Source organism: Ziziphus jujuba, chromosome 1 (assembly GCF_031755915.1).
Source record: "Ziziphus jujuba cultivar Dongzao chromosome 1, ASM3175591v1".
NCBI classification, from domain to species: Eukaryota; Viridiplantae; Streptophyta; class Magnoliopsida; order Rosales; family Rhamnaceae; genus Ziziphus; species Ziziphus jujuba.
This window is the reverse complement of record NC_083379.1, coordinates 37,471,812-37,531,364: the sequence shown is the minus strand read 5'-3', so window position 1 is coordinate 37,531,364 and position 59,553 is coordinate 37,471,812. Positions and strand designations below refer to the sequence as shown.

General features: G+C 32.5%; 1 pseudogene; it reads left to right on the top strand.

Annotated features, from left to right (window-relative positions):
- Positions 1 to 41,632: 41,632 nt before the first annotated feature.
- Positions 41,633 to 51,110, top strand: LOC125421369 ((-)-germacrene D synthase-like; annotated as a pseudogene).
- Positions 51,111 to 59,553: the final 8,443 nt, after the last annotated feature.

Here is a 59,553-nt window from a genome sequence, read left to right as displayed (position 1 = left end):
TATTCATATTATTTTACGACAATCTTAAGACAATTTTCTGCATGAATATATGTTTATATATGTGGATTGTTCATTCTTGTTGTTGTTTAATGACTTTCGAGCGTAAAGTTTTTGTTTAAAAAAGAAAAAAGGCTTCAAACCCGAGTGGGTTATGTGATTGATATGTGGTATTTTTTGTTTTTACTTATTCAAATGTTTATAAATATTTTTGTAAAATATACATGTCCATGATTTGATCTATTTGTTGTGTTGGGTTTGTGAGAAAGTTGTTTCTTATGGGTTTGAAAATTCTTGGGCAATTCCTTATCATTGTTTAAAATTAAAATTTTTTTTTCCCAAAATTGAATTACCCATGAATTTTAAGATTTTTGATGATTTTTGGACCTTTTTTGGTGCTGGATTAGTGAAAAAGAGGTGAAAAAATATGAACCGGGCCAAAAAACCCGTTTACCAGTAAAATGGGCCGAATTTGACCCGGTTGGAGGTTGAAGAAGGGTTAAAAATGGGTAAACGGATCGGATTTTAGGTTAATGGGTCTGACATTGGGTACTGTTGGATCTGGCCCAGTTCAAAGGCCCAACCCAGGTTAGAATAGGCTACTGTTCAAACCAAGGCCCAAGCCCAGATAAGATCCAGCCCACATGAACAGTGGCCCAATTGGTATGGGCACGTGTCGCCATGAGAGAGCCACATGGCAGATGAACAGTGACACTGTGCAAGGGTACGTGGCGAACCGTCGAGATACCATGTGTCGTACAGTAGCAAGGCCACGTGTCGACTTGTCACAGATGACACGTGTCATCCTCTTATCAGCCACGTGTTGGATCATGAAGTTGACACGTTGCGAGCTATTACAGGTGCCACGTGTTGATCTCTCGTGGTGCCACATGTCAGCATATAACAGCGCCACATGTCGTAACCTTAAGTATGCCATGTGTCACATTGTGAATGAGCCACGTGTTTGCCTCTGAAGACGCCACGTGTCGGTTTATGGGTACGCCATGTGTCGACCTCTGGTGACGCCACATGCCGGCCTGCGGGTGAGCCACGTGCCAGTGAACAGTGCACATGAACAGTAAATTTTGTGGGTGTATACAAAAACCCTAGAAAATCATATGGTTTGTGTTTTCCTATTGGAAATTGGTTGGAATTAGTTTGTTAAGATAGAATAACAACTAATTGATTTCTGGTTTTTGTGATTTCACAGAAATGGCGAGTGGAGATGTGCCCGTTGCATAAGTGGCAAAATAGACTCCTGTGGTTCAAGCTCCTCCTACTGCAAGTCATGCAGAAAGACCTGAGAAGTTCGATGGAGCGAATTTCAAAAGGTGGCAACAGAAGACGTTGTTTTACCTAACTACATTGGGCCTTGCAAGGTTTCTAACTGAAGACGCACCACCGAGTAGTGAAGAGAATGACAAAGAAACTCTGATGGCGGTGGATGTGTGGAAGAATTTCGATTATTTATGTCAGAATTATATCCTTAATGGCCTATCTGATTCCCTATACGGAGTGTACTGTAGCACGAAGTCAGCGAAAGAGCTGTGGGAAACTTTGGACCGGAAGTACAAGACCGAGAATGCTGGATCCGGAAAGTTTGTGGTAGGCAGATTTTTGAACTATATGATGGTGGATACCAAGCCACTAATGAGTCAGGTACATGAGTTGCAAGTGCTCATCCAAAAACTTCTTGCTGAAGGGATGATCATTAATGAAGCCTTTCAAGTGGCTTGTATGATTGAGAAATTACCTTCAAGCTGGAGTGAATTCAGGAATTATCTGAAGCACAAAAGAAAGGAGATGGATATGGAGGCTCTTGTTAGCAAGCTTCGCATATAAAATGATAATAGGAGATCTGACAGGAGATCCATGAAGGCCGCTATGAAGGCCAATGTTGTGGAGCATAGGAGTAGCTCCAAGAGTCAAAAGAAGAAACTTGGAATGAGTTCCAAGTTGGGGCCTAAAGGAGGCATCTCCAAAAAGGCCAAGTTCCAAGGAAAATGCTTCAATTGTGACAAGATGGGTCACAGAGCAGCAGATTGTAGATTGCCGAAAAGAAAAAGGAATAAGGAGGCACAGATGATGGAGCACATCACAAGAGAGGTTGATGATATTGACCTAAGCGCTGTTGTCTCTGAGGTGAACTTAGTGGGTTTTAACCCAAGAAAGTGGTGGATAGATACAGGTGCAACCCGCCACGTGTGTGCAGATAGGAGCATGTTCACCTCCTTTGAACCAAAGGCAAATGGGGAGAAGTTCATGGATAACTCTGCCACATCGAAAATCCAAGGGGAGGGCAAGATTGTCCTGAAGATGACCTCTGGGAAGGATCTGACTCTAAATAGTGTATTGTATGTAACAGACATTCGAAAGAATTTGGTGTCTGGATCGCTGCTAATCAAACATGGTTTTAGATTAGTGTTTGAGTCAGACAAGGTTATCTTGTCCAAGTATGGGATGTTTGTGGGAAAGGGCTATGAAGTTAATGGTATGTTCAAATTGAATGTAATGACTGTAAAGCCAAAGTTTATAAATAATAAAGCTAGTACTTTTTCCTTTTACTTGCTTGAGTCTTCCATTTTGTGGCATGGTAGACTAGGTCATGTTAATTTTAATTCTCTGCGGAGGTTAATTAACTTGAATCATATTCCCACGTTTGATATTGATACCAAACATAAGTGTGAAACTTGTGTAGAAGCGAAATTATCGAGGTTATCATATCAAACAATTGAAAGAAATAATGAACCTCTAGATTTAATACATAGTGATGTATGTGATTTAAAGTTTGCACCGACTAGAGGTGGTAATAAATATTTTATCACCTTTATTGATGATAGCATGAAATATTGCTATGTGTACTTGCTTAAGAGCAAGGATGAGGCTATAGAGAAATTTATTCTCTATAAAACGAAAATTGAGAATCAACTCACCCGTAAAATTAAAGTGATCAGAAGTGATCGTGGTGGAGAGTATGTAACTCTATTTGGAGAGTATTGTGCTCAACATGGCATAATACATGAAGTTACTCCACCATATTCGCCGCAATCGAATGGTGTGGCTGAATGGAAAAATAGAAATTTGAAAGAAATGATGAATGCAATGCTGTTAAGTTCTGGAGTACCTCAGAACTTGTAGGGGGAAGCCGTTTTGTCGGCAAACGACCTTTTAAATAAGGTGTTCCGTAAAGATCAAGTGAAAACACCGTATGAACTTTGGAAAGGAAGACAACCTACCTATAAATATTTACGAGTGTGGGGGTGTCTTGCTAAAGTTGTGGTACCTACTCCTAAAAAGGTAAAGATAGGTCCCAAGACAGTAGATTGCATCTTCATAGGATATGCATAAAATAGCAGTGCATATCGGTTTCTCGTGTATAAGTCAGAGATTCCTGATATACACAAGAATACAATAATGGAATCGAGAAATGCATCATTTTTCGAACATATTTTTCCGTATAAAATTGAAGCAGGACCGAGTACGTCTAAACGAACTTATGATGCTATCAGTAATGATGATCATGATAGTGATCAAGATCAAGAGACCGAAGTTGAGACTGAGGTTAAATTAAGACGAAGCAAAAGAGTAAGAACGGAAAAATCCTACGGTCCGAATTTTCTTACTTATATGCTAGAAAGTGAATCTCAAAGCTTTCAAGAAGCTGTTAGTTCTCCTGAAGGAAATTTATGGAAAGAAGCCATAAAAAGTGAGATTGATTCCATCTTGCAAAATCATACCTGGGAACTAGTAGATCTTCCTCCAGGTTGTAAACCGTTAGGTTACAAATGGATATTTAAAAGGAAGATGAAAGCAGATGGAACAATAGATAAATACAAGGCAAAGCTTGTAATTAAAGGATACAAGCAACAATGGCCTTGACTATTTTGATACTTATTCTCCGGTGACGAGAATAAATTCCATAAGGATGGTACTGGCGATTACTACATTGCGGAATCTTGAAGTACATCAAATGGATGTGAAAATAGCCTTTCTTAATGGAGATCTCGATGAAGAGATCTACATGGAGTAACCTGAGGGTTTCTCCTTACTAGGACAAGAAACGAAAGTCTGTAGATTGGTAAAGTCCTTGTATGGACTTAAACAAGCCCTAAAGCAGTGGCATCAAAAATTTGATAGTGCCATGCTTAGTGATGGATTTAAGATAAATGAGTGTGATAAGTGCATCTATGTAAAAGATACAGATAATGGATATGTCATTCTTTGTTTGTATGTAGATGATATACTCATAATAAGTAGTGATGACAATATGGTCCAAACTACAAAAGCGATGTTGAAATCCAAATTTGATATGAAAGATATAGGGCTTATAAATGTGATTTTAAGGATGAAAATCACGAGGACTTTGAATGGTATCATTCTTAGTCAAACGCATTATGTAGATAAAATACTGGCTAATTTTAGTAAAGATGACATTAATATAGCTAGAACACCCATTAATGTGAGTTTACACTTATCTAAGAATAAAGGAGAGAGTGTATCTCAAGTGGAATATGCAAGGGTGATTGGAAGTCTGATGTACTTAATGAATTGTACAAGATCAGACTTAGCCTATGCTATAAGTAGACTAAGTAGATACACGAGTAATCCAAATGATGAACATTGGAAAGGAATCGTTAGAGTATTAAGATACTTACGTTATACTCGTGAATACGGACTGCACTATACGAGATATCCTGCTGTATTAGAAGGATACAGTGATGCTAATTGGAGATCAGATATAAAGGATTCAAAATCCACTAGTGGCTATGTATTTATATTAGCGGATGCAGTTGTAATGTGGAAGTCCTCAAAACAAACAGTGATAGCTCGATCCATGATGGAATCAGAGTTCATCGCATTAGATAAATGTGGAGAAGAGGCAGAATGGCTACACCAATTCTTAGAGGACATTCCAAGGTGCCTTAAACCTATGCCAGCTATAAGTATACATTGTGATAGTCAATCTGCGATTGGCAGGGCACAAAATATTTTGTATAATGGAAAGTCTAGACATATTCATCGTAGACATAATTTTATTAGACAGTTAATCTCAACTGGAGTTATCTCGATAGACTATGTAAAGTCAAAGGATAACATTGCGGATCCGCTAACCAAAGGGTTAAATAGAGAACTAGTTGAGAAGTCATCGAGAGGAATGGGATTGAAGCCCGTGAGTAAAGTTGATACGATGGAAACCTAACCTAGTTGACTAGTGATCACAAGATCTAGGTTCAATGGGACAACACAATTGTAAAGACTGGTATGAATCACTGTGGGGGTTAATCCTTTGTCCATTCCTATGATGAAACAGTGATAGATAGAGGTTCAGCATGAAGTATGCTTTTAATGATTCCTAAAAGTGTGTGTTTAGTAATCTATGCATAGTTATGCTGATTGTATTGGAAATAGGAATCACCTATGTGAGAAAGAAGAGTGGCCGCTTCAAAGGAGAATTGTTAAGGGCGCAATTCTTTAGAAACTCTCACAGAACCAGGCAGATGTTCAAGGCCAAAATGAACACAACAGTGAGAACTGAAGTGTACCAGGAAGGAATCTGTGTGAACTATGTTGTCATTTACACAAAAGACGAAATGGTTCAAAGATATTGCATCTACTATTAGTCAGTAAAGAAGATATAGTTTCACAAGAGAAGGTTCAAAGAGTAACATCTACCTATCCTATGCAGGTTCCAAGTGCAGAGCTTTACCACCAGAGTCTTCATAGTCCTTAGAAGTCAAATCATTCATGTGGGGGATTGTAACATTTTAATTAATTTTTTTTAATAATTAAATATTAATGTGAATGATTTGATAGGGCCATTAATGGGCTTGTCATAATTGGTTTTTCAGTTTTGGAATAAGAAAACCATTGTTGGAATAAGAAAAGAAAAGGAGAAGAAAATAAAAAGATTTAGGAGGATTTTATGAAAAAGGATCTTTTTCCTATGTGAGTTTTGAAAATAGAAAAAAAAAAAATCAATTGTCTTTTTTAGAAATTTTTTGAGAGACAGAGGAGTGTAGTAAAGCAAAGGTATACCGAAAGTTCGAAGGGAAGCTTTGGAGGTGCTACATCCAAAAGCTTAGACTCCGTTGTATCCTGGAAAACAACTGTCGGGAAACACCTGCACCGGTGGGACGGAAATGGTCTTAAAGGAAACTGTGGTATCACACAGGCCTCGGACAAATTCATCAAAAGCACATCGAATACTAAGGCTCACAGGTTTCAAATCTAATCTTTGATTTATTTATTTTCCTTGTATTTTGTTTACATCTATAGATCCACATGTATATACATATATTCATATTATATTCATATTATTTTGTGACAAAATGTATATAATTCTTTTAGAACTGTTAAATTATATTACTTGTTATTTTTTGTAATATAAGTTGAGGTGGTCCGTTTAAAAAAAAAAAATACAGTAGAATCAGTCAACTCCGTTCAAAAAAAAAATATACAGTAGAATCAGTCAACTTTTTTCTTTTTCCTATTTCTTTCCAGGGAAATAAACACCTGACTTGTCTATTACTATCATTTTCAAATACTCTAGGAAGGCAAAAAACATAAAAAAAATTAAAATTCCATTGGTTTGATGACGGCCATATGTAAATCTATGGTCCACTAATTTTTTTTTTTTCCCCTTTTCCTCAAGAGAACATTATGAACCTCCATAAATACCTGAGCAGATAAAATAGATTTACCAATTCCCTAAGTTTTAAAAGTTGTAGAGAAAAAAAATAAAAAAGAAGTTAAAGTTAATTTCCCATAAATTGTTTTTGGATGAATGAAATTGTAATTTGATATTAAAATTATAGATATGAGAGATTTTGGGTTTAAAATTTAATAATTTTATTTAAAAAATTAAACTCAACAATTTCACATAAAAAAATATAACTCGACGTCCAAAAAAGAAGCAGAGAAAAAGGATTAAAAAAATTTGAAAGTAGCAAATGGAATAGATTTACCAACCCATTAAGGGTATGCTTGATTTATAGAATAAACATAAAAATAAAATTTCTATTCTGTAGTGTTTTTCATTTATTTTATTTTTTATTTTTTATGTTTGATAAGTTTTTAAATTTGACAATAGTTATTTCATAGAAATAGATATGTCTCTATTTGAAGGAATGTCAATTCTTTTTTAAAACCTCATAATTCTGATTCTTATATTTTAATCTGAAAAACTTTAAAGCATCTTTATCATATTAAATTTAAATTGATTATTATATATTAAAAATAAATAAATAAATATAAAAATTAATTTTTACTAAATTTGAACACTTTTGAAAAAACAAAATATTTATAAAAATTAAACCTTTATTTTAAATCAATATTTTTACTAAACATATAAATAGAAATTATCAATTATTATTATTTTTTTATTCCTATGAATAGTTATTCATAGTTTTAAAGGAATAGTTATTCTGTATATCAAATGCAACCTAAGTGTTAAAAGCTGTTAAAGAAAAAGTTATAAAAAAGAAATTTAAGTTAATCTGCCATCAACTTTTTGGAATAAATGATAATAAAATTTGATATTAGTGTTAGAGATCCAAAATATTATAGATTCAAAATTGTCAAAATTAAAATAATAATTATTATTGAATATGCTCTAAAGCTAACAAATAAATAAAATTTGTATTTATATGTTTGATAACAATAAAAAATTAATTTTAAAGTTAAGTTTTTATAAACCACAAATTGGAAAAAAATTATTAAAAAATTAATTTTTATATTTATTTATATACTTTTAATATGTGATAGATCATCTAAATTTAAATTTGTTAAAATTATAAATATGATATATTTAAAGCTTATTTAAATTAAAGTATAAAAATAATAATTCTAAAATTTTAAAAAAATAGGTATGCCTCCTATAGAAAGGATTATTTCCTTTAAAATAGTTATTTTTTAATTTGAAATATATTAAATGTATTAAAAAAAAAAAAACTAATATGTATTCTGCATTCACTTCACATGCAAAATATGTCGGCTTTTGTCAAATTCGCAGTAATTCTAATTTGTCATGGCTTCGACATGTCACATGGTATACAATTGACAAAAGCACAAGTGGAAACGATGAGCCATCACCAGCCGCGTCAATCAAATAAAAGACAAATGGTTTTAAAGCATCTTTTATTTCCTTAAAAAAAAAAAGGAAAAAAAAAAAAGAAACTTGTTTTTACGTTATTTTAAATGATATGGTATGATCAGTCATAATAATGGTTTATTTTATTCTTTTGAAATGTTCTCGTTTAGATGAAATTGTTGAAATCTGATGATCTTGCCATAATGTACAAGATAATTTGGTTACATTTGTATTTTTTATTTTGCAACATTAAAGATCAAATATTATTTATGTTTATGCATTTTTATTTTATCTTGTAATATTTAAAAACAATATCCTTTTTTGTAATACCCTAAGCTCATTAATAATGGTTTAATTTATTCTTTTAAACTGTTCTCATTTAGATGATATGAGCTTGTATGGAAAGCTTAAATTAGCATTTAATGAATCAAACGATTAATTACTTTTTAAAAATTATTTTTATATTATTAAAAATAAGAATAATATCATCTCATCTCCTCTCCTTAATTTTATTTTAATTTTAAATTATATCCAAAAGTTTAAAATAATTAAAACATATTCTTTATTGTGAAAAAGTCTCGGTTAGATTTAATAAATATAGGTAAAATAGTAATAGAAAATCTTCAAAATATGAAAAAGCCTGAATTTTGATATATTTGCATTGAAAAATAGATAAAATTAATATACAACAATAAAATATAAAAATAAAAATAAAAATTGTAGTGGGCGGGCTATGAAGAGCGAGCATGCGCTTAATTTTGTACAACAACAAAATATAAAAATAAAAATTAAGATTGGAGTGGGCGGGCTATGAAGAGCGAGCGAGCATGGGTGTCAATGCTAAACAGCCCAAAGAGTTACACGTCAGTCAAAATTTTTTTTTTTGTTTTTTTAACGTGGTATAGCTGATAAAAATATAATTTTAATCTGTAGAATTTTTTATAAATTTTTTTAAAAATAAAATTTTATTAAAAAATTAATATTTATTTAGTTGTAAATAAAAATATATATTAAATATTTAATAAACTGTATTAAATATTTATTAAAATTTCTATATAAAGTAAAAAAAAAAATTTAGAAAAGCTTAATATTTGAATTTTTCTAAAATAATTTAAAAATATTTATTTTTTAATCAATAAATATTTATTAATTTTTGTTAAATATATTTATTTTTTAATAAAACCTTGCCAAACAGAATCTTAGTATATCTGCCCCTGCACACCTTTTTTTTTTTTTTTTAACCTGAATCCCCAATTTTTTGTTAAGCTTGGAACCCCACTTTCTCCTTTAACCAATAGAAAACATCAATTGCCAGTTAAACAACAATCGATGCAGATAAGTTATATACCCATAAAAGAAGACAATTTTTTTTTTCTTTTTTTTCATTTTGCGATGAATACCCACAAAAGTAGATGTAGACAGATTAAAAGGGTTATTTCCTATTCACAATACAAATGCATCAAGATTTTACAAATTAATAGAAATATGTGCTAAATCTTCACAAAATAAGTCTTATATTTTTGTGGGAGATTATGTGCACATATTTCAAATCATTAAACTTTGAGGAAAAAAAATAAATTTCAAACCATTAAACCTTAATTAACAACCATTTGAAAGAGATATTGCTAAATAAGGTGGAAATTAACCATATAACTTCCCATCTTCAATTGCTATCGAAGCCAAGTGACATGGCGATAACCCGCAAGTTTTAAGGAACTGATTCCTCACCTTTCCTCTTCTTTGGCTTCCCTTTAATCCGTCTCTCATGGAAAACGTCAATTGCCACTTAAAGTCATAGATCACCATCTACAAAGTTTGAGCTTTCCCTCTGCACATTCTCCTTCCATAGATTGTTCATTTTCATCATCCACCTTCCCCACAAAGCCAAAGCTTAAAAGCAGAAATGGATTACGTTCTAAAAATAATCAAGACTTTACAAATTGCTATTGTAACTTTGAAATGATGATAACTCGCAAGTACTGAGGGAAGGATAAGGAAAAGGGAAAAATGAATGGGATCAGGAATTGGAATGTGGACTAGGGAAATTGGAGAAGGAAATCGGTGTTCTTTTCCCAAGAAAACTCTCTCTCTTTTTTAATATTTTTAATTTTCTTGTCAGAAACCCACGCGACTATTCATCCTCATTTTTTTTTTAATTTGGATCCATGTCACCAAGTGCTTATAGTTCCGTATCTCCAACGCTTACATCACTGTTTAAAGATATTTTAATTAAATGTTATTATATTTTATAAAATGTTAAAAAAAAAGGTTTTGCCTACTGTTCTTCCTCTTCCTTTGATTTTCTCTCTCTCTCTCTCTCTCTCTTTCTGTCTCTCGAAGATCAGTAGATCTTTCTTCTTCTTTGCAAATCACCGTAAAGCAGGGCAAGTTTTTTGAAATTGGTTTTCGGTGAGTTCCTCTTCTTCTTCGTTTATTTTTTTAATTTTTGGGTTTTATATGCTGAGTTTTTTTCCCTGTGGGTTTTCTTCTCTTCTTCTTCCTTTTCTTCTATATTTATTGGCTTTATTTACTGGATTTTGGTTTTTGTGGGTTTCTCCTTCGTTCTTTTCAATTTTATTTTATTTTATTTTAATTTTTAATTGATCTAAGATTTGTTATTGGACTTTTGATAGGAATGTCAATTTACCTCGTATATCTTAAAAACTGTAAGTACACCGCTCCTAAAGAGGCCTTTTTTTTCAAAAAATTGGGACCACAGATAACGCTTGAGATAAAATCTTAATGTCCGAATTGGGGACGGACCGGGATCGGAAAATAAAAAACCCGTTCTGAAGCTACCCTGTATATATTTTATATTTTGACTATTATATTTTTTACATATGTATTTTATCATAATTGTAAATTTGAACTTTGATGTATTTTATTGTATTTTTATTATATTTTAGTCACTTTATTTACATTTTATTCATAAAATTTTTTTTATATAAAATTCTCAAAAAAAATTATATCAATTATTAAAAAAAATAATAATAAACGGGGAAAATCATCCCGTCCCGTCCCTGATTTGAAAATCCCCGTTCTCACACCGGCTCTAAAGAAACGAGGAAAATCACAGGGATAGGATAAAAAATTCTCCACAAAAATGGAGATGGAATTTTAAAAACTGATCCCGTCCCATTCCATTAACATTCCTAGCCTTTGAATGGAGTGGCTTTGCTAGAAGGTTTCTGAACTTTCTCTATAAAGGTTGTCCAAGAGAAAAGTTTTGTATTTTTTTTAATTTAAATATAAATTTTAAAATTTTAAAATTTTAAAATTTTTGATTTTTTTTTAAATAGAATATATTTTTTTTTTCCGCTGAAATTGTTTTAAATAGAATAGATTAGGAGGGTTGTTTCTTGATGATAAGTCAATAGAATTTTTCATAGAAAAATATGACAAATCAAATTTTCTATTTAGGATAAGTAAATAGAATACAATTATATATATATATATATAGTTTATATTTAGTGACCTACTTAGCCTTTTTTTTTTTTATTGTATTAATGTGACATAAAATTAAATAGAAATAAAGGAGAAAACGAATAAAATTTTTAAGTTTTTCTATAGAAAAATAAAACGTTATTTAAACATTATATGAAAATGTAATTGACATTCATAGATCTTTTTTTTTTTTTACTAATTTTGAGTGTTAAAAAAATATTTTAAATTAGCACAATCATACATAATTATCAATCATATCATTAAATATTTAATAATAAAAATGAGTTATATAGTTTATTAGATCATTATTATACATATATGCAAATATTTAATTTTTAATTAAAAAATGATTGGCAAGATATTTTTATATAACATATTTTATATACTTTCATAATTATAAAATAATAGATTTTTTTTTTTTAAAAAAAGTGATAAATCAAATTTAACATTTATGATCATTAAACAAAATGCAATTTTATATTTTATATATCTTTAATTTTTCTTTAAACAGTGGTTGTTAGAATGTATTTTGTTTAACAAATTTTTTGTATTCCATAATTATAAATCACTCTATACATATATTTTTTTTAAATGTGATAGATAAATTTAATTTATCTAATTATCAAGATTTATACTAGAAGATAATATATATATTTATTTAATATGTTATAAAATATTTTAATGATAAAGTAATTAAAAAAATTATTTTTTTCTACAAAGTAAAATTTTTAAATTAGTATATATTAGCAATTATAGAGCAAATAGTAAATGAAAAGAATCTTTTATTATAAGGGTATTGAAGTAATTTTATCTTGACATGTAGGAGAGAGAAAATTTACTTTTAAAGGGTATTTTTAAAATATTTAAAACCATTGACTATAATTTGAAACAGAGGTAAAGTTTAGGTCTAGGTAATATTATCTCTTTTAAAAATTATAATACTATGGTTTTTCATCTAAATACTTAATAATTTTACATAAAAGTTTTTCTTTCAATATATCTATTTTTAAAATATTTATAATTATTTTATTAGTTAAAAATTGATGTAACGTAAATATAAATATAAACTAATAAAATAATAAGATTTCATTCTATCACTTGCTAAACAATTTAGTAAAAATACTTGTGCATCTAAAAATATTCTTTAAACAAGGATCTTTTTCTTTTACTTTTATTTAAACATTTGTTTATTTTTTGGAGAAAGTATTTCAAAAAATCGTTAGCAGGCATTCATAAGTACCTGAGCAGCTGGAATAGACTTCCCACCCATCAACTACTAAATTATAAAATTAGAACTACATCATCTATTTCTTACAATCATAAACGCTTTGTTAATATTTTAAACTCACAAATACAAGTAAAAGATAATAAAAATAACAATAACAATAATAATGATAATAACAACAATAACAGTAATGATACAACCTCTTGAAAAATTGGATAACCTGTCCGAAAACTACAATACTTACTTAAACACTATAATATTTGTCCGAAAACTACCGTTTGATGATAATAATAATAATAATAATAATAATAATCACAATAACAACAATAACAATAAATAATAATAACAAATACAATAACAATTAGCGATAATGATAATGATAAATAATAATAAAAATAACAACAAATAATAATAATAATAATACTAATAAATAAATAAGTAAATCAATAATAATAACAACAAAAAAATAATAGGAATACCAATAACAATTTAAAATAATAATAATAATAATAACAACAATAATAAGTAATGATAATAATAGAAAATCATAATCCTAAATAAATAAACTAATTTTAAAATTAATAAATATACTATGTAATCCGTACACTTGTAGCGGGGGGTATGCCCAATGTACCAGATAGCACGCTAGTAGATGGTCCCATTATGTTAGCCATTACAAGTACACTAATTATTTGGGAGTTTACATTCATCTATAATTAATTTATATGCAACGGTGATTACCAAAAATTAACGCCTTGTTTGATAGAAGGGAAAATATTGAATGAAACTGATTCTCGAGAATCAGTTTTCTAGAATTCAGTTTTTTATGAATAAGTTTTCTTAAGATTCTTTTTATAATGTTTGATTAATAATAGAATAATATAGAATTTACAAATAATTAAATAAGTTTATACATTAAAATTAAAAGGTAAAATTGTATTTAGAAAAGTAAGTAAAACTAATTTTTCCAGAGAATTTTAGAATGATACCTACTTAAGAGGATCAATTTTTTATATTAGTTTCCCAAATTGTGAGATTTATTTTCTGTTGGGCCCCATAAATTTTTCCTTTTAAATATCATCCAAACAAGAGAAAATTTTAGATTATTACTAACTTTGTTATTACCTAAACACCCTGTAATATTAAATGCCATAGTAAAAAAATTAAATTTCTTTCTTTAAGTCATGTTGTAACATAGATTTTAATTTTAATTTTAATTTCCAAAGTAGTGTACTAACCTTTTCTATAAAATAAAGTTAAATAAGTAATTTGTTAATAATAATATTAAAGTTACTAAAATATTCACAAAATTTATTGACTAAAGGATGTGGCAAATTGTCAGGATCCTCCCAAGATTCTTTATTGGAACCTTAGGCTAACCCTGAGTAAAGAAAATCCCACCAAACATTCTTACAGAAAATCTGGTAATATTTCCCTTAAGGGTTGGACTTGCCCGAAAAATTCTTATATGGAAAGCACACTCCAAAAATGTATCATTTTATTTCTCCTATTTTACTACGAAATTTATTTCGAAAGGGGCAGTACTACAATATTAAATAATACAGAAAACATGCACAAATAATAAATAATTAATAATCCAATAGTAGTAGTATTCAGAGCATACTAAGATTTAATTTAAAAACAGAATCAACAAAAATATAAAGGAATAATGATAGAAATATTACAAGAATGAACAAGGAAAAATATTCTTCTCCAACAGCAATGGATGGAAAATGTCAAGCTTGCACCCTAGACAGTCAACGTCTACGAAACACTTGAATTTAGGGGAATGGATTTGAAAAATAAGAAAAAAAAATAATGAGATGCTAATCATTCCATTGAGTGGCACCCAACTAAGTACTAAAATATATTATTATAAAATAATGACAACTAATGATAAATAATAAATAAAAAATTTAAAATTTAGTTATTTAATAAATTATTTAGAAATAAAGATTTTCTCTCAAAACCCTCACCGTTGCGCTCAATTTGAAAGGTTTTTCTTTTTAAAATTATTTTCACAAAACCCACACTTCTTATATTCCTCAAAAATTAAAGTGGTAAATAAAAATATAAATAAATTAAATTAAAAATAGTATGTGGAATAATTCTAAAAACAAATATTAATTTAAGACAAAATGTAATTAGAATTTGCATGAGGCAAATAGATATAAAATAAATTAAATCAAAACAATTAAAAAAATAATAAAATATGATAAAATTAAATTCAACAATTTTAATAATTTATAAAGATAGCAATTTAAATAATTTAAAACATAATTTAAATAAATATAATAAAATATATTTTTAAAACATTTTTCTTTTAAAACACATATCAGAAATTAATCTGATGCATCATACTATATACTAAGTGGTATCAAACGATACTTAGCGTTCTAAATATCACTCTGATAGGGGGATAAGAGAGATACTTGCAATAGGACACCTTGGTATCTCAAGGTGTCGATAGTAATAACCTATCATCTTGCGGTCAAGAGACGGTTGATGCTCATTGTGCAAAATACCTGACAGCCTTCTCGCTCTTAACTCACACAGGATGGCTAATCAATATCTGTGCACTAATCAATAGTATGCATTACAAAATACCAATACTGTATGGTACATTTAAAATAGTAAAATTTGACAATACAACATACACCAAACTTTTATAAAATAATACCAAGTTTGAAATACATTTTTCTAAACTTATAAAATTCCTCATTATTTAGTTTAAACTGAAATCTCAAATACACCAAATTTTATAAAATTATGTCATTCCACAATAAACACAAATATACATATATATATACGTACACAAACATATTTTTTGTGTACAAATGTAGCTATCGTACATAGCTTTTATCTCTTAAATGCCTCACCATCTACCCAAGGGTTATGCTGTGGAATAAGTCTTAAATGGATCCATGGGGCTTTCCTACATTCCATTGCTTAGATGAATGTTCCTCGAATGAGGTTAAGCAACAAAATACCTTTCTCATTAAAGGGTTTTTGACTTATATATATGTTTTGGACACTTCTACGGTTGAGGCCATTTGTAATCGTTCTCTAACTTTTTCTTTTATTTTTTTCTACTTATCTTCTTCCATCTTGATCAATTCATTAGCTTTTTTGAGGGAATCAATCATGGTGGCAAGGGTCTTCATTGTGAAAGAGTCATACAATGAGTTTTTTCGAAATAGGTTTTTCTCAAAGGCTTCAAAGACCATTGATTTGCTGTAATTTGGAATACTGATATGCTTTTTGTTGAATGATTATGTGAAGCCTCTAAAAGTTTCTCCCTTCCTTTTTTTAATGCTAAATAGGAAGTTGACTCCCTTCTTACCCTCATACTTGGTGCAAATTGAGCCTTGAAGATTTTTGCAAGCTCCTCAGTTTTGTTAACCAAGCCTGCCTTCAATCTATAGAACCATGATAGTGTTGATCCTTTCAAGCTAATTGAAAAGATTTTGCACATTTTAGCTTCCCTTTTATCCTTAGAGATTCTGAGTTACTCGATGGTATTGTAATATTGTTAGATGTGCTCTCTCGGGTCTAAAAAGCCATCAAAAAGTTCAAACTTCGATGGAATGAAATGAGACGGGAGCCTTGTATTGACTATCCAATCTATGAAAGGTGTTCCCACCAATTGCTAATCCAGGTGTCCTCTGTGTGCTGATCCTTTTTATCAGATGCTTTATGTTGCACCGATTCCCTCAACTTCAGTAGTTACAAGTAGTTTCTCGCTCTCTTCTCTTTTCTAGAGGTTCCTTGCTTTTTTGAGGACTCCTCTTGATTTTTCTCTTAGATATCCCCTGACTCACGATCTCCTATTACATATTAATCTTGGTGCCACCTATTTGAGTTTCGATCTAGTTTTCCATTCTCAAAAGATGCATATTTCTATTGATTTCCATTTTGTTTGAGATAAGGTTCTAACTGGTTTTATTTGAGTATGTCATGTAACTTCTGCTAATTAGCTTGTAGATCTTCTCACCAAACCTTTGTCTTGAACTTCGTTTGAATCATCACAGTCCAAGATTCATCTTACGGGAGCATATTACGAAAGAGATATTGATACAGATTGTTAGAATATATATATATTTTTTTGTAGATTTATATGTTTGATTATTGGCTTGATTTATTGCCTTAAGTGGATTCTGTACAATTGTAAATGTACTCCTACTTATTTTATTCTCATACTCTCATATGTAATTCTATTTGATATAACTGAACTAATGGTTCAAATTACTTTTGGTTTATATATTTTTGGCATTAGACTATAAGGTAGGTAATGGAAAATTAAAATAAGTAAATATTAATAAAAGAGTTTGTTATGAAAATTACTATGTGAATCAAAATTTTTATTTTGAAGATGAATTTTGTGGCTATGTATGATGTGTTAACTGAGTTTTATCTTTGCGTTTGAATTGTTTCATTTTTCAATATATATATATATATATAGTAAATTTTTTTTATGATTATACCCTCAATAATATTTTAATATGTGTTATTTTGTAAATAAGTTTGATAAAATTTTGGTACTTGTAGGATTAATGACTATTATACTTTATGTTGGAGTAATTTCAATATAGCCATAAAAAAATTTGATATCAAGGATCAATTATAAATAAGAATAAATTCTATACCGTAATAAGTTATGGTTTTTTTAGTCCTGTATAAAGGAATCTTGCCTCGACATAATAATATTTAGCTATATATTATAAAAATATATGGTATCTTATATTCAAAATTCAGTTGTTACAATATCAATAGATTTGCTGGTATATATTAACTCATCAACATGGATACTTTTTTGTTAAAGCTGATATATTTTTAATTATAATTCATTAAATTATAATATTTTTTTATAATTATAAAATTAATTTGGTTCCAATAATATTATTAGAGAAAAGTTTTATTATACACACACACACACACACACACAAATTCTACTACTCCAAATGAAATTTCATTCCATCATCCATATTCCATAATATGTTTCATAAAAAAGCATATTTCTCCATCAAACTATCTTATGGTCGGCAAAGCGAACTTTTCCTTTTCTCTTCAAAAAAAGCCCCCCCCCCCCCCCAAAAAAAAAAAAAAAAGTCGCCCAAGTACTATATATGGGTAAAGGTGGCAATTCGTGTCTCCGTGTTGTGTTCGTGTCGATCTGTTTAATAATTGTGTCAAAAGTGCTCAATCCTAATCCAACCCGTTTATTAATCGTGCTAAGTATCTAAAATACTAACCCAACCTGTTTATAAAGAGATCAACCCAACACGACCCGTTTAACACGATTACTTTAACAAGTCGTGTTGATCTGTTAACTTATTAATCTGAATATTGACCTATGAACCTAAAAATTAACATATTAATTCAAAACTAACCTATTTATTGAAAATTAACTTGGTTATTGATATATTTATTTTACTAACTTGAAAATCAAGCTCCTTATTTGAAAATGATTTAAAAATAATAATTAAAAAAACAACATAAAAATAGTTTAAGCATTAAAAAATTAAGATACAATATTTAAATTTCATAATAATATACCCTCAAATTATATTTGCAAATCCTAATCCACAATACACAAATCTCAATACATGTGCATTTATAAAAAATTACTTTTATAAAGTTTTTTAATTTATAATATTTTTTATTTATTAAATAATATATTATGGGTAAAACTATTATTTAAAATTAAATTTAAATGGGTTGTAATAGGTATATAATCGTGTTGGGTTGAAATTGACACATTTAATAAATAGATCATAATGGATCAATTTCGAATCAAACGGATCAATCCGAAAATGACACAATTAATAATCGTGTTAAACGGTTGACTGATTATGATTCGAACTCATTTATGATAAACCCAATCCATTTATTCCGTATCATTTTCGAATCGTATCGCCATGTCATAATCTAAATTACCACCTCTATATACGGGCCTCACTTATAAAATGAATGGCAGTGAAAATGATGCAATTTGATATGGCACGTGTTTTCATTTTCTATATTTTGTTTCTCTGGTTTTTATCGCTGATGGATTACGTGTGGAGATGGATGCTGCGCGACTAACTAGCCACTCTCAGTTCGTTGACCTTTTATTTTTATTTTATTTTATTTTTATTTTTATTTTGCATAGAAAGAGAGCATACCAGTCTCTTCCATTCATACTATCTTAGCTGCAAGCTTAATATCCTCCAATTACTGAAAACAAAAAACATTTTTCCATATATCCAATCCCTATCACTTGCGGTAATATTACGCAAAGAAATTAATGGTAGTTCAAGTTCCAATTCCTATCACTTTCATATTATCAACATTTGCGGCACCCATATACCATATATGGAGATACAGATCTTCTATCTCCAAAACTCTGTCCCCAATCCTATCCCATTAATAAAAAATTGACACCTCATTTAAAATACCATCATTTATTTTTTTCTGTTTTGACATCATTCACCATTGAGTTATACTAACAGAAGCTTTCTTATGGCTGGAAAACTCTAACTGGGCCCACTTTATTAAAATTTAAAAATAAAGTCCTTTATCATTCTTTTTCTTTTCTTTTCTGTTCTTTTTTTTTTTTTTTTGTTTCTTGTGCCATTCTTGCCGTTCTTCTCCGCTTCAACTATAACTTGTATATTTTTTAATTATTATTATACCAATCGGGTCCCACTTATTAAAGTTTCAAAAAAGCCCTAAATCATTCTTCTTTTTTTCTTTTTTTCTTTTTCTTTTTTTTTATTTCTTGTGCAATCCCCTGCCAGCCTTCACTTTTTGATCCCGTAACTGTTATGATTTTTTGGGTTTTTTCGAAAAATAGCCACCGTACAACTCCATTTTTGAAAAATAGCAAAAAAATTTTTTTTAAAAAAATAGCCACATTTTAACCCATTCAGACCAAAATACCCTTTTTTATTTTTAAATTTTTTAAATCTTTTTTATGTTTTTTCACTACCAAAACGTAGGTTTTTTATTTCTTTTGTTTTTATGTCTCTTCTTTCCCTTTCCCTTTCCCTTTCCCTTTCCCATTTGAAAGAAACCTAGAGCTTTCCCTTCCACTTTCCTTCCAAAAAAAACCATCTCATTCATCAGAAAAATCATCCTCACCGGCGTTTTTGATAGATTGCTTGCGAATTTGCCTCTGTCCTGCAGATATACTACAGTTAGAAGACCCAAAGTCGTACATACAGCATACGAGGCTTTTTATCCACCCCATTTTACACCCTTCACTGGCTTTGATACCTCTTGGGACACCTAAACATTTCTGGCCACCATCAGTGTTCTTGCCACCGTCGGGCTTTAAGGTAAACATACATCTCTCTCTCTCTCTCTCTGCTTTCCTTTTCAATAGGGTTTCGATTCTATTTGATGAAATTATGTTATTTCGATAGGCTTTCCTTGTTGTTTAGTTTTTCCTCTCTGTTCATGTGTGACTTTTGCTAATCTTATTAAAAGAAATGTATTTAGAATATGCACTTTTGACTGGCCATTGACTAGGCAGAGCTCAGAAAATATGTAGCAGTAGTACTAGTTTGATTAGATTTATGGGATATACTTGAGCTAGCTTGCTGTATATGTCCCCAGAAGGAATAAATAAATTCTTTGTAGCTATCATAGTCTTTTATATTGCCTCTTGAAATATATAAAAAGTGAGAAAATTCAGGAATTTTATGAAATGATTTTGTCCTTAATATATTTTTTTTATTATTTGTATATTTTTGTAGTTATTTAGTTGTTAGTAGTTTTTGTGGTTTATTTCTGTTGGTGCAAAATTTCCAAATTTCGCATATGCTCTGGTTCATTTGAATAGAAATCAAAGAAAGAATATAGAAGGAGACATTTACTTATTTGAGCCTCCAGGCTCCATCTTATCATTAGCTAGGTAAGCAATATTCTGTGGCCTCTCCTATGCACATCTTACACATATAATATGCTAAGTTTGATTGCTGCATGGTTAAAATAGTCACACTCTTTTTTTTTTTTTTTTCCAAAATATGAAAAAAGTCATTGTTGTTACTCCTCTTTGGGGGGAAAAGAATCAATAAATACGAATTAGGAACAACTCTATGTTGTGGATTTGCTTGGCACTAAAATTTCCTTTCTCAATTAAAGTAGAGTTAAATTCAATTCAAAGGGCAGAGGTCTTATGGTAGGTTATTGTGGTTATGAAACTAGGCAAATGGTGGATGTGATGAATTAATTTAATCTATTCTAGCTGTCTTGCCTCTATTTAGTTTATTTTATTTTTTCTATCATATTCTAGCATATCATTGTTGGGTTTTATGTTACTTTCAAAATTTCCATTCTTTGCCATGAAAAATAATAATAATAATGAAGATTGCAAGAAAGTCTAAGGAACTGTTAGGAAATTATCAATAACCCACTTGTTTCGACAAGTTGTGTTCTGGGTCGAGCTTCTTTCATCAGCTTAAGAGATTCAATGCTGCTTTCTGGGTATTTTCGGTTGTATTGGTAGCTATTTAAATGGTTTTAGTGCTTCTCGAGACAGCAAATGGTATAGGTTTTATTTATTTTTATTTTTTTCATTTTGTTCTATATACTTTTCCTACTTTTTTGGTTCATATGAATCATTATTTTTTGTGTTTTCATTGTCTTTGATTGAAACATGAGTTTCCTCACAGCTCTATATGAAGTTTGTATTCTTTAGAGTCAATATAGTAATTCTTTGATATATTTATCTAAAATTTTGTTGGGATTGAATGGAAACAACTTGATATTTGCTATATAATTGTTGGAGAAGAAAACTCTATCTTCAGGTTGAACTCAACATGGTTTCTCGTTTTGAAATTGCTGCAAGAAATGATTTTGGGAATAAGGTTTTTATGTAGATTGATTTATGTTGGAATTGCTGGATTGTGGAATTTGAATCTTTTTTAGATTGAATTTGGATAGAAAATTCAGAGAAAGAAATTTGAATTTCAATTAAGTTGTAAAAACTTTAGAGACTATGTTAGTGAAATTACAAAATAAGTTAGAGCTTATTAATCCTAGGAAAAAAAGTTGAAATTCTAGATTCACAAATGTAAGAATAAGTAGAGCTTTTTATGAGAAATTTACATAAAGCCTTAAGATCAAACGGACAAGATTTTTCTTTAGGTCTCTGTCCAATTTCTTGAAATGGGAAACTTCCCAAACCCATAAGTTGCTCTTCGATGTTGTCTCTTTGGTGGTAAAAGTGGAGCCGATTATTCTCATTACACTGAAAAAGTGACCATAAAATTTCCTTTTCACATATGCATTTTTTCAACTGGAAATATGTATGAATTGTGTACTACATTTATTTTTCTACCCTTGTTGATCTTATACAGAGGTTGTTGTAATTTGTCTTCAGGTGTTGGAATTTCCCTTTCATCTTTAGTAGTTGTTAAAGGAAAGATTTGTTGGGATCCTTACTAATATTGATTTTCTATATTTTTCAGCAATGGAGGAGCAGGTGATGGAATAAGCAGAAAATTAAAGCACAAAAGTTTCCATCGTTAGAGTTACAAGTGTATGCTGAGAAAATTACACACACACTTACAGAGATAGAGAAAGAGAGAGAGATATATATATATATATAAATAGATAGAGAAGCATTGGTGGCAGTTTGTCCCCCATTAATGTAAGTTGCTTCTCTGAACAAAATAGAAAAATGTTGTAAACTAATTTCGCTTGAATGTAACGAACTAATTTGAGAACCTTTATTTGTGCTGTATTGAATGGTTATTCAGAATTGTTGATAATTTCCATGATGGATTATTTTAGATATGGTAAGTCATCCTTTATAAATTGCTCAATTTTGAACCTTTGTCATTATGCGCTATGCTTATAATATTGTGTTATTTGGTGTGACGGAAATGTTTGTGTTGCATGGTTAGAATGTGAAATGTGAAATTAAAACTATTGTGAAGTTGTGTTTTTGTTTGAATTTAATGGGAGGTTTGAATGTGAAACCATAATATATCTATAGGTTATCCTTAGGAAGCAATGTATAATGTACACTACTAATGTATAATGTACAATACTATATAGAAGATTTAGTAGCTTTTAAATCCACATATGCGCTGGTTCGAAAAGATTCTTTAGTCATTTTCATTATATTGTTGCACAAATCCCGTAAGGAGTACGTCATTTAGGTTCTAAAAAATTTTCCACCCGGAGGAAAATATTTCCTCTTTTTTTCCTCCTGGAGGAAATTTTTTCCTCGAGGCGGAAAATTTTTTACTCCAAGCGGAAAGTGTTTTCCTCCAGGAGGAAAATACTTTTTCCTCCAGGCGGAAAATTTTTTCTCCAAGCTTTCCTCATGTCAGAAAAAACGTTTTCTCCATTTGTTATGCTTTGTTGTATTTGATTTGCAGATAAATGGATTCAAATTACCAACGAAGGTTTTGGGACTCAGAGATATCGAGGGCAAAGGTTAATTGTAGATCGAACTTCTGGAAAGCCGTGTCGGATATTAAGTTCAAGTTGACTCCAGCCCAAATAAAGAAGTTTGAGGATAGCTGTTTTGGCCACTTTTTGAAGGCCAACAAGATACAATTTAGTGGCCACATTGTCAACAGCATGCTGTATAGGCAGTGTGTTTGCGACGACAAGGATTCTATGGTATTCAATTTTGGAAGGCATGGTGCTAGATTTACTCGGAGAGACTTCACCATAATTACAGGTTTACGGTTTGGTTACGAACCCAATAGGCGAGTTAACATCTCTACTCGTATTAGTGATACGTATTTTGGCGGAAAGCGAAAGGTCACTAACTCGGAGATAACCGAAGCTTTCATGACCGCACAGTGTCAAGACGATGATGAAGCTGACGATGATAGATTGAAGTTGGCTTTATTATATTTCCCAGAGACGGTTCTTCTAGGCAAAGAAAGCATGGCCACCGCACCTCATAATCACTTGGAGATGGTGGACGATTTAGAGTACTTCAATAACTATCCATGGGGTACTTTATCATATACTACCACCATTAGATCGTTGAAGAGTGCTTTTGAGCATAGAGAGTCCATGGCTTTAAACAAGTCAAAGAGTTATAGTCTTTGTGGGTTTCCTTTGGCTTTCATGGTAAGTTTGTTACACTATTATTTAAAGTTTGTTACACTTGTATTTATGGTGTGTATTTCTTTATTTATTCATTATTAATTAATTGTTTGACAGATTTGGGGTTTTGAAACAATTCCTTCGTTGGGTCAAGCATTCGGAAGAAGTTGTCGGACATGGCATTCCCTCGAATTCTTAATTGGCATATTTCACAAGTGCCAAGATTTGAGAAGGCCACTGAACTCTTCAATCATCGTGATGTAAGTATATGAGTTCTTCCACTTATATGTACAAATATATATATATATATATATATAAATATACATTCCAACATAGTAATATTATTTATACACTTTTACAGTATTTGTAGGAATATTAGTATTACTTACTAATCACTTGATGATAATCCCTTTTGTCTTTTGCAGTATCCCGTTCATGGCTTAATGAATGTGACTGAATTTGAGCATGCATATATCGACAACTTGGCATCGGATGTACATCATGATAGTACTCCATACAATGTTGCACCTGCTGTTCGAGACAAGCCACCACAAGCAAGTCATGATGAAAAAGATGAAGGTCTTCCACTTACAAGAAGTGGAAGAAGTAAGAAACGGAAAGAGGCGTCTGTGGAAATTATGGGAAAATGAGGGAGGCGGCGAATGGGACATAAGCTGACAGACCAGCCTTCATCATCGACTGCAGGAGTTGCTGCTCATGTTCGTGTTGAACCATCGACTCCATCCCAACCTCCAACGACTCCATCCCATGATGAGGTTTGAATAAATTGTATGAATGTTTATCTTTTTTATTATTGCAAGTATTAATCATTATTGTTTCTTTTAGGTACCTTTGAGAGAGAGATTAATAATCCTTGAAGGCGAAGTGGCTAATGTACGGCAAGACGTTAAGGATTTAAGAATCGCCATGCTTAGAGAGTTTGCAAGTTTGGACACTAAGCTTGATAAGTTAATGAAGCACCAAGGAGTGGGAGTTAATGCTGACGGGTTGGGAGATGGGATGGACGTGGATGTTGAAGGGGATGAAAATAAAGAAGAGTTTGGTCCCGATGCGACCCCCGTTGATAGACAGTCACATCCATCTGTTGTAGACGATGCAGGACCAAGTGTTACGATTATCGAGAAAGTGTCTCCATCAAAGTTTTCTGCCGGGAAACGTGCAAGAAAGGTAGCAGCTGCTAAGCAAAGTATAGATATTGGGAGGAGGGATAGGAAGGCGGCAACAGCTATTACAACTCCTTATAGTGTTGGAGGCTTGCGGAAAATACTATAGCGCACTTTACCCGAGGCATCTTCTACTTTGAAGTTCGACCCATACAAACCAGTACCCACGCAACTTGTAAAAAATTTTGACCAATTTATGAAGTCCGGTTGGGCAGCAAAGGTTGATATGGACATTTTGACTGCGGGTAAAGACTTTTTCCAGTTGCTTATAACCAGTGAGAAGTGGCTGAATCACGATGTAAGTATTTTTCGATCAAGATTTTTATTTTATAATTTGATAAATTCCATAGATAGTTGTTCAACTGCATGGATGTAATTTAAAATTAACTCGTCTTTCAATGCATCATATGGAAGTCCTACCTTACTTATTTCGTGTACGTGCCAATTGATTTCCTGATATTTTTTATCCTAGTTTTGAGGTGATAGATGGAGGATTTTGGGTAAGTAACGGTCAGGTGTCCTATATGTGGCTATTGTGATTTTGGGTAACTAATAAATTATTTTGTTGTAGGTATACATTGAGTAGTGTTATGGAAAGTTCTTCGCCAATCCATCTAAGTTCCAATTCTCATACGCAATGCAAGAATATGTGCTGAGGATTCGAATGAAGGAGTCCAAGCCATGGAAATGCGTAAATCATGTAAAATATACATGTCCAAATTGTGTAATGTTAACTATTCATTTATTCATGTGCTTTCCTTTATTTGTTGTGCTAACTGAAATCCTGTAATGTATTGACAGTTGTTGATTCCACTAAACAAGCGCAACATACATTGGCTGGTAGGGCACGTGGACTTGAAAGAGCGTCGTATGACTGTATATGATTCAAATAAGGCTGGTAACCGAAACAGGGGAGAAATTTATTTCCAGAAATTATGCATAATGTTACCATATTTACTGCAGTCTGCATCCTTTTATGAGTAGCGGCCGGATCTTGTAGACTCCGTTGATGAGTTTACATGTGAATTGGCACAAAATACCCCTCAGCAAAGTAACGGGTAAAACCTTTTAATACGTACATGTTTGTTGAATAAATATTAGCTATTGAATATGGTTCTAATAATTCTAATATATGTTATAATAATTGTTTTTTTGTAGTGGTGACTGTGGCATGTTTACACTCAAGACCATCGAATTTTTATATGCTAGATTACCAGTGACATCCACACAAGATGATATGGAGTTCTTTAGGAAGAAGTATGCATATGAGGCTTACCGCAAAGAACTAAGCATATGAGCTGAGTGGTGATGCATTTTTCTTTCCTTTTGTCATGTTTATAGATGCATATTCTTTATTATATTTGACTCTTAATAATTGTAAATATAATGGTGGCTTATAATGTTCATTTAACAAAGATAACAATGTGGTATTGATGTAAGAATAAGTAATTGACCTTATAGGAAATGTGCCATGTTTATTTATTAGAATTCCGTTATGCACAAACGCCTTACGAGCTCAATTGCAAATTTTAAAAAATTTTCCGCTTGTCGGAAAATATTTCCTATAGGCGGAAAAATTTTCCTCCAGTCGGAAATCCCATATGGAGATAAATTGAAGCCTCTGGATAAATTTTCGCCAGGTGGAAAATTTTTCCTCCAAGTGGAAATAGTTTTCCTCCTATTGGAAAAAAATTGCTCCAAGCGGAAATCGTTGAATGATTTTTACTCCTATCAGAAACTAATTTCCTCCACTTGGAAAATCAATTTCTAATAGATTATATAAGTTAATAGTGGGGTAAAAAAAATTGGGAGTGGGGACAAATATTATATAAGTTGAAGATGGAATTAACAAAAAATGTAGTGACATTTAAAATCAATAACCATTTTAAATAAAAGAAAAAATGATATATGTTTGTTTTTCTTTTCAAAATCATTTGGACATTTCATAAAATGATATGTAAACTAAAGATTGAAAATCAATTCCAGAAAGCCTCTTTTCATTTGGGATTAAATTCAAAAAAAAAAAAAAGATTGCTAATAAATCTTCCACCGTGGAGTAGAAAATATTATATCCAATATATGAAATAATTATCAAAACATATTAAACCATAACATTAAATTAAAACTTTCTAATTCGAAGCATAAGATAATGGATTCGTACATCTCTGCCTATAATGTCCAACACCACCGCATCGGCTACATCTACGTCCAATAACATCTTCACCTTCGGATGGTATGCATTGCATCCTCGACCTACTGGCTCGCTTACGTGTCCATCTTGGTGGAAGAACAATGCGACTTGCCATGTCATCTGGGACATGCCACTGTTTTTCATCTAACAAAGGGTAAATGGACTCAGCATAAGCTGCACGATATGCATCCGCGGTGTAGTAATGAGAACACATGCCATAAGGAGCAATTTTGCGGTCTCTGCAAGCGGCAATACAATGATTACAAGGATATTGATCAAGATCGAAGACTTTGCGTGAGCATGTTTTTGATTGGAGATTAACTGTACCCCTTAAACTCTCACCTTCCACAAGAAATTCACGTATATTAATGGCTTTCACACATAGTCCGATGGACTCCAAATTTCGTAGTTTGAGTTGCTCTTCCATATGGTCAGTCACAGGCTTTGTCAATTTTGCACCTGCAGTACGTCGCTCATGAAACCACCTTTGCAGTAAATCCCGTATGTGCTCTATTAATGCTACTATTGGCATCTCTCTAGCATCTAGCAAAATGCCATTCAAGCTTTCTGCAATATTGGTGGTCATGATAGTGTACCTTCTACATGGACAAAGAAAACGTGCCCACCTTGTAGGGTCACATGATTGAATGTACTGGGCAGCCCTACTGTTTTTTGCCTCAATTTGCCCCATATAAAACTCAAAATCTTCAACCAAATATGCACTAGCTACGAGCATGAAACATTGTATTATTGATTCATCTTTCACATGTCCATTTGCTTTAATATTTCTGCTTATATGGTACGTGCACAACGCATGGTATGTATTGGGAAAAACTTTGCGTAATGCCCTTTCAATAGCGGGGTGTCTATCACTTACAAACACCAAATCCGGAAAATCTCCGATGGCATCCTTGAGGTTTTGGAAAAACCATGTATATGCTTGCTCGTTCTCTCCATCTCCAATGCTGAAAGCCAAAGGATATATTTGCTTATTGCCATCCATGCCTGATGCAATATACATGTACCCTTTGTATTTCCCTTTCAATGTAGTTGCATCAACAGCCAACACGGGTCTTATGTGGGATTTAAATCCCCTAATGCTTGCTCCAATTGCCATAAAGAAATATACAAAATTGTTATTATCGTCTGTTTTGATACGTGTAATAGTCCCAGGGTTCTTCGACACTAACTCATAACAGTAGGCAGGTAACTTAGCAAAATTCTCCTCTGGAGATCCCCTAACACTGTTAAGTGCATACTCTTTACCTCTCCATGCTTTGTTGTAGCTTATATTCACCCCATATTTCTGCAAAAAATCATGTTGAATTTCTTTGGGTTTGTAAACACGTGCAATACTTTCATATTTAGATTTGATACATTGCCCGATAACCCGGCTACTGGTCTGCTTATGTTCTCGATGCACGATATCTAACAAGAAACTGTGTACATTATCAAAAATTCTCACAACAAATATTTCTCCATTTTTAAATGTGGTTGCACGTAGTCGCCATTTACAAGTATTTTCCAAGCATACAACCTCATACCGTTGTGTAGTTGACCGTGTCACCTTGAACTCCTTATTTTCTCGCATGCAATAGATACTTAGTTTATTCTGTAAGTCACGTTTGTTGCGAAATAATTGTCCAACTACTATGCTCTCACAACCAATGAACTTTGACAAAAATATGGCCATAGAACCACTTCTGTTGCTCGATGATATGTGGTCACTTGTAGCACGATGAACCCTAACATCATCAACTCCTTCATTGTTCATTTTAGGATGCATATCATTATCATTGTCTGGCAACTCATGATCAAAATCTACATCATTATGATTAACATCATCCCCTGCTGCATTGTAATTCTCATCATGATAAATATTATGCAACTGCTCATACTCCTCATCGTTAGGAAACCGTTCAGCATAGTCACCTCCAACATCAACTCCTTTGTGGATGTTAAATGATGTCCAGGCCCCATGAACATCAACTTGATCTCTAAACTAAGTTTCTTGAACCATAATTTTCTGAGATGTAGCCTGAATAGGTTCAGTACCGGAAGCTTGTTGATGTGATTCCGCCCGAGCCCGCTCCACCGATAACCCGCTGGGGTGCTGACTCGACACGGATGAAGACTAGGCCAATCACAAGAGCTCAAATTAAGAGATTTAAGGGCAACCTGGGAGTATTTATACAGAGGGTAATCAATCTCAATAGAGCTTGTCCATACTTGAAGATACAAAGCCTATTCGAAGCATCCAAGTGGTGGAAGCCGATACGGACCCGGGTGACGGTTTTGGTACATTTTTGGAGTCCGGGAAGCATGAAATGGTTCCAATGCTTTATGGGTTCAATACATATGCCTAAGAGGTCATGGAATCAAGTTAAAGCAGCCTCAAATGCAATCAAAGAGGGCTTGTACGGACAGCATCAACAATTTGGCCGAATTTGCTGTATTGCTTGCTGGCTTTACTGTATTTTACTGTTTTAGCCTTTTCTTATTTTTCCAAGCATGGGCAACGTGTGGGACTTCATATTCAGCTTATTTGGCATCCTACAAAGCGTCTAGAAGCTGATTTCAAGCTCAAAGAGGTCAAAGATTGATCAAAGTCAACTTGATCAAAAAGGCTAGCATTTTTAGTTTCCTAATTTGTTTTTACTTTTTGTTTTAGGAAACTACCATTACTTTTTGGCTTTTATTTATTTATTTTCTGAAAAAATAACTTTAGGAAGGTTTTTATTTTATTCTTTCAAGGTTTTTATTTTATTCTTTCCATTGTAAATTAATTAATTCCTAATTTAATATAAAGGAATTAATTAATCAAACTTAGATTAGGAAAGGAAGTATAGTTTCAGCCAACTAGGTTTCTTTATGTGTGGTGGCTGGTTTTCTTTTGTTTTTAGGGTTTTATTTCGTGGCTTTGTAGCCTATTTAAAGGCTTATTTTTCAATAAGAATACAACTTTGATTTGATTAAGAAAATATTTGTGAGATTAATTATCTCTTTGTTCTTTGAGAACACCTAAAACACCATTAGAGAATTGGTTGTTTTAGCTTGACTTATCAATAGGTTTTCCATCCCCTATTGTGGCGTCTACATTATACCAAGGTTTCTAATCACAGGTTGGTTAGGGATTGAGGTCCAATCCATTAGAACTTGAACTTAATTAAGATCCGGGCTAATATAATACGGGTTTAGGAGCAGGTCGTCCTAGGTTCGTATCATTTGGTATCAGAGCTAAATTTTGTTCAGGTTTGATCTATCTTTATTTGCTTTATTTGTTTTTGTGTTATTCTGCAATTTTAGCATTAGGTTAAGGTTGCATCCATCCTATACACGTTCAGCATCTTAAAAAAAAAAAAAAAAATTCATTCCTAGTTGAATTAGGATTTCCTAGTTTTATCGTATTTTTGTTTCCTAGTTTGTTGGTTGTCTTTTATCATTGTTCTTGTTAATTTGGTTTCTGTTGATTTTTCTTTGCTGTTTTAGTCTTAAATATTTGCATTCATATATTCAAGAAAAAAAAAAAAAAACAAGAAAAAAAAAAGAAGAAGTTTGCGGCAACATTTAAAAAAAAAAAACTGCACATTTTGTTTATTTGGAGGTCACGGGTTTGGTGTTTGTTTTGGAGTTGGAATTGCAATTTTGGTAATTATTCTTGCTACTGCAGTTGTTTATGTTCTGTGAGTGAAAAAAAAAAAAAAAAGAAGGTAAAGCCGAAAAAAAAAAAAAAATATTTCGGTTTGTTGGAGTTTGATTTGTTTGCTGGAAATTTGTTGGAGCTGCTGGTTTTTTATTATTTATTCAATATTTGAGTTGCTGGAGAATTATTTTTGCTGCTGGATATTTGGATTTTGGGTGCTTAAATTATTTGGATTAAAATTAGATAAAGGAATTGATACAAAACTTGAATTACAAGAACAACAACCAACACTTTTCTATAATTTTGTTCTCTTTGATTCTTGTTCGTATTTGAATTTCTTTTTCTGGAATTTTATTCTTGAACTCATAATCTACTACCATCTGGTGCAGTTTTCAAAAATTCCAACGTTTTCCCATTATTTTGTGTTTTCTTGTCTAGAAAGCCGAAAAATTAGGATTTGTTGGATTCTTTCGGTATTGCCTACTTTTTGCTTCTGTTTTGTTGATAAGTTTAATTAAAACATACTAGTGATCTAATTGCTGTTTGTGGGTGTTTTAATTATAACTTTGAGATAATTCATTGAGTGGAAAAAGGCAAGAGTGTGTGAGCTTAAAAGAGGGTAAAAGCCGAAACTAGTGTGCAAACACGAGTGTCGAGACCTTGTTTGAGTGAAACACGTGAGGGAGTGAATATTGTGAGGATTTATTTTATTTTTGCAGTATTTTACTAACATGGCAGATTCTAGAATAAAAAGAGGAGACACACCACTAAAAATTAATGAAGAGGAGTCCGTAGGATTTCATGGTGATCCACGAGCTACCAGGCGTGGAGACCAAGCGGACATGAGAGCTGTTTTGGAGTCAATACAGCGGGTTAGTGCTCAAGTTGAGCATGTGAATCAAAGAATGGGAAGGCTAGAAGCCTCACAAGAAATGCCGAACACAAGAAATAGGCAAGAATTCCATGGAGGACGAGACCAAGGACGAGGAGGTCACGAGAGACCGAGAGAGGAATTTAATGAGGAGCCATTCGGTGGAGACTATGAGGAAGGTATGAACAAAACTTTTGCTGTCCAAGATAGAGCTGGCCATGGAAGATATAGGAGGGAAGAAACAGATGACAATCTTAGCAATATCATGATCAACATCCCACCATTCATGGGAAAAAGTGACCCCGAAGCATATTTGGAGTGGGAAGAAAAGATGGAGATGATATTTGACCGCTATAATTATTCAGAGGCTAAGAAGGTGAAATTGGCAGCAATGGAGTTTGGCCATTATGCACTCCAATGGTGGACAAATGAGCAAAGCACCCGAAGGAGAGTTGGTGATGACTTAATTACAACATGGCGACAAATGAAAGGAGCCATGAGGAAGCGGTTTGTGCCATCCCATTACCATAGGTTGCTGCATCAAAGGCTTCAATCTTTGTCTCAAGGAAGCAGGTCCGTGGAGGATTATTACAAAGAGATGGAGATGTTAATGATGAGGCTGAATATGAATGAGGATAGGGAGGCAACCATGGCAAGATTTCTTGGATGGTTAAACCGAGACATTGCCAACCAACTTGAATTACAACAATACTTGGAATTGGAGGAGATGTTGCATGTAGCCATTAAGCTTGAGAACCAATTCAAGAGGAGGGGTGTTAGTACACGGTTTGGAGGAGTTTCTAGCAGTGGAAGGACAAGTTCAAGTGGCTGGAAAAGCAATTCCACTTATGAATACAAGTTGAAGCCGAAATTAGGAGAAGAAACTACCAACCGGCCAAGAAGGGAGGTCAAGACCGAATCTGTCCAAGCACTTAGAGCTGAGATAAAATCTGATCCTAAACCTCAAAAATCCAGAGAAATAATTTGTTTTAAGTGCCAAGGAAGAGGACACATAGCCAGCCAATGCCCAAATAGAAGAATCATGGTATTAAAGGGTGATGGTGAGCTGGAATCTGCGAGTGAAGAAAGTAGGGCTGAAACCGAGCAAGAGGAGGATTGCAATGAAGATGAAGCTGAACCTGTAGATACATCTAATGCCGAGTTGAGCTTGGTTTCAAGGAGAGTACTTGCTGTCTACAAAGATGAAGAGCAGATACAAAGAGAAAACATCTTCCACACTCGCTGCGAAATACAAGGTAAAATTTGTAGCATGATTATAGATAGTGGGAGTTGTACTAATGTGATAAGTAATCTTGTAGTTGATAAATTAGGCTTGAAAACAATTAAACATCTAGAACCTTATAGATTACAATGGCTTAATGATAGTGGTGAGATGAAAGTAAACAAACAAGCCAAAGTAAAATTTAATATAGGTAGATATGAGGATGTAGTTTAATGTGATATTGTACCCATGATTGCTGGACATATACTATTAGGTAGACCATGGCAATTTGATAAAGATGCTACTCATTTTGGTCGAGAAAATAGTATTGTTTTCAGGTTTAAAGGGAAGAAGGTCAAGCTGGAACCATTATCTCCTAAAGAGGTTTACAAAGACCAATTACAAATGCAACAAAGGAGAGAAGCCGAAAAGCTAAAGGAAAAAGTAAGTATGGCACCAACGGCTTCACCATCCTTTCAAGAACGTAAGAATGAGGTTGCTGATCAAGGTAAGGTTTCTAAGACTCATATTGAGTGGAAAGATCAAGGAAAAACTGAAAGAGAGGGGAAAGAAAGTGGCAAACCCGAGAGCTTGGAGAAGGAAGGGAAATCCGAAGGTTTGCGCCAATCCGAGAGAGAAAAAGAAAAAGAAAGAAAAGAAAGGTCAAGTAGCAATTTTTATTTGAGTTTAGGGGATATTAATAAGGTCATTGAGTGTAAGAAACCTTTGGTGGTCATGATTTATAAAGAAAATTATTTTAATGATCAAACTAACATTGAAGAACTTTAATTGCCAAGTTCAATGATTTCTCTTTTGAAGGAATTTGGAGATGTTTTCCCAAATGAAATTCGAAGTGGACAACCATCCAATCAAGAGGGAAAAGGTGAGCTTGCTATCCAAGGTAAGTCTTCTAATACGTAGGTTGTGTGGAAATATTTTAATAAAACCAAGAGTGAAAAATTTGGTGCAAAAGCTGAGAGTGAGGAAGGTGAGATGGCATTGAGTGAGAAAGGAAAAGGAAGACAAGAAAGGAAGAATATAAATTTTTATCTTAGCTTTGGTGATGTTAATAAAGTAATTATGAATAAGAAATCATTGCTGACCATGAATTTTAAAGATACTTATTTAAAGATGTCTTTATTGCATAGAACTTTATCTGCATTGTTGAGAGCTTTACTTAGTGGCAATTTGAAAATTTGGGAAATATTGTTTGCTAACTTTAAAAAGTGTAATTTTTACCATAATGAGCATGTATTTCTAGATTTTGTTGTAATAGTATTTGACCCAGGAGAATTGGTTTGGTTGCACTTACAAAAGGAAAGGTTTCCTAATCAAAGAAAGTCAAAGCTCATGCCGCCTATGGATGGACCTTTTCAAGTTTTGGAGCCCAATAACAAGAATGCCTACAAGCTTGATTTACTAGGTGAGTATAACATGAGTGCTGCATTTAATGTTGCTGATTTAACTCCTTTTTCTGCAGGTGATGATCTTGATTTGAGGACAAATCCTTTTCAAGAGGAGGGGAATGATGTGATTCCGCCCGAGCCCGCTCCACCGATAACCCGCTGGGGTGCTGACTCGACACGGATGAAGATTAGGCCAATCAAAAGAGCTCAAATTAAGAGATTTAAGGGCAACCTGGGAGTATTTATACAGAGGGTAATCAATCTCAACAGAGCTTGTCCATACTTGAAGATACAAAGCCTATTCGAAGCATCCAAGTGGTGGAAGCCGATACGGACCCGGGTGACGGTTTTGGTACATTTTTGGAGTCCGGGAAGCATGAAATGGTTCCAATGCTTTATGGGTTCAATACATATGCCTAAGAGGTCATGGAATCAAGTTAAAACAGCCTCAAATGCAATCAAAAAGGGCTTGTACGGACAGCATCAACAATTTGGCCGAATTTGCTGTATTGCTTGCTGGCTTTACTGTATTTTACTGTTTTAGCCTTTTCTTATTTTTCCAAGCATGGGCAACGTGTGGGACTTCATATTCAGCTTAATTGGCATCCTAAAAAGCATCTAGAAGCTGATTTCAAGCTCAAAGAGGTCAAAGATTGATCAAAGTCAACTTGATCAAAAAGGCTAGCATTTTTAGTTTCCTAATTTGTTTTTACTTTTTGTTTTAGGAAACTACCATTACTTTTTGGCTTTTATTTATTTATTTTCTGAAAAAATAACTTTAGGAAGGTTTTTATTTTATTCTTTCAAGGTTTTTATTTTATTCTTTCCATTGTAAATTAATTAATTCCTAATTTAATATAAAGGAATTAATTAATCAAACTTAGATTAGGAAAGGAAGTATAGTTTCAGCCAACTAGGTTTCTTTATGTGTGGTGGCTGGTTTTCTTTTGTTTTTAGGGTTTTATTTTGTGGCTTTGTAGCCTATTTAAGGCTTATTTTTCAATAAGAATACAACTTTGATTTGATTAAGAAAATATTTGTGAGATTAATTATCTCTTTGTTCTTTGAGAACACCTAAAACACCATTAGAGAATTGGTTGTTTTAGCTTGACTTATCAATAGGTTTTCCATCCCCTATTGTGGCGTCTACATTATACCAAGGTTTCTAACCACAGGTTGGTTAGGGGTTGAGGTCCAATCCATTAGAACTTGAACTTAATTAAGATCCGGGCTAATATAATACGGGTTTAGGAGCAGGTCGTCCTAGGTTCGTATCACTTGTGGTAGACGAATGCCAATTGGAGGACAAGAAAAAGAATGAAGATTACTCCCACTATCCAAAGCAAATGCTGTTTGATGAACATTTCTACATACATGTTCAACTTTCGAAATTACCTCAACATACAATGGAGGCCGCATCATTGTCATCCCTCCATTCCTTACTTCTTGAAAAAAGCATTTCACATCCCTATCACATCGTATTTCTGTAGGATCCAACTTTTCTGCACATCGTCCATATAACCATTTTAGCTTTAGCAAATATTCATTTCGATCTATCTCAATAGAATTGAAAATCTCATCCTCTAACTTTGATTTTGTGCTTCTCTTGCCGACAGAAACCATTATATTTTTACCATTTTGATACTCCCAATTACCACCATCATTTTGTACCAATGTTCCATTGTATAAAACCACAATTACAATGTCATCATCTTCCATTTTACTACAAAATTAAATGAATAACGTTAAACTAAATCAATAAATATATAAAATTTGAATAATACTAAACAAACATATTAACTGTATTAAAAAAGTTGATTCTGTTTTTTTTTTTTCCGCCAAATATAGCTTTTTCCTACTGGCAGAAAATTGGTGGAAAACTAGCGGAAAATTGGCGAAAAATTGGAGAAAATTTTGCGAAAACTGACAATCTGGAGGAAATTGGCGGAAGTTCATCTTTTTCGCCAAATTTCCTCCGTTTTTACTGTTTTTCGCAATTTTTCAGTTTTACACAAAATTTCCCCCATTTTCAAACCATATGCCACCTAAGTATCTTTAAAATCACATATAACAGCTCATAAATTAATTTCTTGCATACCCATATTAAATAAAAAGCTTAAAAAACCCTAAACTAACAAAAAATACAAGAAAAAAGAGAAAGAGAAAAAACAAAAAAAAAACACATATTTTCTTACTTTCATCTAATAAGAAAAAAGATAAAATTTTTACCTGACTTTAGTTTGAGATATGAGAAAATACAAAAAAAATGAGAGTGAGAGGAGATGAGATGCAAAGAGTGACCTTAGAGAAACCCCAGGAACGGCTGTGTAGAGGAAGAAGGAAAGGGTAAAAAAAAAACCTTTTTGCGTAATTTTCAATTTTATCAAGGCTATGTTTGTCCCAAGGTGGCTTTTTTTTTTTTTTAAATTTTGCTATTTTTCAAAAATGGAGTTGTAAGGTGGCTATTTTTTGAAAAAACCCTGATTTTTTTAATTATTATTATTTTTTTTTTACCGTGCAGTAGCAGCCGCCATTAAGGCTTCTTTCTCTAGTTTTTCTTTCTATCAGGCACTGCGGCAATTTCTTTCTGTTATGTTATATATAAAAAAAATATCAATTTATAATTTTAACAAAACACATCTATCATCAAATATAAAAAAATCTTTATTCATCAAAAAAAAAAAAAAAATATATATATATATATAAATATTATTTTTAACTCTAAAGAAATGTAATAAATGTTTTTAAAGTGCATTAGATTGTAAAAACAAATGATATAAAACTTATTCTCAATGTTTCTATATCCTGTGTCAAACTTCTATATATTCTTGTTATTATCAATGATATAATTGTCATTGAATCCAAAACATTGGTGTTCTTGGGGGATTGCATGCACCTACAAAAAGACACACAAATACATGTCATTTCCTATAAAAATAACGCAAACTTTAAAATAAAAAATAAATATCTATATATATATATATATATTTAATAATCTTTTGAAATACCTATTCTAATAAATTCAACATACTTGTATTCTGAATCAAATTTGTTGAAGCAACATGACTACGAACCTAGTATATATAATATTTTAATATCTATAAAAAACAAGAAAATAAAATAATATTAATAATTTTTACCATAAAAAAAAATACAGCATGAACCACAAAGATGAAATGTAATTAAAAATGTAGTATTACTTGATCACCATGGTATCCAAGCGCAATGTTGATGGCAAGTTTAATAGATCTTGACTATTAAAATTAGAAGAAACCTGCAAGTGAAAATATATGCAAATATATTAAATATTAATATAAATAACGCAGACAAAATTTTGGTTAATAATAATTATAATTGCATTGACTGGAATATTAAAATAATTAAGTTTGTTGAATTGAACGTGAATTCTTACATCATTATGTGCTATTTCACTAGCATGTGACTGTTGCTGAGATGGTTCTCCAAGTGCAACATTTTTCTTCTTTTGCACATTTTCAAGAGCATTTCTTGGCCTTTTAGATTTTCCACATACTCTTTCCTTATTTTTAATTCCTTTAATCTTCTCACTAGCACTTGGTACGGTTGTAGCCTCTATGATTTTAGAAATGGATTTTCCAATATTATTGTCTTTTAAATATGCATCCACATCTTCTAAAATCTTAGCAAGAGCGGTTCTTGCAATTTTATATGTTTCTTCTGTTGCTGCTGCCTTCGTTGCCACTTGAGTTTGCAATCTACATAGATTCTTATAACGTCTTGCCAAACTTACTTTAGGGTCTTCATTTATTGCATTTGCAAATACAAATTCAGAATTTCCTAACTTTGCAGATTTTGTTCATCGTTTCAATATATATTGTACATGGATTTTCTTTATATCCTTGGAAGAAAGAACTTTAAGAGCATGGGAGCATAAAATTCCTGTAAACTCAAACTTTCTACAACTACAAATCACTGTGTTATCACAAAAATCATATCTAACAGTATGCTGAAATTGTTTTTTATGATTGGTAAGTTTGTACTCTATCACTATCCCAATATGATCAAATATTTGCATAGCACAATCATAAGCCTTACATAACTCATCTTGGAACACCTTGAATACTGTTGGGGTGCAAATACTTGCTGCATCTTTTAGAATTTCAACTAGAAATGATAACGATGGAGTACTTTGAATCGCTTTGAAATCAGCCTTTAGTTCTTCATAACGACGATCTTCAATTAACCACTGAAAATGCTCAAAGAACCTCAATAAATTGTGTTGATAGCTGACATAATTTTTAATCACATTATTCATACTCTCACTCCATTAAGTAGTAGTCATATTTGCACAAAGAGTCTCTCTGCCATAAACCAATGCCCATTTCTTTCTCAAATCAAACATTCGTATAAGCCAATCATTATCTTTAAGATCATATTTCTCAAGCATTGCATTCCAAGCTAGAAAAAATTGTTGTTCTTCTTCATAATCATATATGCAGCTGTTAAAATCTTTGGCAAACTCTCAAAATTTGGCAAAAACTCACTAAGATGTTTTGCTGCATTTTGATACAAGTGCCATATACATAACCGATGACATGTTTCTCGCCATTGAGAAGTTAATGCTTTTGCCATTGCTGGATATTGGTCAGTAAGAATAGTTTTTGGTTTTTTACCTGACATTACTTTTACAAAAGTATCAAACAACCAGATAAATATTTCAGCACTTTCATTGTATAATAATGCAGCTCCAAATATAGTAGTTTGCTTATGGTGGTTCACCCCTAGAAACATAGCAAAAGGTCGACCACTTTGATTTTTCCTATAAGTTGTATCAAAGCTAACTACATCACCAAAATCAGAGTACGCAATCATCATTTTTGCATCTGCTCGGAAAATATTACTTATCAAATCATCTTGATTCACTTGTATTGCATAAAAAAAGTAAGGATCTTCTAATTGCATAAATTGTAAGTATTCCAAAACACCATCAGTCTCTCCTACCTTCATTTGAATTGTTCTTTTCGTTTTCAAGTAATTCTTGTAATCATCACGAATAAATCCAAGATTTTCATATCCACCTACTCGCTTAGCCATTAACTCCAAACTTACTTTAGGAGCAATTCTTGAACTATCAGCTATATCTATTTCAACTGTTTGGACAAAAGTTAACTTCCTATGAGACCTATGCAAATGACTTTTACTGGGGGTTGATGTCACATGTGTATGTTGGGCAATGAAATCGGTAATACGATATTTACCAGTCTGATCCAAATTTATTTTCATTCTAGCTAAACAACCAAATCTCGTTTTAGCATGATGAGATTTAACATTAATATTTCGTTTATCCTTTTCCCGAAAGCCTTCACAATAACAACAGAAAGTTCTATTTTTCATCTTTCCACTTTAATCTTTATGTCCTTTACTCCTTCGAATGCCAAAACCAACCTTGTAAGCATAAGCATCATAAAAGTTATAAGCTTCATCTTCACTTTTAAATTCTATTCCAACTTTTGGTATCATTTCATCCAAAATTTTAGAATGAATCGCTTCTATTTTTTCTTGACCATTTATGTTTCCTTCATCTTTTTTATCTTCATCTTCCAATGACATATTAATATCTTTATCCACATAACTATCATTATTCATGATCTTCAGCACTATAATTAAATATTATAAAGAAAAAAATTAGAATCATAAAAATTAAAGATAATGGTATAAATATATATATATATATATATATATATATGTAATAGCCCAGACCATCCACGTTTGATATTGTCCTCTTTGGGTCTGGACAATCCTCTTACAACCCAGCCCTCAAGGTTTTGTCAAAACGCGTACCGATGTGGGACTTCACAATTCTCCCCTCTTGGGGCCCAGCATCCTCGTTGGCACACCGATCCGAGTACTGGCTTTGATACCAGCCGTAACAGCCCAGACCATCCGCGTCCGATATTGTCCTCTTTGGGCCTGGGGAATCCTCTTACAACTCAGCGTTCAAGATTTTGTCAGAACGCGCCGTATGGGAAAGGTATCCATACCACTTTATAAGGCGTACTTCCTTCCCTTTTCCAACCAATGTGGGACTTCACATATATATATATATATATATATATGACAAGCTTAATCATATTTAAAAAAAAATTAATATCGAAGCAAAATAAAAATAAAAAATAATATTTTAAAGCCTAGAATATTTTAATTTATTATAAAATATTAGAATATAACAAGAATGCAATATCATATTTTAAGCCCTCTGATGGATACATTACCAAACGAAACACATAAATGAAAAAGATATATAATTAAATTTTATATGTTTTTTCTATTGTTTAGATTAAATATTATATAATTAAAATTGAAATCAATATTGAATATAATAATTACATAAATTTCCTCAAGCAAATAATCAAGAATGTTGATATAGAAAATAATAATCACTTATTGAAAACTACGCATGAAGTTTCTAATTTATAATAAAGAAGGTACCTTTTTTTTTTTTTTCCCGAGAATGATAGGTACGATTTGATGGTTATTACAGTGCCTCACGACAGAAAAAACTAGAGAAAGAAATTGCTGTAGTGCCGCACGGTAGAAAAAAACAATAGTAATTAAAAAAAGTATAACAGTTACGGGATCAAAGAGTGAAGACTGGCAGGGGATTGCATAAGAAATAAAAAAAAAGAAAATTAAAAAAAAAAAAAAGAATGATTTTGGGCTTTTTTGAAACTTTAATGAGTGGGACCCGATTGGTATAATAATAATTAAAAAATATACAAGTTATAGTTGATGGGGAGAAGAATGACAAGAATGGCACAAGAAAAAAGAAAAAAAAAAGAACAGAAAAGAAAAGAAAAAGAATGATAAAGGACTTTGTTTTTAAATTTTAATAAAGTGGATCCAGTTGGAGTTTTGCAGCTACTAGAAAGCTTCTGTTAGTATGACTTAACGATGAATGATGTGAAAACATAAAACAATATGTGATGGTATTTTGGATGAGGTGTTGATTTTTTATTAGTAGGATAAAATTGGAAACAGAATTTTGGAGACAGAAGATGTGTATCCCATATATGGGCACCACTTATGAAATTAATGGCAGTGAAATAATGCAAATCGAATTGGCACGTGTGGAAATAGATGCTGAGCAAATAGATAGCCACTCTCAGTACTCGGATTTTTTTTTTTTTTTTTATAAATGGAGAACATTACCAGTCTCTTCCACTCATACTACCATAGCTACAAGCTTAATATACTTACCCAAAAAAAAAAAGAAAAGAATATTCTACATATCCAATACCTATTACTTTCATATTACCAAAATAAATGGTAGTTCAAGTTCCATCAACCATTCCAATTCCAAATGCTGCTGCCAATGTATCCGATGTGAATCGCCGTTCTGCCAATTTTCATCCAAGCATTTGGGGTGACCATTTCCTATCATATGCTACTTCAGACTCTATGGTATAAAAAAAAATAATAATAAAAAAAAATTGTTACTTATTAATTAATGTTATTTCTTGTGCTTCTGTTTTCTTTAATACAAAAATAGTCTCGAGCTTATTTTCTTTGGGCTTTCTGTAGGAAATAGAAAAAGAAATGGAACAGGTTCGGAAGTTGAAGGAACAAGTGAAGAAGATGGTAGTGGCTCCTGTCAATATTCCTTTGGAAAAGCTCGAATTGGTTAATGCTATTCAGCGCTTAGGCGTGGCTTACCATTTTGAAAGAGAGATTGAAGAAATTTTGCAGCAAATCAACACTCTCAGTTACAACTTTTGTGACCATGAAAATGATTTTGACCTTTACACTGTTGCTTTCTGCTGTCGGTTGCTTAGACAACAAGATTATAATAGTCCCTGTGGTAAGTACTTGCATCAAGCACTTTGAAGCACTTATAGCACATATCAATATACAATTGTTATAAAAATTAATAAAGAACTAATTTACAAAGTTTCGGTGGTGAATTAAGCAGATATATTCAGCAAGTTCAAGGGTGTGGAAGGGAAATTTAAGGAATCCCTTGTTGATGATGTTCGAGGAATGCTAAGTTTATACGAAGCTACACACCTTAGGGTTCATGGAGAAAATATACTAGACGAAGCTCTTGCCTTTACTACCACCCATCTTGAGCGTGTAGCATCCAATCTGAGCCACCCTCTGTCACATGAAGTTGCTCGTGCCTTGAATCGGCCTATCTGAAGAGGTTTACCTAGGCTAGAGGCAAGGTATTACATGTCCATCTATCCCCAAGACCCTTCACACAATGAGGTTCTTCTAACTTTCGCAAAGTTAGATTTCAACTTTCTTCAGCAAGTGCACAAGAAGGAGCTAAGTGATATTGCAAGGTATAACCAGATATAAAATCGTTCGGTTTCCAACAATATAACTAGAACCCACAAAAAATTAGACTATTTTAACTAACATAGAAAAGTTATATATACATAAATATAAAAAGAAATTTGAAAATGATCATTTCTTTTTTTTCTTTTGTTGGGATTTAGGTGGTGGAAGGAGTTGGAATTTGCAAAGAAACTACCTTTTGAAATAGATAAGTAATTGAGTGTTACTTTTGGATTCTAGGTGTTTATTTTGAGCCTCAATATTACCTTTCAAGGAGGACGCTGACCAAAGTCATTGCAATGACCTCTGTTATTGACGATATCTATGATGTGTATGTTAGATTTATGGATCTAAATATACATAATAAATTCCATTAATCATAAATTACTAACCTCCAAATGCAGCCATTGATAAATTAAATCTTTAATCCTGCAAAATAGAAAACAATGTAAAGTAGTACCTATGGACACACTACTCTCAAACCACTCTCAGATCTCTGAAAACCCTAATATCAAAATACCGTATGGCATATATTTGTTTGCTTGCTCTAGACCTTTTATAGTCTCTGCAAGTCACACTTACCCATTAATTTTAACACACACAAAATACTAATAATTTAATAATATAATAATACTAGAAAAAATATGGGTAAGTCATTGGGCTTTTAAAGAGAGTTGGTCTTCCAGTCTAATGGGCCAACTGGAGTCTTATAGAGAGTGTGTGACCAAGGGCCCTACTATAACATAATAAAATAAATCAGTCCCATTAATGGCATAAATAGGCCCTGTAAGTGAGTAATTGATTATGCCAAGTCCACAAATATTAATTTATTCAACATTCTCCCACTTAGACTGCATAATCATCATCATATAAAATCCAAACTCACTTACTATAGAATCTCTCGAACCATAATGCCATTTCATCCAAATATATAGTATACCGATAGGGTACAACAATATACTAGATTAGGCATAGAGATTATCTCAGTAAATCTCCCAAAACATTATACCATTTCAACTGAGTACTTTGCATGCCATAAACTCAGTCTAGGTAGGAGAGATTTACCTAACCATGTGCAATCCCCCAACACACAAAACCATTTCATTCAAGCACATTGCGTATCGACAAGATACAACAATATATCCAAACTAGGTAGTAAGGATTCACCATGGCACCTGTGGATCAACATACACATATACATAGACTAATAGTCTCAATAGGCCTGTAAATATAGGAGCAATAATATGTGTAATAAATCATCTCATAAATAAATAATGATCCACATACATCAATGTATCAAAATACTCAAATAAATAAATAATACTCAACATGGATATTACTGCAGAAAATATAACAAACTCTCACTGACCCATAACAGTCTCAACTGCCTAACAATCCTATACGGGACACATGCTCCTCAAATATGCCTACCGGTAAAGCCTTGATCAGTGGATCTGCCACCATGCTATAAGTCGGCATGTGAACAACAGTAATGAGGCCCTCTTCAACTTTCTCCTTTACCACAAAATATTTCACATCAACGTACTTCGCACCAGGAGTACCTTTTAAATTATTGGAGAAAGACACTGCTACCGTATTATCATAATACATCATAATAGGTCTCTCAATGGAGTCAACTACTCCTAAATCATGGATAAAATTCCGTAGCCAAACTACATGACGAGTAGCCTCATAACACGCCACATAATCTGCCTCCATAGTCGAGGATGCTGTCACTGACTGTTTGGTATTGCGCCAAGATACAGCACCTCCTGCCATGATAAATATATAACCAGTGGTAGATTTCTTATCATCTACACAACCTTTATAGTCTGCATCACTATAACCCAATACTTCAAGAGAGTTGGTGCGACGATATGTCAACATATGATCTTTAGTACCCTGAAGATACCTAAAGACCTTTTTAACTGCTTGGTAATGAATAGGACCGAGATTGCTCATAAATCTACCAAGCACACCCACAGTAAAAGCTATATCAGGCCGTGTACAAACTTGAGCATATATCAAACTACCCACTGCTGAAGAATAGCGAACATTCTTCATTGCTATCCTTTCTCTATCATTCTTGGGACACTGATCTTTAGAAAACTTTTCACTTTTCATAACCGATACACTTCCAGAAGAACAATTATGCATATCAAATCTCTTAAGGATTTTATCAATATAAGCTCTCTGAGACAATTGCAACACATAATTAGTCCTATCTCGAACAATCTTGATGCCCAAAACAAAAGAAGCCTCACGAAGATCTTTCATATCAAAATGGTTGCACAACATCTGCTTTGTCTCAGCTAACAGGTCAATGTCATTAGTAGCCAAAAGTATGTCATCAACATTCAACATCAGAAATATGAAATTGTTCCCATTGACCTTCATATATATGCATCTTTCAACAACATTCTCCTTAAAGCCATTTTTGGTGACAACCTCATCAAACTTAAGATACAATTGCCTCGAAGCCTGCTTAAGATCATAAATTGACTTCTTAAGCTTACAAACCAAATTACCATTCCCTGTTTGCTGGAAGCCAACTGGTTGAACCATATACACATCTTCAAATAAATCACCATTCAGAAAAGCAGTTCTGACATCCATCTGATGCAACTCCAGGTCATAATGTGCCACAATTGCCATAATGATTCTAAAAGAATCCTTTGTGGATACAGGAAAGAATGTCTTTGTGTAATCAATTCCTTCCTTCTGGTTAAACCCTTTGGCTACAAGTCTAGCCTTATACCTCTCTACTTGACCATTAGAGTCTCTTTTAGTCTTAAAGACCCATTTGCACTCTATAAGCTTGCTACTCTCTGGTAACTCAACCAAATCCCAAACACCATTTAATGCCATGGATCTCATTTCATCTTCCATTGCATCCAACCAAAAAGTTTGAGTGCGAACTGCTTATGGCTTCCTCATAAGTGACTGGATCTAAATCATCACTCATGTCAAAATCATGCTCCTGCAAGTAAACCTCATAGTCATTAGGAATAGCTGACCTCCCAATCCTTTGTGACCTTCTCAAAGGCACATCAGCATCTACAATAGCTGGGGTATTATGCTCTTCAATGATGGGTTCATCCTGATCAACTACTGGTTCATCAACTACTGGATTAATAATATCTCTATCAGGAACAACTAAACTGGGAATGAAAACACTTTCTCCTCTAAATTAAGGCACCCGTGTTCCATTATTATCATCAAATCCAAAATCATCTTCAAAATAAATGGCCCTGTCTGATTCCACGATCCTGGTGGTGTGAGAAGGACAAAAGAATCTTAAACCCCTAGATCCTATACAATAGCCAACAAAATATCCACTAATGGTTTTAGGATCCAACTTCTTAACTTGGGATTATAAATCCTTACTTCAGCTTTGGAACCCCATACTCAAAAATGGTGCAAATTAGGCTTTCTTCCTGACCACAACTCAAAAGGAGTCTTAGGAATGGATTTACTTGGAACTTGATTCAAAATATATACTGCCGTCCGTAAAGCCTCTCCCCACAAGTAATATGGCAAGCTAGAATTTGCCAACATAGATTGCACCATATCCAACAAAGTGCGATTTCTCCTCTCATCTATGCCATTATGCTAAAGTGTACCAGGCATTGTATATTGCACACCAATATCACATTCACGTAAAAATATTGCAAAAGGTCCTGGATTCCGTCCAGTCTCATCATATCTACCATAAAATTCACCACCTTTATCAGACCTCACAGCTTTTATTTTCTTATTCTTCTGAAGCTCCATCTTTAATTTAAACTCCTTAAAAGCAACTAAAGAATCCGAGTTCTCACGGATAAGCTCAACATGTCCATAACGAGAAAAATCATCAATGAAGGTAATAAAATACCTGTAACCACTCAAAGCAATTGGAGTGAAAGGTCCACATATATCAGTATGAATTAATTAACTCCAAAACATCTCCACATCTAGCTATCTTATCTTTTCTAACCTTAGAAGTTAATTTTCCTTTCACACATTCAACACAAGTCGACAAGTCGGAAAAATCAAGATTAGAAAGTATTCCATCCTTCACTAACCTTTCCATTCTGTGCCTAGAAATATGTCACAAACGGTTATGCCACAATATTGAGGAATTATCATTAACTTTTGAATGTTTAGAAGCAATAACAGGGTCAACAACAGAATTAATAGAAGAATTGAGACCATTACTGAATAAACCAAGTCTATATAAATTGCCACAAAAAGTTCCAAAACCAACAACTTTATCATCTTTATACATCTCAACTTTATTCCCAAACAAAAAACTAAAACCTTGATTATCCAAAAGTGAAATAGATAACAAATTCCTCCTAATTGAGGGTACACATGAAACTTCTTGTAATTCTAAAACATATTCAGTGGCAAGCTTTAACTTGATTGTTCCCATGATATTCACCTTCACTCTCGAGTTATCTCCCATATAAACATGCTGCTCAAGATTGGTTGGCGCCATTTGCCTTATCATCCCCTTTCTTTTCTTACTTTCCCTTCAAATGCCAACAATCTATCTTCTTGTGTCCAATTTTATTGCAGTAGCCACACCTTTCATTGAAGTACTCTTTCTTTTCTCCTATCTAATAAGCATCATCAGTATTATTCAAAAGGTCCAAATAATGATGTTTCTCATTCATATCAAACTTGATAAATTTCTTTCCTATCTCCGCGAGAAGTTTTTTTGCTATATCAACCTTAGGGATACTAGCATATATAGGTTCATCCATGTAATTCTCCATCATCATTTTGCAGCACTTATTAGAATGCTTCCAATCCTCATAAAGTTTCCTAATTACTGCACTACTATCATTAGTTGGTATCCTGGGTGAATCTATCTCCAAAGGCAAATCCAATTTCATAAATGTCAAATTCATAACTAAGGTTTTCTTCCATTTCTGATAATTTGTCCCATCCAATTTCATCGTGGTAGTCATGGGCAGAAGGTTTGGGGTGCTACTAGCTCAAAAAATAGTAAACAACAAGACATTCAAAAATTTAAGACAATTCAATTACTATTTTCTAGCCCTCAACACAAAAACACAAACATAAATATCGCTTAGGGTCTTTGTAGCACTAAAGATACCCTTATGCGGGCCAAGGGCAGTCAACCAAATAACCACAATCAAATGCATTGAACTGAATCACCGACAGGGCAACTCAGAGCCTGCAATACATGGCATTTAATTAACTTCCACTGCCATTCCAAGCGTCATACAAAGCAACTAAAACTATCGACAGGGTAGCCTAGTTACCCGTATAGACCCTGGTTAATAAGTGGGAGAAAAATAACATATTGGTAATTTTATGATATAGATAAATAAAAGATAACCCATCCACTATGCCAACACACATTACATTGGTACACATAATGCAGACAAAATAAGTCTCACGACAGATGAGTACCTAAAATCCCACACTACTATACCAACTAGGCTCAAAGCCTCTTTGGGTAAGCTCACACAATCCAATTTTCCAATCACAAATATTTAATTTAATTTAATAAAATTTGAAATAAAATAATTAAACAAATGAACTAATTACTAATAAACAAATAAATAATAATTTTTTTTAATATTTTATATTTTTATTTTATAATAATAAAATAAAAACAATAGATAAATAAATAATTAATCAACAATAAATTAAATAAATGAGAATAAATATAAGTAAGAAAACAGTTTTTTTTTTTTTAAAAACCTCGGCTGCTGACGTCATCACACTGATGTCAGCACAACAGAGATGATGTCACCGTGATGATGTCAGCAACAACACAAAAACAACCTCACATGACAAGTCGTGTGCTTCTTCTTCTCCACACAACCGGGTCGCGATTTGACCCATTTTTATAGGTAATGGGTCACTCTACCCGTTTGTTCAACCCATCATCAAATTGATTTTTGGCCACCGTTTTTTTTCAACCATTCCGGTGGCATTTGAATCCTCTGTTCTTAGTAAACCATAATCCGGCCTCAATTTTGGTGAAAAATAATTAAAAAAAAAACTAACACCCAAACTCAAGATTATAATCGGCCAAAACACAAACAAACACCCATGGAAACACAAGAAATTCCAGAAAATTTTGGGTAAAATTGGTGCCGTTTGTTTCGTATCTTCTTGGGAAACTTTTTCCCCAAATCAATTTGGTCCAAAACCCAGAAAATTATAACACCCAAGCATGTGAAATTCGGTCTCCGAAAACCCAGGTTTTTTTTTATTTTTTTATTTTTATTTTTTAGAACAAACAATAATCGACCATGAGTATATATATATATATACATAAATATGTTTAATAGAATACATAATCTTGAATCTCAAAATTTACATATGTACACAAATCAAGAAAAGAAAAGAAAAGAAAAATTAATGTAAAGCAACGTATATATATATATATCTAGAACATTGATAATCAATCATGAATGGCCGAAACACAGATCAATATTTACATGCTAACTGCGATAAACTACAAAGAAATTTACTATGCATATTAACCACTGCTCTGATACCAATTGTTAGATTTATGGATCTAAATATACATAATAAATTCCATCAATCATAAATTACTAACTTCCAAATGCAGCCATTGATAAATTAAATCTTTAATCCTGCAAAATAGAAAATAATGTAAAGTAGTGCCTATGGACATACTGCTCTCAAACCACTCTCAGATCTCTGAAAACCCTAATATCAAAATACCGTATGGCATATATTTGTTTGCTTGTCCTAGACTTTTTATAGTCTCTGCAAGTCACACTTACCCATTAATTTTAATACATACAAAATACTAATAATTTAATAATTTAATAATACTAGAAAAAATATGGGTAAGTCATTGGGTTTTTAAAGAGAGTTGGTCCTCCAGTCTAATGGGCCAACTGGAGTCTTATAGAGAGTGTGTGACCAAGGGCCCTACTACAAAATAATAAAATAAGACAGTCCCATTAATGGCATAAATAGATCCTGTAAATGAGTAATTGATTATGCCAAGTCCACAAATATTAATTTATTCAATAATGTACGGTACACTCGAAGAACTAGAGGTCTTTACTGAAGTGGAAAGGTTTGCATTCTCATTTTCTATGACCATAACTATCTAACGTCATAGTATATATTTGGTAAAATATGTTATTTAAAACGAAGTGAATTATTTTATTTTCAGATGGGACATTTGTATGATTGGTCAACTTCCAGACTACATGCAGTTTTGTTACCAGGCACTCTTGGATGTTTATAGTGAAATTGAAGAGGAAATGACCGAACTAGGAAAATCATATCGCGTTGACTATGCTAAACAAGCAGTAAGAATCTCCTGAAAAAAATGCATCTTGTTCTCTTCCCCTGAACCCAAGGAGAGAAATAAACAATTTCATGAAAAAAGAGAGAAATAAGGCAAAATCAATTTTTTTTTTTTAATAAGGCAAAATCATTATATTGAGCTCGTTCCATCAATATATAAAACTATAATTGGTCCACCTTTTAACAAACTTGACCTTTTAATTATTTTGAAAAAATGGTGCTTCTCCCAAAATATATATATATATATATATATATAAGCACCATAGTAATAATTAAAACAAGAAACGACCATATAAATACAAATAATTATAAATAAAACCAGTTATAAATATGACCAAGTCTTAATGTTACAAAATAATTTGGTTTGGTGGTTTTATTTTTATTTTTTCTTCAGATGAAATATCAAGCGAGAGCTTACTTCGAAGAGGCCAAATGGTTTCACAAGAAACACATACCGATAATGGAGGAATATATGCCTGTGGCTCTTGTTAGCTCGACGTATGGAATGCTGGCAACTACTTCCCTTGTTGGCATGGGAGATGAAGTTACCAAACACTTCTTCGATTGGTTATTCAGTAAGCCTAAGAGAGAAAGGGCATCATCGGTAGTTTGCAGACTCATGGACAATGTGGTATCCCACAAGGTGAAACACAGTACCCATCAAATATTTGTCCTTTTATTATTATTATTTATTCATTCACAAACGAAGCTAGGCTCGCTAGGCTTATAATTGAATTTTTTTATTTTTTTTATTTTTTATATACAATATATAAATTTACAGTTTGAACAAAAGAGAGGACACGTCGCGTCAGCCGTAGAATGATACATGAAACAGTTTGGAGACACAGAAGAAGAAGCAGTGAGTGAATTTCGCAAACAGGTTAGCGATGCATGCAAAGACATAAACGAAGAGTGTCTCTACCCAACTTCAGTTCCTATGCCACTCCTCGTGCGAATTCTCAATCTTGCACGTGTCATTGATGTTATATACAAGGATGAAGATGGCTATACTCGTGCTACCACTGTGCTTAAGGAATTAGTTGCTTCTCTGCTTATCAATCCTGTATCTCTCTAATATAGTTTATGGAATACTATTTTGCTTCATCCTAGAATAACAATTATAAACTTTGTACGATTAATTTACGTGATTTCTATTCTATGCCACGAAAGTGAGTAGTTATCCATGTATCTGCTTATGTATCTCTTAATGTAAGCCGTATGGAATGAATGTTGTTAATTGGTTGCAAATCTGCTTATTATGGTAACTATCAATTATTTCCTGACCCCAAAGCTGTCACTTGACTCCAGTTGGTAAAGTGATTGTATATAGAGTAGTGTGGCTAGCAAGAAATTATTGGGATCTACGTGATAGAGACAAAACGGGTTGATATATGGACCTCTTACCAATCGATCCATCGATCATAAAATTGGAGTTTCACCCCAAAAAAAAAAAAAAAAAAACTACAAAAATCAATGAACTTAATAAGTAAATAAATAAATCAATAAGGAAAAAAAAAACTCAAAATCATTTATTTCGGTCATGATTTTTCCATCTGGCCGTCAATATTTATAAGGTCCCCATTAAAAGTAAGATAATAAATCCCTTGAACCCCAATTTCCTACTTGTGGCTAATCCGGATTGACGTGCATATATTACTAAGTACCTACCTTTAAATTGGAATTGGACCAAAACGATATAATAATATATATATATATATATATATTCCGTGTGTTATTAATATAAAAAAAAAAAAATGCATCTTGTTCACTTCCCTTAAACCCAAGGAGAGAAATAAGCGATTCCATGAAAAAGGAGAAAAATAAGGCAAAATCATTGTATAGATTTCGATACATCATTATATAAAATAATTATGATGATTTCGTTACATCAATATATAAACTATAGTTGGTCCTCCTTTTACAAATTTGACCTTTTAATTATTTTAGAAAAGATAGTGCTTGTCCCAAAAAAATATAAGCATCATATTAATAATTAAAACACCAAACGACCATATAAAAACAAATAATTATAAATAAAACCGTTATAAATATGAACAAGTCTTAATGTTGTAAACTAATTTAGGTTGTTGTTTTATTTTTATTTTTATTTTTTTAGATGAAATATCGAGTGAGAGCTTACTTGGAAGAGGCCAAATGATTTCACAAGAAACACGTACTGACAATGGAGGAATATACACTATGCTAAAATAGTGAATTAGCGACACTAATTATGTGATGCTACAAAAAAGAAAAAGCATTTGGGAAAAGAAGGCCTCAATACTGAAGATCAAATGTCGACTCAACTACCAAAAATATAAAACACTTTACAAAAACGTTGAAGATAAAGTGTCGCTTAATAACAAAAATAAACGACGCTCTTTTTGGGCATCGTTGGATTGATGATTAAAAACTGCTAAAGGCGAAGGTCAGAGAGGACAATCACTTACCAAAGACAAGGTATATGATATAATCAGTTAAAAGGCATAAATCATCCCGATGTTATGACAGATATATTATTTATGTTTGGTAGTGATGGATATATTTATTAGTTCAAAGACCGCATGATCTTTTGTTTTACGTGAATTTGTTGCACGAGTTAAGATGGCACCTGTTCTTTTGAGGTGTTATATGAAAAGTTCCAACCACAGGAGGATTCTTTCAACCTAGTCAGATGTTCAAAAGTAGTTATTTTTGTTTCATTAAAATTAAGATCTTAATATTAAAATCTGGTATAGACCAAGTTTGGTTAGTGCATTTTGGTGATCTGATGTGGGCCAACTTGTTGAGAACTAAGCTATAAATTTCATAAGTTGGTTTTGTGGCATATGCTTTTGGGTGATAGTTTTAGATCTTGGTTTTGATATTTTGTTTTCTTGAAGATTGAGGGTTTTATGTTGAGAATGTTTTATGGATCTAAGGTGGTTGTTATTCTTGATGATAACTTGACCTTCTAAGGATTTTAATTTTGGGGGGCATAGTTAGAACATAAGAAAGTGATGTATATTTTATTATGGTTTGGGGATCTAGTACCTAGTTCTTAGTACTTGGTTGTGATATTAGGATTAAGATTTAAATTTCTTTATTGCTTGAGGTATGTATTCTTGGAGTTTGTTTGAAATTGGAAGAATTTGAGGATTCTTCAAGAATGATATTTGAGATGATAAGAGGACTTGGACTTGATCTTTTGGTATCATATTCTTTAGTGTTAACAATCTTGAGGATTTCTTTTAGGCTTTATAAGCAATCTAAGGCTCTCCATTGGAATAAGTATGAGAATTTTTTTATTTTATGACTTTGATGAATTTGGTTACAAGAAATATGTTTGTCGAGGTTAAGAAAATTGAATAATCAATGAGGAACATAGATCTTATAATTGTAAGTAGTGGGAAGAACAATCTCAGTTTTAATTTTGTGATACTGGTATTTAGTTTGAGGGAATTATATTTAAATTCTAAAAATTTCTTTTTGATTTATTGGATGGATTTTTAAGAAAATTATGAGTTCTTACTTATGCTTCTACGCAATTGAAGAAGCACGAGTTAAATTATTCGACTCATGATTTAAAGCTTATTGCAGCGATCTTTATATTGAAGACTTGGAGGCACTACTTGTATAGAGCTACTTGTCAGATCTTTACCGAACATAAGAGCCTTAAGTATTTGTTTACCAAGAAGGAGTTGAATTTAAGGTAAAGGAGATTGATGGAGTTGCTCAAGGACTATGATTGCACTATTGACTACCACCCAGGCAAGGCAAATGTAGTAGCCGATACATTAAGTAGGAAGTCTATAGGCTCATTAGCTTACATGCAGACAATACAACTTCCTTTGATGGTTGAGTTGAGAGAGTTGGGTATTGATTTGTGGATTCGTAAGTCTGAAGCACTTTTTGCTAGCTTCCAACTACAACAGGTACTTGTGGATCTTGTTCTCGAGGTCCAACTCGAAGACCTTTACTCGATGAGCCTGAGGAAGAAAGTTGAAGAAGGGGGACAATCAAACTTCATTATTAGAGGTGATGGAGCCTTGGTGATGGGTTTTAGACTCTGTGTCCCCATAAATGAAGAGCTGATAACACAAATACTGGATGAAGCCCATAGTTATGCCTATGCTATCCACCCCGGTAGCACCAAGATGTACCATACCCTAAAAGAGAATTATTGGTGGGTAGGAATGAAAAGAGAAGTTGCTGAGTATGTATCTAAGTGTTTCATTTGCTAGCAAGTGAAGGCAAAAAGATAAAAGCCTTCTAGACTCCTCCAACTTTTACCCATCTCGGAATGGAAATGGGAACGCATCATAATAGATTTTGTATTCAAGCTTCCCCCCACAGTTCAGAGACATGATAGTATTTTGGTGATAGTGGATCGATTCACTAAGTCCGCACATTTCTTATCTATTCGTGAGATGTTCTCTCCTTAGAAGTTAGCAGAGCTCTTTATGAACCATATAGTGAGCTTGCATGAGATGCCAATAATTCACTTCGATATTTTGGCAAAGATTAATGAATGAACTTGGTGTCAAGTTGAATTTGAATATCGCTTTTCACCCTCAGACCGATGGACAATTTGAAAGGACTATTCAGACCTTAGAGGACATGTTGAGGTCATGTGTACTACAATTCAAGGGAAATTGGAATGAGTATCTACCTTTAGCAGAGTTCACCTATAATAATAGCTATCACTCGAGCATTGAGATGTCACCTTATGAGGCATTGTATGGGAGACAATGTCAGACTCCATTATGTTAGAATGAGACAGGTGAAAGGAAACTTCTATGCCCTGAGATTGTACAGGCGACAATGGACAAGGTTAATATTATATGGACCAAGTTGAAAGCAGCACAAGGCAGGCAAAAGAGCTATGCAGACGTGCATAGGAAAGATGTTGAGTTCGAGGTTGGCGATCGAGTATTCTTGAAGCTTTCTCCTTGGAAAGGTGTAATACGTTTTGAAAAACAATGGAAGCTAAGTCCTCGCTACATTGGACCATATGAGATAGTAGAGAGGATAGGTCTAGTAGCTTATAGGATTGACTTGCTGGAGGAGCTTTCTCGAGTCGATGATGTTTTTCACATCTCCATGATTCGCAAGTATATCTAAAATTGATCACATGTGTTGGAGACATTGGAGATTGAGTTGAGGGATGACTTATCTTATGAGAAGCAGCCAATGCAGATTTTAGGAAGAGAAGAGAAAAAACTTCGCAACAAAACTATACCGTTGGTGAATGTTCTTTGGAGGAATCACTTTGTCGAGGAGGAGACTTGGAAGCAAAAGGCTCAAATATGGAGTCAGCACCTCACCTCTTCCAAAACTAAGGCATGAATTTCGTGGATGAAATTTCTTTAACCGGGATAGGTTGTAACAACCCGTACCAAAATACACATGTTTTAACAAGTTTGACCAAGTTTGACTAAGTTTGACCAAGTGAACCATATGTGGATCCAAGTTAACTTTTTCAACGGTTAATATTTTTGGTTTAACTAAGGTACCGTTGTGTAGATCTCATTAATACAAGTTCATAGACTGGTGGCACGCCAAATTTTGAGTTACGGATAAAAAGTTATGGTTCTTAAAAATTTTAAACATAAGTTTTATATTAGTGTCAAAACCAGTCCTTAGTTTTTATCTGTTAGTGACTCAAGGCTCTATATAAGCCTTGGTAAGCATGCCAAACAAAAGCAAACCCTAATACCTATTTTATCCCCAAAACCTACGAAATTCTCCCCTAGACCTGTGGGTCCGAACTGGATCATTTCGACCAGTTTAACATCGAACCGGATAATCACCGTTTTTGCCCATTCCAGCCAACCACCACTTACATGCACAGCTAGGGAGGAAGCCTACGTGGACCCAAGCTTGGCCGTGAAATTTCACGGCCAATGGCTACCAGACGAGCCCGGATCTGGCCTGCGAATGCGGCGGCAGCTGGCAAGGTGGGTCGCCAGATTTTTGCATTTTTCAACCATTTCAGGAACCCATACACCTATAATACTATTTTTGGACCCTATGAGCTCATTTCAATGGTTATTTTGCTCAAATTCTTCACCGTTTGAGAGATACGACAAGGGAAAATTCGGTCGAAGATTCAACCGAGTTTTCCAGACACCGGAGGAACCTTTGGACCGAGGTGAACATACTGATAGGTTCCTTGTCTCTTGGGTTTTATGTTGATAAAAAGTTTGTAAATTTTGGAAGTCGTTTGATAATTTTTCCATTTTTTGGCCAATTAATTAATTACCGGATGAATTGGGACTGTGTTTGGACAAAATTGATTAAATTGTTTAAAATTAAAGTTATATTAGTAAAATTAGATATTATTAGGACCTATTGGGCGGCTCAATTTTGAAATATTAGCTTTCGGGTGAAAAGCCCCAATTTTAGGTACCGGGTCCTAAGGGAACGCAGTATAATTGGACCATTCGGTATTCAATTTAAGTACTTTCAGAGTAGTATAAATTAATTTAAGACATCTGGTTCATACAAGTGTCTTGGTTTAGTTATTTGGAGTTTGAAAAATATTTTGTTATATTACAGGCACTCGAGTTGAGCATGTAGGCGATCCTGCAGAAGAGCAGGAGTGAGCATCTGCAGTACTGTGAGTGATTATAATTTTTAAAATATTTTGGATATATAATATAATATATATGTGGTTTGGATATTTTACATATATACCATTTGATTGAAATGTTTGTTTTATGCATATATATAAATATCTGTTTTCACTTATATGTGTGATCATTTTATGTGTATTTTAATAAGAGTTTTAATGGTTTCTAGCTTTAATGAGTTTATAGTGAACTTATGAATTATGCTATTTAAATATCCTGGTATTTGAATTGAGATTTTAAGTCATTTTAGAAAATAATTGATTTGAGAAGCAAATTGAAAATTTTATGATTTTAAGCATGTTCAAATATTTTATAATTTTATGTGCTTAAAATTGGTTTATGGTGAATATATTTCACTGTGGTATTTTTGGTTTTAGCATGAAATGATGATTTGAAATATTTTAAAATATTTAAATAATAAGACGAATTTAAATATTAAATTACAAATTGAAATATTAAATTATGATTTATGATACAGTATCATTTGGAAAAGTATATATGATCTTACAAGATTATTTTAAGGACATTGTATTGATTTTTTTAATTGATGTACCATATAGTACCAGTGTCTCGGATTAGTATTATATTATAGCGTGCTCGGTTTACCACGGTATCGTGAGGTTGGTTTCACCCAAAGGTTTATTATTGCCACGAACCATGAGGTCGGGTTTATCTGATGGTTTATTATTGCCACGGTGCTGTGAGATTGGTTTCACCCAATGGTTTATTATTGCCCCGAACCTTGAGGTCGGGTTTATTCGATGGTTTATTATTACCACGGTGCTGTGAAGTTGGTTTCATCCAACAGTTTATTATTGCCACTGACCGTGAGGTCGGATTTATCCGATGATTTATTATTGCCATAGTGCCATGAGGTTAGTTTCACCCAATGGTTTATTATTGCCACAGGCTATGAGATTGGATACATCCTGACGCTTTATTATTTCCATGACACGTTTCGTATATTGAAGGTTGTGAGGTGGGTGTATCCCACGGTTTACAGATTTGTATATCGTATGGTACATTATATACATTTGAGTATATTGTTGGTTTTCAAATATTGTGGTTATTACTGTACTTTCATATTTATTACATGAAACTGTGTTTATAAGACTTTATGCTCAATATTTATATCTTGATTAAGGTATTTTGTAATATTATATTGGTCGTTCATTTTATACCTTTGAGCATCAATTTTTATGAGATTAAATTGGGGTACAAGTTTGGATTTTATGAAATGATTTTTAAATTGGAAATTTTTCATACAAGTAGAACGAGAGGTTTTGAGAGAAAGTTTTTACGGATTTAAATTTTTATTTTTCTATTATATTATGCCACTTACTGAGATTTTTTTATCAAACATTTTATTGTGTTAAATTCGTTCCCCTAGGTCCAGACAGTTAGTAGTAGTTTATCTCATGCACCGCTTGTTAGTTCATTCCTTCCACGACAACAGCATTACTTATCTTTTCTTTATTTTAGCCTTACCTTTCTGGACTCATTTATTATTCACTTATACTTCTAAACTTTGTTTACATTCTTAGAATGCTCTTATCTAAATATTAGACTCAATAGAGACCATATTATATGCATATATAGTTATGGCCTGTGGTACAGTAAGCCGGTTGTGGACTTTTGTGTTGTTGTGAATTTATTGTATATATATATATATATATATATTGAGGTATTATTGAAAATACATGTGTTCATTATCCACGTTTTAAATGAGATTTTATTGGATATCCTCTAGGGATTATCCAATGGAATTTCACTGGGCGGGACCATCCGAGAGATCCTAGAAGAGTTCCCAAGGCGGGTCCTGTCAGCTTTCCTTCCAAAAAGCATCACCTAATTGTGTCTCTATTTTTTTCTTTGCAATGTTTATTATTTTTTTGTTTGCAATTTTAACTTAATTAATTTTGCAATATTAAGCAACTTGTTTAATAAATTGAGGAGCTTAAATTTTTTTTTAAAAAAAAAAATTTAAAGCATTAGGCGACGCTTTTATCATCAAAAGCGTTGCTTAATGTTTTGATATTAAAAAAATTTTGATGTTCTTAAATTTAACGAATAAATAAGTTAAAAATGCAAAAATCCAGTTAAAAATGTAAACACAACAATAAGTCAACATTGCAAAAAATTATTAAAAAAAAAACAAAAAGCAAGTAAGAGGAAACATTTTTAATGCCAAAAGCGTCACCTATGACATTGAAAAAGTTAAAAAAAAAAATTGTAAATTTACTTCATAAAGCTAATTAGTATATCTCAATGTATTACTTAAATCTTTACATATTATGTTTAATATTTTAAATGCAGAAATTGAATCAACATAAAATTTTTTATTTTGTAAAACATATTACAGTGACAGCAGCAGTCTGTCTAATGGACACGCTACTATCCTTAGGTTTTCACAAGTCTAATATATACAAATATATCAAATTTTAATTTTTGTATAGTATGGACCTTGCTAAAAAAGTAAGAGGTGACATTTTTAATGCCAAAAGAGTCACCTATGACATTGAAAAAGTTTTAAAAAAATTATAAATTTACTTCATAAAACTAATTGGCATATTGCACTGTATTATTAAGATCTTCATTAATAAATTGAGGAGCTTAAATTTTTTTTTTCTAAATTTCAAAGATTAGGCGACGTTTTTATCATCAAAAGCTTCACTTAATGTTTTGATATTAAAAAATTTTGATGTTCTTAAATTTAACAAATAAATAAGTTAAAAATACAAAAATTCAGTTAAAAATGCAAACACAACAATAAGTCAACATTGCCAAAAATTATTAAAAAAACAAAAAGTAAGTAAGAGGAAACATTTTTAATGCCAAAAGCGTCACCTATGACATTGAAAAAGTTAAAACAAAAAATTGTAAATTTACTTCATAAAGCTAATTAGTATATCTCAATATATTACTTAGATCTTTACATATTATGTTTAATATTTTAAATGCAGAAATTGAATCAACATA